Here is a 69,082-nt window from a genome sequence, read left to right on the forward strand (position 1 = left end):
GTAAAACGTTTCACCTGTGCCCGGGCTTAATACGCAGACTCCAGCGGAAAAAATTCCCCATTTCTCTGCTTGAGGTCTGAGCCGGACACTGGATCCCCAAGGCCTTCCTTCCGCTGGCCCTAGTATATGGGACCCTTGAGGCCTCCGCCCCCAAGCTGGGCCCTGGGCGGGCCTTGTACACCCGGATTTGCTCACGACGCCCTACCCTCACCCCGTGTGAGGCTCGGACGCCCGCCCGCCCGGGCTCGGGCACGTAGGCGGGCTCGCGACGTTCCCAGGGCGCATGCGCTGGGCACAGAACACGTGCCAGGCCGCTGCACTGCGCAGGCGCCGTTGCGCGCCTGCCTTGAGGGTCAGGAGGAGGTTGGGAGGGGCGACCTGAGAGAAGGCAGGCGCCCGGATGGGACTGAGCACTGGGCCCCCACCAAAGCCTCTGGAGAGAGGTGGCCGCGGGCCGGGTCCTGGACGTGTCCTCTGGGCCAGGTGAGAGTTTGCAGCCACTCCCCGGGCTTGTGCTGTGTTATGGTAGCTGATGATTTAGCGTGAGGAACTCAAAACTCTTCCTTCTGACAATTAGGGGTTCTCCTCGCATCGCAGCACCCCCAAACCCAGCTAGTGCCAGACTGGCTTAAATGGTGGGGAACTGGGGAGGGGAGTGAGAACCCAGAGCTTCAACAGAGTAAGAAGTGGGGAAGAAAGGACCGTAAATTCAAAGTTGTGGGTTAGAGCCGCCCACAGCTTCCCGAGAACTGCAGTTGCTCGGGCAGGAAGTGGCCCCAGAGAGTCCCATGGAAGCATCTCAGCAGAGTCCAGAGGGGACAAGAAAGGAGGGATGTGTCCGTCAGACCCTCCCCCTGTCCCTGGTCCAGGTTGGCCTCAGTGGCATGGGCTCCCCTATTTCCAGGCCCTGGCTGGAAGCTGCTGAGAAAGCCCGAGACCCAGAAAGTAGCAGGGGCAACCTGCTTTGCGGACCGAAGGCGGCTGGATGGAAGACCCGCCCTCCTCACCTCGGAATACTGAAGTGGGCCGACGGTTAGAAGGCCAGAAGGCCATAGGGTAACACCCCACGAGGGCCAATGAGTAGGCCGTGGAATGCCTACAGGTAGCAGGTGGGGCCAGTGAATCTTGGAAGCAAAGATAAGGGGTCAGGGCAGCAAGGGCTTTGGGGCCCCATTCCAACCGTCTGTATGGGCCTCTGGATAAATTTCTGGTGGAGAACTACGACTTACTAAGCCAGAAAACCTCTACTGTCATCCAATGCCTTTATTTTAGAGGAGGAAAAGGGGACCCAGGATGGGCAGTGATTTGTCTGAGGCCTTGTGAGCTGAAAGAAGGAAATTTCTGCAGGATCCACCAGGGATCCTAGTTGGGCCTGGGACATTCCAAGTTACTGCCATGAAAACTGCCAAACTGAAAAACAGGCTTGGCAACATTTGGGCTCATTGCTGAGTGGGATTGTCCCTCGCCAGGCCCTTCCTCTGTCCAGTCTGTGTCTTGCTCACTATGGAGGGTGCCCCCAGCAGTGCTGAGGACAGTTGGAGGCCTCAAACATGGCAGCAGAGAACGCATGTTCTTTTGTAGCTCTGCCTCCCGTGGCCAAGCTGGCTGTCCACCTGCTCAGGAACCAAGAGGAATGTGGCCGTTCCAAAGGAAGCCTCAGAGGTTCCATCTCCAGCAAAGGGCAGAATCCTCCAGTGGAATTTTGAGGATGTTTCAGGCATCTAGGCAACTGCCAACGGGTCCCTTACAGCCTGGCCCAGATGCAGGACAGCCTTACATCGGGGACGAGTAGCCAGTGGAGGCACGGCCCGCTCAGACCAAATCTTGTGTTCTGTGTAAAAGGGAAAGAAGTTTGAGCTCTATCAATCTTAACACGGATTGGTCTGTAGAGCTGTGGATGCTTGCCCAGTGCTGCTTGAACCACAGGTCTAAAAGACAGTCATGTCTTTCAAGGGGAACTGGACCCAACAAGAGGAGCCAAAAACCAGTGCCACTCACACAGGAGGAACCAGAGAAGTTTCTCTCAGCCTATTAACCTATGCCTTCCTTTGGTAAACAATGTCAAACCCTTGTCCTGACGTAGTAATACAGTATTGATGTGGGGTTTGTAATGCTAAATCCATGGGACACTTAGGGGCTGAGGGGTGATAAAAGGTAAACATTCCCCTGAGGACTTGCCCCTTGTTTTTCATCTGATTTACAAAGTCCCTACCCCAAGACTCAGAACTACAGCTGTGTCCCAGAGAGAAACACAACAGGCCAACAAATATGTTCTCACGTAAATTAACTCAAACCAACTCAAAAATCCATCACTTTTCACCTTTCAGATTAGTAAACAGTTCAGATGGAAGAGACTACAGACAGGGAAGTGGGGGTGAGGGGCAAGGAAAATACTGTTGGTGGGAGTTGAAATTGGGAAGTATTTTCTGGAATGTATCTTAGAATTTTTAATGCATCCACCGTCTGACAGCCATTTCTCTCTTTGGAACTTAACCCTGTATAAACCCAGATCTGAGTTAACGATTAAGTACACATGTATACACACACACACACTCATCACAGCACTTTTCGTAAACATTAAAAACCAAAATCTCTATAAATGGGACCACTAAATGACAGTACATCCAAGACGATGAAATGCTATGTGGTTGTTCAGAAGAATAAAGTAGATCCATGTGAGCTCTTCAGAAACAAGTCCCAAGATCTACTAAGTGAGAAACAGGCAGAAACAGAACAGTAGATGTGTAGTTGTGTGCTCAGGACGGATACTCTTTCCAGGGAGAATGAGCATTGAGGGGCGGGGGGGTGGGGAGGAGGGAGCCTTGCTTTTCATGGTCCAGTCTTTCGTACTGTTTGAATTTTTACCATGTGCATGTGTCACTTGAAAAAAAACAAAAAACACCAAAGTCCCCATCCCTCCCACTCCTTAAAAACAAGGGTCGCTGCACTCATTCACCTTCTTGCCGCCTTGAACTCAGGACCTTCCTGCCACAGACCCGCCAGACCATCTTCTTCTCCCAAGTTTTAGACAATTCCAAGCAGGTTAGTTATCCAGGACAAGGAAGGGGGAGGAACCTCTGCATCTTATCTTCCCACCCAGAATGGAAGGAGCTCTGCCTGGAAGCAGGCTGCATTCAGCACCGCTGTGGTTGGATTTAAACAGCAAAGTGGGAACGCCCAGAAGTTGAAACTAAAATGTTTAAGAAATTCAGTATTTCAGTTTCTATGGGTGTCCAGGAGGGTGAAGACATAAGACAAGATGGTGGAGATGAGGAAGAATCTGAAGACAGTTTAAAGCCACAGTGGTGGAAAGAATGAAGAGGAGGAAGGTGCTGGATTTTACTAAGAGAAGAAAACAGACTGAGTTCAGGAGTCTCACCAGTGAAAGTTTATAGTATTGCATTTTGATTACAGGTATGTAAATAAAAAACTTGAGTATTACCCTCTGGTAAAAATGCAGAACCAGCTTGCACTTAGATTAAAACAGCAGGTTTGGGGACAAAAATGGACCGTATGCTGCCTGTGATGAAGAGAGCGAGCTGGACAGGAGAGGAACCACCAGCTCAAGAAGCCCTAAGACTCTTAGCGAATCTTCCAGAGGAAGAGGTCAGGGCCTCTCTGACTGGTATTTCCCCCAAAGAGCCCTTGCCCAGGGATGTGGTTTGGAGAAGTCCCAAACCCACAAGTCACAGGTGCTTCTGGCCACGTGCACAAGTGGGTAAAGACCTCCGATTCCCATGGGTCCTGCCTCCCTCGCCAGCGCTTCCCAGCCTACTGGAGTCTTCACGGGGCAGCACGTGGCCATTGCTGACCAGAGGTGATTAGATGCTGGAAACACACCGAGAGGTCTGAATCGCAGACCAGTGGCACAAGACCATAGTTCTTGTGCCTTCAGAAAACCCAAAGTCCCCAAATAAAGGGGGAAGAAGAGAGTCGGGAGAATCAAACCAGAATTTTTCCAATGGCCATTAAAGAGAAAATTCAGCAACTCTTGCCTTTGTCTTTGACCCTGAGAAGTTGAGGGACACAGCTGTATGAGGCTGTGACCAGGCGGGAAGGAAGGCATGGTGTGCTTCCTACAGAGCCACCTCTGGAGTCCCTATGGCTCAGTGACCCCCTCCTCCCATCTGCCCCAAAGCAGGGACCTTGACTGGGCCTGGTGGGGCCAGGCAGGGGGGACGCAGTAAGAGAAAAAGCAGTGCCAGGCTCTCCAGATGGCCGGGACCATTGAGGAAGGTGCGCTCCCTAGGACCCTGCCACACCCACAGACGAGGCTGCCACCAACCAGCACAGGGGCTCCTTCACACACATGGTCCTTTCCTAAAGGGAATCCTTTGGAATTCAAACATTCAGTGTGTTACCCAGGTCAGCAGTCTGACCAGAGTCGGATCTGTCCACGCCACAACCTGGACTCAAGTTTTTGAGGCAGGAAACCTCACTGTCCACTGTGAGTTCTCCAGCAGGGAGAACTTAGGTGGTGAATGGGGAAGTTGAACAGGAGGATCTTTCTTCCCCAAGCTGTCTGGATGGTGCCACAGCCAAGACCGACCACTTGGGCCACCACTCACATCCCCGACCTGAGGCAGGAGCCACGAGACAGGGAGCTGCTCAGCGCTGAGCCTCCTCCTGACCGTGGCCCCGTGGGGATCCCCTGGATTGGAGCTCCTGGGGGAGCACCAGCCTGGGGGGCCCTGTCCCTCCCCCAGCCCTGCCCCTGGAGCCTCCCCAACTTCCAAATGGCACTGGATTCACCACATCTTGAGGAGCCAGGAGCCAAGAGAAGCAGCTCAGACTTGGCGTCCTGCTTCTGTTCTCTGCGCAAGAGTCACCAAAAGAATGTATGGTCTCACAGCAGGCAGAGCATCTTGTTTCTTTTAAAAAATAAATATTTATAAACTTAGGGAGGACGATTCAAAGAATCAGAGTCTCTTTCCCTCCAAAAGCACAAATATCCCATGTGAGTCAAACCAAGGTAAGTCCATCAACCCATAAATGAAACTCCACCCCCAGGAGCTCTGCCTTGAGGGGCAGGGGAGCTGATCTCTGGCTCCAGGCCTCTTAGTCCCCCTTGGTGATCAGGTCCTCGATGTAGGCATCCAGCTCGTCATCTGTGTTAATGTCTATGTCCTGGAACAGAGCAGGGCAGGGTCAGCCGGGGGCCACAAGGTGGTGGGGGGCCCGCCTCCCCCCCCTTCTTGCAGCCCATGCCCCTTCCTCTCACCCCTCCACCCTGGCTGTCAGGCCTGTCCCTTCTTGATCATCCGCCCCCTCCCTCCTCTGTGCACAGATGACGCCCAGATTTCTTGCTCCTGCCCTGCCTCTACCCCAAGTTCCCAGCTTGCCTTAGCCATGCTGCAGGCTTCTCAGACTCAAAACATCCAACAGCTCAACGGCACCACCCATCCCGAGTTGCTCCATCTTGGTACAGGCCACCACTGCCTCCCCTCCACCCAGGGCTCAGACAAACCAGAACCATCACCCTTGTTTCCTCCCCTTCCCTCAAGACATTACAACAAATCTGCCCACTTCTCTCCCTCCTCACTGTCACCATCCAAGGTTCAGGCTGCCAGACTCTCTCACCCAGACAACTGTGGGAACCTCCTCACTGGAGTCCCGGATTCTAACCTCCGCCCCCTCCAGGCCCTCCTACAACCAACCAGAGTAAATGTCTTAGATTGCAAACGTCTTAGTGCCACACCCTCCAGGGACTTCCCACCTGGTACAGGGCCCTGCTTCTTCTATCGCCCACATCTCCCTGTCTTGGGCCTCGGGCCCTGCTCTTCCCTCTCCCCAGAGCTCTCACATCCCACTCCTGCGTGACTGGGTTCTGCCCTTAGCTCAAGTACCTCCTCAGAGAGGCTTCGCCTGAACACCCTAGTAAAGTGGCATCCCTGTTTTCTGTCTCTCTCGTATTTACTTCACAGCACTTCCCGCCAACAGTAGTTCTGTCTCCTCCACTTGTTGGGCTATGACAGCAGGACCCCTATCTTGCCTGTCTGCTTCACCAAGGGTCCACAGGACAGGCACAGAGCAATTGTCCTCAATGTTTACTGCCTGGATAAAGGGCTGAGACCCTACAGGGCGCTCCCTGCTTCTGGGCTACCTAATCCCATCTGGGCGTCATCTGGAAAAGTGAGAATGTCTTTCTGTTTTATGACTTGGAGGGTTCTCAAACCAGGTTGTATATCAGAATGTCTAAACAAGGGCAAAAGTCTGATACCGTGGGTCTGGCTGGGATGAGGCCCAGGCAGCCGCACCACCTCCAGCCCTCCTGGTCAGGATGCTGTGCAGCCAGGGTTGGAACCACAGATTCCTGTGAGTGGGGAGAAGGGAGCAGGAGGTGCCCAAGCCCCCCCTCCCTGAGACACCAGGTGGTCCGCTACAATGAGAGGGCTGCCTGGCTCACCTCCTGCACCTTTTGCAGGAGCGCCACGATGTTGGTCCTCAGCTTCTGCAGCTTCTCCTCTGTCTCGCGGAGCTTTCTCTCGGAGGTACGCAGGCTCTCCTCGGAAGCCTTGGCCCGTGAGTCGGCGCGGCTCTGGTAGGAATGGCACAGGTTCTGGAGCCCCACTTCATACTGCTTGAAGTACTCTTTCTGTTGGGAGAGGAGCTGGAGGGTGAGTGCATGAGCTCACGAGGGTCCCCAGTGCCCTTCTAGATGGGCACTCGTGTCCCCAACTGGCTCAGCACAAGGAAGCTCAGTCTGAAGGGATGCCGGACCCAGAAGCAAGTGATCTCTCTAGCTCCAGAGAAGAAAGACCTCGACATCCACCTCACAGGGCTGCCACGAGGATGAAGACGGGATCACACATGAAGCACGTACCAAAGTGCTCTGACAGACTGCCAGCCGTGAGTAAATGTGAGGGATGATTCTCACCATTCACCTTTCTAAGTGCACAACAGCACTTTGAGCAAACCACTTCCAAGTCACAACCAACAATGTCAAGATCAAAAGTTCTCTTCCACAAGTATTTATCAAGCACCTATCAACAACAGATTCCTCCAGGTTTGTGTAGTATGTTTATACAGCATCAGAGCTTTTCACCATCTTCCCTGAGTACCTGAAACTTCCCGGGGGTGGGGCAGTAATGTTAACTAGCACTTTCTCTAGACATGGGGCTTTATCAAACTTTTAGAAAGTAGCAGAACACTTGTTTCAAATGAAAGTTACATGGAATCTCAGTATAAAAAACAATTTGGGTAATAACTCTTTATGTTTAATTTCAAAGTTATAACATTATGATTTACTCATAAATCACCAACGTGAATGATGAGGCCATTCTGATGAACACAAACCCATGACCAGCAGGTCCTGGCTGACAACTGCAGTCTCGCCAACTCTAGCATTTATTTACTTCTGTGAAGATGTATGAACTACCTAGCACTGAATAGCTAAAAACTGCTGTTTTTAAAACGTGTTAGAACTATTTAATTGTTTACAATCTGAAATACTATCCCAGTAAATCAAGATGGCAACAGAAACTTCAAATTCTGCACAAAAAATAATTATCACTTGGCAGCGCAAAAATAAATGTTCAAGCAGGTGCCAAAAGTATTAAAATGTAATACACAATGTCTTAAGCCTAACTATGATTTGTATTCATTTTAATTTTTTTTCCATTAAAGATTCACATGCAGTTATGTTACTTTTAAAGTATATATATATATATTTGAATCTAGTATTTGCAGGACCCCTGACGGTCTGGAACTCCTAGTCCAGCATGATGAGCAAAAGGATGGTCATTTACAAACTGACAAGGATACAATGAACATTAGACTCTTGTTGTGTCCCTAATGTTTAAAAAATTAAAGTTTGAGTTATTTGATGCATTTCACTTAGGTGGCTATTAAATTGATGCATTAGTGGTACACCTCCCTTTACAAGCATAAGCCAACAGACTATTTTAGGCTCAGATGCTCCTATTGACTATGCTTTGGTCTGAGCGGTCAGGCCCACTGCAGAGATCCCACTGCACCCAGGCTTTGCTCTGAATTTGGCAACAACTTTAAGCCAAAAGCAACGAACATGCCAGGCCGACCCAGCTGGCCTATCAGCTGTTTGTTCCTGGGATCTGCAGAGAATGCCTGCAGCCTGAACAAGGGTAAGCGTTGAGGTGTAGCAGCTTTCTGTGAAGCCACCATGAGTTCTGCACCTTCTAGCTTCCCCAGCGTGCAGTGCCCCCTCATCTCGCAGGGAGGCAAGACCCTTGTCCTAACAAGTTGTTCTGGGTTCAAATCTGGGCTCTATTAAGACAAACTGTTCACCTCTCTGCCCCTGAGTTTCTTCAGCTCCTAGCCTCATTTCCCTTTTTTAAAGTAGAATGGAGACAAAACTCCATGTTTTCCTCTCTGGCAAACTTTATCAAGCACACAGCTGCCCCACGAGGGCCTGCCATCTTAAACATATTAACCCTGCAGTTTCAATTCCAGTTGTCCTCTCCAGAAACTCCTCCCTAGAAAACTTAAGTTATTCCTACAGCAGAAACATCCTCTTGATGTGGATGACTCCCAATCCCCATCTCCAGCCCTGGCCTTCCCGCCCCTCCCAAGTGCCAGCCCCAATCTCCAGTGTCCTGTCCACTGGACATCACCAGAAATGCAGTGCTGGTACTTCCAGCCCAAGTCAAATCACAACTCGTCTTCCTCACCCTCACCCTGTTTTTCTCCCAGTTAACAGCTTTGTCATCAACCTCCAATTCCCACAGGCCTGAGAGACAGGGAAGCACGTGACCTCTGCCTCCTCTCCATCATCTGCCTTCAGTCAAAGAAGGACCCCTGACACGGCCCCTTCACCTGTCAGAGCTCCCATCCCCCATCCCTGACCTATCACCATTAGACCAGCTTCCCTGTCCCTGCGTCTCCCATCCACCCTCCTACCCAGAACCAGAGTTACCCTCTTAGGGGCAGGGTCAGCAGACTACTCACTGCCTGTGACCAAATCAGCCTGCCACCTGTTTTTGTAAACAAAGCATTACTAGATCTCAGCCACATCCATTCCTTTGCATATGGTCTTATGGCAGCTTCCACACTGTAACAGCAGAGCTGAATAGTTGCCACAGAGACCTTATAGCCCATAAAGCTGAAAATATTTGCTAACTGGCCTCTACAGAAAAAGCCTCTTGACCCCTGCCCCGGACATGGTTCAAGTCGACAATTCCATCCACTCAAACCTTTAGCTGGGCCTCCATTTCATACAAAGTTTAAGCCACTGCACCTCAGAGGGGTGCCCCCGATGCCTCCTATCCTGGCTCTGAGGGCCCTTCTCCCTGAATGCTCACCACAGAGACTGCTGCCCTGGCCCCCACCTGCCCTTGCATCCCTGAGCCTTTGTTCACAATAGTCCCTCTGCCTCAAACACTTCCCATCACTTCTACAAACAGTCGCCCAAACCCACGTTTTCTTTAGCCCTGGTCGCTCTCTCCCCCTCCCAGAGGCTGCCCCAGCCCTCCCACCCACCTTGCAGAGCACTTACTGCTCTCAGCCTCATGTCTAGGTACCTGCTAAAAATTCAGTCTCTACTGACTCTTAAGCCACTTGGAGGCTCCAGCACTGAGGCACTGCATCTGCATTTGCTAAATAAGATCCCATGCTTATCTCCACACACCACGAGCTTCCCTATACCTCCCAGAGTCACGTTTTCGGCACTTTGAACCTAAGCTCTTTATTGTTTCCTGCCTTGGCAGAGGAAAAGGGACGTACTCCACACAAGTCACACCGGGCCTGTCCCTAAGCGAGGATTCCACTCCACCCCAGCATCTCATCAGCTGCACACCAGTTATCCAGCTGAGCAGCTTCTTTTTCCACAATGTAAAGTCCCCTCTTCCCTTCCCTCAGCAGATGAAAGGGAAGCTGGCCAAGCGGGGAAGGGGGCACACAGCTGAGAGCTGACAATCACAACAAGCACCAAGGGGGCGTGCACAGTCAAAAACCAAAGGCTGGGCAGACTCACCAGAGGAAATGATATTAGCTCATCTGAATTCATAGCACTCAGCTCCTTCTTAGAGATGGGGAAACTCGGAGGCAGGAAGTACCGTAAACAATTCCTAAACAAGAAAGAAGGTGGAGACTGGAAATCAGAATGGCACAGAGCTAGTGGAGAACCAGCGCTGACCCCGGAGCAGGACGACAACGCACCGAAGGATCTGGACGAGAAGGTCAATGGTCTCGTGGTTGGTGTTCGGGGCGGTGGTGTCGGGCTCAATGCGAATGCAGTCCGAGGTGGAGGGTTTGGCCATGGCTACAGCCTGCTGAGCCACCGCCGCCTCCTCCTCCTCCTCCCCGCCCTCCTGCTGCGTGTCCGGGCTCTGATACTCCGGGGAAGGGGGCTTCATCAACCGCACATCCTCACTGCCTTTCTCCACCCTAGGGAGGACCCAGTGTTTGTGTCACATGTGTCCCAGGCTCCCAGGATGGGCTGCCTGCCCCTGCCCAACTCTGTCAACCCAGCCTCCTAGAAGGGGCATTACCAGCGGTCTCTTGGTGTCGTGTCCGTGGGCACATAGTCAAATTTCACCTTCCACCGCACCACGTTCTTGCCCAACTCCACGGCTGTGACACGGCCTGTGTACCACTCCCTGTTCACACGCACCTCCACGTGCAGCCCTTTATCTGAGAGTGGGGATGGAGTTAGAAAACTAGACTAGAGCCCCCCACCCAGCCAGGGCCACCTCGAGAAAGGTCATCCCAGGTTCACAGGGACAAGAACCCCTAGGAGCTTGACGCCACTATGCCAGGGACATGGAGCCCAGCCACCCTGGTCTCCCTCCCCACCTGTCATGACGGTGCCACAGAGCAGCATGGTAACTGCCAGAGGTGAACACCAAGGAACTGATGCTAAAAATAAACACGAGGGCGTGCCAGCCTCAGCATTCTTCTCGGAATTAGACTTGAAACCATTGTTGCTTGAGAGCCTGGAGCCAGGAAAGCCTCCATAAGCCTTTGGAATACGGTGCTGCTGGCAAGGGGCCCCCTTCCCACTTCCCCACAGGCTCTGGGCACCTCCCTGAACTCACCTTTCTGAGCGCTCTTGAGGTCAGCTGGGTCCTCTTCCCCAGCACTGTCTGAGAGCTGCAAGAACAGAGTCTGTGAGAGGCACCGCCAGTGCCCCTGAAAAACAGACTGTCCGCCCAGGGTCATAAGCCATCACCTCATGTCGTCTCGTGCGGCCGTTTAAATCCCCAGGCCTCACTGAGAGCCACTCTCTCAACCATTATCTCAGTATCTACACACCTGCCTCCAAAAACGTCAGTAAACAAGAGAGCAGGCATAGGGGCAGAATGTCACAGACACGGAAGCAGATCTGCGTCGGTGTCACCTCAAGCCTGTGAGTAGAGCCACAAGCCAGTCTCACTCAAGATCCTACCAGGCACCGTGTTTCTAGTCGTCTGTGTGACTGAGTGTCCTGCAGAGATGGACTAGGCTTCGGAAAGGCTCGTGTCACAGACTGCAGGTGGTGGGTGGAGACCCTGGGGAGGGAGAATGCTGAGAACCTACCTCATTCAAGTCCTTTTTTTCCTCCTTCACGGCAAACTTGCCCCGCTTGGATCTCTCTTTCCTCCTCTCAGCCTCTTCCTCGGCTTCTTCCTCATCAGAGACCCCAAGACTCCGCTTCCGACCAGGAACGGCCTACAGCAAGAGGAGCGGGAACATGAGGGACCCTGGCAGCCCCTCAGGTGCTGGAAGATCCCATCTGGCCTAAAGGAGCCATTCAGAGAGGGGTCTGTGGGTCTCAGTCCCTGCCAGGGCTGGGCTCCCAACAGTACTAGGGACACAGCAACCCCCGGCCTCTACGCCCACGAAGACCTTTGCTCAAAGCTGTCACAGGGAAGCCTCTCAGTTCACTCCCCACTGAGCCACGCCAACCACTGCTGCAGCCCACCAAGGCTGTCACCAGGCTGCAACCTCTGCCCACCACGTGAGAAGCCAGTGAAGGCGACTCAAGTCTGTGCAGGACCAAACCTTGGAGGGGGCACCAAAGAGCTCCCTGGACAGGGAACCAGCAAGCTCTGTGCCCCCCACGAGTGCCTTCAGCTATCAGACTCCTCCTCTGCAGGGGCAGCACGGAAGGCTGATCTCCACTGAGGCTTCTCCACCCCCCACCGCCCCCCATGCAGTCAACACTGCCCCCTCCATTCCTACACCACTGTAGGCAGGGCTGGAGAAGGAGGAGCATCTCACCAGGGAGAGTTTACTGGGCGGCTCCGGCTTCTTGACCACCGGAGTCTTGATGACTCGGGGGGCGGGGACCTCCCGAGGGCTCTTGGAGTTGGGCAGCAGAGATGGTGACGGTGGCTGCACGGGAGGGGCGGGCCGGGATGCAGTCTTGACTGGAGTGTTGGCAGGCTTTCGGGGCACCTCAGGAGGCTGGAGCAGCCTGGAAGTACTGGCCTCCTCCCGCGCTGTCGGGGCAGGAGGCTTTGGGACGCTGCCGATGACAGGAGCCTTCCGGGGCTGGCTGGCTGGTCTGGGAGCCTGCAGGGAAGGGGGTCTGCTCGGGGCATTCTTGATCACAGCAGGTAAAGGAGGTGACCGAGGACGCTGAGGTCTACGTGCAGGTTCCTGAAAGAGGCCCAGAGAGAGTGACAACATGGATCCCAGCACGAGACACCTGAGGAAAAGCCCCGCCCCTATCCCTGGGCTTTACCTCAGTGGAAGGTCTGGTGGTCACTTCCAAGGGCAATTTCTTCAGGTCAGCTTGGGAGCGGATGGGTGTGGTTTTCTGCAGGGTAAACATGATGAGGAAGTCGTTTGCGTATCTGGTACATTCAAGCAAACTCTTTTTGGAGCCCCACGGTCTGGGACATTGGGCAAATAAAAAAGAATACCTGGGCCACAGTCCTACTATTACAAGCCTCCCATTCTCACTGAGAAGACAAAAATTCACACTCAACTACCAGCAAATTACAGGATTCCATATGATTAATCCAGCAATTGAGAGACTGGGGAAAAGCGTCAGTGGACTAAATTCCTATTGAAACAAGCCAAAAAGGTTGGAGATCCCTAAAGGCCAAAGCTGGAAAGGACAGGTGGGATTTGGCAGACAGGGAGGTATGCACACAATGAGAGCATCTGCCTGTGCAGAAGTCAGAAAGGGAAAGGCTTTTGTAATAAATACGATAAACGGTTGATACCACACATATATCTAAAAAAACCTGACTAGTCAATTAAGGAAAAAATTTAAAACAACAGTAATATAAGAGAACAATAAGCAGTTCTAAAAGAAACACACGAAAAAATTGTTCAATTTTAGAAATATGAAATTCAAATTTAAGATGTGTATCTTCGCTTATCAAATTTGCAAAAATATTTAAAAATAAACGCACTGCTGGTAAAAAACAAAACATAATACATTTTCTGGAGAATAATTTGGAAATAGTTATTTAAAGAAAACATAGAATTTTAAAAATCCTTTTACTCTTTCAAATTCACTTCTGGAAAACTATCCCAAGAAAATAATTACACACTAATAAAAAGAAGTATGCATGTGTGATATGACACAAGTAAGTTGTGATCTCTATTTCTAATAAAAAATATATGTATTTATGTGTATGTAGAGGTCATAAAAAGTTGGAAGGATATGCAGTTAATGGTGGTTACCTCTAAGACAGGATATGTACTTTCTGGAGTTTCACAACATTCTAAATGAATTGGACCTCTTTGTAATATATAAACAAAATTGTTTTTTTTTTAAAGAATGATCAAGGCATACTGGAGAACCAGTGTGCCTGGAGGTTGGGGTTGGGAAGCTTGGGCAGCACTCATGGGTGACAGAAGGGTGAAACTGAGCCTGAGGGAACAGAGGAGCCACTGAGGGGTCCTGCCCATGTGCCCACTGCCCATGACCCACACACCTGCAGGGCCTCCAGCTTCTCCTGCTGCTGGCGAATTTTCTCTGTCAGTTGCTTCTGCTTCTCTTCCTGTGTCTTCAGATCCTTTCTGAACGTCCCCAGGGGAACCTTCTGCTTCTGTTCAGAAGCCTCACACCTGTAGAGAGAAAGTGCTAGGAAGGGTGTGGCAAGATAGCTCCAGGTAGGGCAGGGTCCTTCCTCCTCAGCCAACCCAGGCTCTCTCTCACCAGAGCAACCTCAGACTTCCCAAATGCACAGAATTAATACTCATTGCAGGACACACTTCTATTATTTCCAGGCACTTATTATACACAGCAAGACGGAGATGTAAGGATATGAGCACTGACCTCAAGAAGCATAGTGGAAGAGTAGAAAAAGCACGGGGGGAGGCGGGGATGCCCACAAACTCCGTGTTAGAAAAAGTACTCACCGGTCCTGCTCAGGATCAGGGTTCATGGAGCAAACCCAGGTGTCAGGGTAATCTTTTTCCACAGAACTCAGCTGGAAGGGGAGGGTCCGCCACTTCAGACACAAATCTGTGACACAGAACACACCCCCACAAAACATCAGCCATGCCCGCCAACAATAACCAGGCTCCTCCCAGCCAGGCCCAAGGCAGAGATGCCCCCGACTTTCCATGCAAAGATCCTCAGTCTGGCTCCAACTCTGCCTTCCTTACAGAACAGTCACTCTTCTCAGGGACAGTGATTCCAGCAAGGATGGAAACTTTATACCACAGACCCTCAGCGGCCCCAACCCCTCTCCCTCCTCCAGCAGAATCCTGACTCAGTCATCACTCACACTTCTACCGATGTGGTACCAAACCTTGTGAGACCCGGCAGGGTAGATGACCTCCTGCCTCATTTAGAAGGGACAGGTGGGCACAGCACAGCCCCAAGACTGAGCTCCCAGGGCCATCACCAAACAGACTCGTATCCCTAGTGGGACATACGTCCCTGAATGTCACTGAAGTCAGGAGGCCAGCACGGCGACTATGATGGAAAGGAGTCAGGAGGAGGTGCCGACCCCCAACTCACCACACTGGATGGTGGTTGGGATTTCCATAGCTCTCCGCCGTTTGTAACGCAGCTCACTGGATGGAGGCTGGTTCCAGTTGGCAGAGAGGTAGCCGAACTCATCCCAGAACTTGATGATTCCCCGCTGGGCTGGAAGACAAGCACCCACACATCGCGTGAGGAGTCAGCCCCCTGAGGCAGCGAGAGGATCTCAAGGCTGGAGGTGAAGCGAAAGGGCATTACCAATGGCGATGTCCTTCCAGTACTGCGCCAAGTGCTCCCCCATCGCCCGCAGCAGGTGCCGGTACTCCTTGGCATCAGCAAAGTCCTGCTTGTTGTGTGTAGGCTCCAGGACCAGGTAGGGCACATCTACAACCCCAACGACCCCGCCACATGCCCTGCAGGAGGAGGTAGACACGGTTCTGTCACCCCACTGACCAAATTTCTCCCACCAACCATCCTGGGCTGAAGCTCTCCTCAGGCAGCACTCACATGCCCCCTTCCAGCTGTGGGCCCACTTTCTCATACATCTTGATCAGGCGGCTACAGTTGTAGATGAACATGCCGTCCAGGTCCCGGTGTTCGATATTGACCCCAAAAACAAAGTTCAGTTCCTTGGGTTCTTTAAGCGCTCTGAGAAGATAAAAGATAAATTCAAGCAGATCAACCCATTAACACACAAACACCACGGTGTTTAAGATGCATTAAGCTTAAGCTGAAACTTGAGACACTTAAGTTTTGCCTTTGCATTCAATATGCAACCTGTAGACTTGACAAGGATACTCACTGTGCAGTCACTCTAAGCTCCCCAATTAAAAGCATGACTTCAGCTTTTGGCATCAAACAGGGATGTATTTAAGTATGAATGGGATTCTGTGAAGCTGTTGCAAATCTCTGCAAAGATGCTTATTTAGTGGAATAAACACAAGGTCATCTGCATAACCATTCCACTAATGTGACAGTAATTAATTTTAAAGACAAAATTACACAAGAACAATAAACATGTGCGAGAAGAAACGATCATGGGATAAACGTCAACAAAATCGTGGAAACTGAAAAGCAGATGGATGATCAGTGGACAGACTCACGGGGCAGATACCCGAAACCTAGGCCTGTGGTGAGGAGGCCAAGAAGTAAGCGGGGACTCAGGCCCAGAGCCTGCAGAGGCTCCAGATGTGGAGGGGGACACGGAGATCATGTAATGAGCCAGGACAAATGCCCAGTCTAGATAAAAAAGAACAAACTCAATCTATAGCATTATTCCACACTTGTAACCAGGGATACAAAATTAAGAGTACATATCACCAGGTGGGAGAAGTATAGGGAGTTCACAACTTATTTCTTAAACATTCTGTATTTTACAAGTTGTACACAACGAGCATTTTATACATCCTTTAAATGAAAAGAAAAAAAAGAGGAAAAGGGAAAGGAAGAGGGAAAGGATGGGCAAGGTGGGGAGAGAATGGAGGAAAGAGAAAAGGGGAGAAAGGAAGGGAGGGAGCGGGGAGGGAAGGTGAGAGAGCTGCCAGTGAGGACAGGCTGGTGTTCAACTCAAGGTGCTGGCTCTGCCCACCTTGTCCTGGGTCAGGGGAGAACTGAGCTGGGGAACCTCTCCTGCGGTGGCCATGTGACAAACATCTGGGAATCACAACATTAATGGCTTTCTCAAAGCAATCTGCATGTGACAGAATGGCAACCTTGTGGGGTGGAGAGGGATTCCTCAAGCTCTTTCTTTGTCAATAATCCATACAAAAGCTACATAATTTTAAAAGACCCAAGGCCAGCCGGGCACTCACCGCTGCTTGGCCTCCTTGATCCGCTTCTTGACATCAGCTTCTCTGCGAAGGGTAATGGCCATGTTCTGGACCTGTCGCAACATCACCTGGAAACACACGCCAGCACCAAGTAAGGAGAGGAAGTGCTCTGGGCCACAGCCGGTAATATCATTAACAACACATCTGAAACTTCTCATTTTAAATCACATGGACACAAAACCAGACCTGGAAATTTACTTCCTTTCCACAGAAAAGGGCCCTCACTAGGGACAAACATAAAAGCTGTGCTTCACTTGACCAGACTTGCTGACACAGAGGAGGAAACACCCCCATCCGAAACAACAGTCTGCAGAGGTATGTGTCGCAGGGGAGGGGTGGAGAACTGCTCTGACCCTTACTGCTGTGTGTGACCTGCAGCAAGTGACCCTCTTCCATTTCTTTCTATAAACTGAAGATACTAACAGTGTCCACCTCACATGGTTGCCAAGATCCTGCCACACAGTGTGTTCAGTAGTGACTACGGAAACATCATCACATCCCATTTTGCAGCTCTAGGGCAAGGGATTCATGACTGGCGGGAGACAGAGCCAGGCCAGCTCTGGGATCCTAAGGGCAGCAACACTGGAGAAGAGCTGCTGGGTCTGGGGCCTCACCCTGGAGTCCCGAGTGAGGTCTCCGCCCAGGCGCACTTCTAATGTCCGAGCTTTGCTCTCCGCCTCCCTTGCCTTCTCTTCAGCTGAAACCCAGAAGAAACCATGATAAGAATTCAAAAGGTCAAAACTCTTAGCTATCCCTCCTGGACCCCATAGTGCAGTCCCCGCCGTATGAGACGTTCATACACTGTCAGGGAACAGGTGAGCTGGGAGAGCAGCCTCCTTGCTTGGAAAGTCAAGGAGGCCCCAAGGAAAACAGACACCTTTTCCAACTTTACAAATGAATCAGAACAGGTCAAGCACTGCCCAAGGCAACCAGAGTTAAACCCTCAGGAGGAGCTGGAAGTTACCAACAGTCCTCAGCCAATCACTCTCCTTGAGCAGCCAAGAAGCTTTGTCAGCAAGAGAGACCTTGAGATTTTTGCCCTGGAGTCAAGAAAACCAATTTCACAAGTATTTGTGCCAGAGGACAGTGTGGGACTCTTCACTCTGGGCAGGCAAGCATTAGATAACAGCCTGTAAATGGCTGAAGGAGTAGCCTGGAAAGAAAAACTGCTGAGCGAGAGATGGGAGAGAAACTGGACCAGTGGTTCAGGAAAGCCCACCCCTGGGTGTTGCATGGAGCTTTTGCCTGGATCCTGCTTTTGCCACAAGCAACGTCCCCCAGACGACCCTCCTGCCCAGGGGGTCATTACCAATCCGTGCCACGTGCTCAGCTTTCTTCACCTCCTGCTCCGCGCGGGTCTTGAACCGGCTTGATGTGTACTTGTACATCCTGGGGGGGTGGGGGGGGAGTAACCAGAGGGCCTGAGCACCAGAGGTGCAGGGCAGCAAGTATCTTGGTCCCCTGATGAGTCAAAGCCAAGCTTATTTTAGCAAAAAGACTCAATTCCCTACTCCACTTGCCCCTTGCCATCCTGCTCCATCTTTGAAAAGCAACCTCACTACTCTCCGAGTGTGTCATTAATCCCACAGCAGAAACCAACCTCAGCAACCAGCAGGGCCTCTGCTTCCCTGTGTACTGTCTAAAGGGCCATCGGCCCTGCAAGCAAGAGGCTCAGACAGCTCACCGTGTCAGGCTGAGCACCCTCCGCCTCACAGAAGGCACACTCAACAAGCCTCACCAGCCACCTCTGCCCCTCCCTCGGGACCCAGTAGTTTGTCTGCAGTTAATCACAAGCAGCTTAAAGACCCAAACGCAGTCAACACTGTCAGAGCCGCTCATCCACCATCACTCCAAAGATGCCCCAGAGACACGTGGCCAGGCCCCATCCTTGGCCCAAAGGAAACAGCAGGCCAGGGTGGGCAGGCCCCTACCTGGGCTTGTAGAGGCAGCAGGAGAGCCTCTTGGTCTGCACCTTGTGCCCGTGGATGAAGATCCGCATCCGGGGATCAATGTAGAGCACGGCAGCATAGGCGCGGAAGGAGCGGCGCTCTGGCTTCCTGGAGGCGGCGGAATGGAGGGTGCTGTCACCCTCCCACCACCAGCCCAACCGAAGGCCTGGGCGGACAGCCTCTCTGCAGGCTCTCCACCTCCCATCTCAGCTTCTCTTGCTGCCCTGAGGGGTGCTTCCTCTTGTGGGCACCACATCCCACCTCCTCTCACGTCCCTGGCACAGACACCTAAACTGGCCCCACCACCCCACCACGGACCTGGCAATTCCTCTCTCCTCTCTAGGCCTCGGTCTCTTCCTCATTCAAGTTAAGGAGCTGGGGCAAGGATCTGGATTAGCTGAGGACCTGCTGTCCTTCTATTCATCCCTTCTGCCTTGTGGCAGGAAGACATTGAGTTCTCAGCTTTACCAACTCTAAAACTGGGGAATTCAAGGAACAAGCTCACCCCTCTCTCCCTCAAGTCACCTCCCTTTTCCTCCCTACCCAGCCACACTCACGTGCCCTCCGGGGAAGTCTCTGCCATCTGGATATCTCTTGGATTTGAGATTATGTCCAGCTCCGGCTCTCCGTTATCCATGAGTTTGAGATTGAAGATGATCACCAGCGTTCCTAGGGAACAGAAATCCTGTGGTTCTACCAGGCACCCCCAGCCAATCCCCATACTGCTCCTGGCTCTGGAGCTCCCTGATGCTAGAGGCCGCAGGCCTACTTACCACTGTCCCCAGGAATCTTCATGAACTGAGTCATCACTTCCTCTTCATTGCGGAAGGGAGAATACTTATAGATGAGTTCCGTCTCGATGGCAAACTTCTCCACGTTGTCTGTGACAGGTTCCCGGGTCCGAGCATTCCAGGTGGGCAATGGGACTATCACCTTTGGAGGAAGCACAAGCAGACGCTTGAAGGAAGCCCCGGAACAGCCTTCCCCCCGCAAATGTGCGTCCATCTTGTCCCTCCCCACAGTAGCTCCACACTGCCCCAAGGTGAGGCCCAAGCCCCCCAGCCTGGCACCAGTGGCTCTAGCTTCTGCCCCTTCCCAAGACTCTGCCTCACACAGCTAGGTCCTCTGGGGTATGCTGGCTTATGGCCTGGGGGCCTCTGCATGAGCAGTTCCCTGCTTGGGATGTCCCTGGTCATTTTCCCTATTTGGTAATAAGTGTATTATTTCCACTAAACAAAACATATTTGCAATGATCTAGTGAATCTAAAGACACACACAAACATAACTTATAACTCAGCAATTCTACTCCCAGGTATATATCCTAGAAAAAATAAAATATAAAAACAAAACCCTACAGTATGAGTCCATTTATATAAAATTCATAAATAGGCAAAAAATAAACTATTATTCAAGAATGCATACACAGGTGACAAAATTATAAAGAAAAACAAGGAAATGACTGATCATCACCAAGGCAGTTCCTTAAGAGGTGCGATAAGGAATATGATTGGTGAGGGGCACATGGGGACTTCCAGCATCAGTCTATGGTGGTGGCTACGTGGGTATTTGCTTTATAATTACTCTCAACTGTAGGTAGGTTATTTTTTTAAATTTTATTGAAGTCTAGTTGATTTACAATGTTGTATTAATTTCTGCTGTACAGCAAAGTGATTCAGTTATACAAATATATACATAGATTTTAATACAGTCTTCCATAGGTATAAAATTTAATCTTACATCTACGTAATCTTCTAGAAAATCCTACCCTTGTCAATTATACCTCAATAAAGCTGGGAGAAAAATCCTACTCATTCTTCAAAAACCCTACCTCAAACGCCACTTCCCCAGAGGCATCAACGTGCACCTCTCCCTCCCCCGACCCCTCTCCCAGGTGCCGGGGAGCCCTGTAGCCTGGGATTCCCTCTGCAGAGCAAACCACTCCAGGCACCCCAGAGGTTCAAAACGGATGGCCCACCCTGCGGAAAAGGGGATTCTGAATTTTAACTAGCTCTGTGGTGATAAACTGTTAAGAGTTCTGAAGCACTTTACTGGTTTCTAAGAAGCTACAGTATTCAGCCCTGGGGCTGGTCTGGACACATTCCCACCCAGCTAAAAGTGATCTTATTTTGAAATCTTGGCTGAGTTCACACTAGGGTACAATCCAAAACAGTGATGACCTTCTAGCACCAAGTAAGGAAAAAATTTCAACCTAGCTTTTTCACCAGAGGAATTGAGTTCCATTTGTGTTCTGTGAATTGGTGCCTCCTTTACACCTCCCAATCTTCACAGCAGTCCCAGGTAACAACGGCATTACTTTAACCTCTGGGCACTCACCTCATTTGACACCCACCCACCATCGGAATATTCCTCCTTTACTTTCAGGGTCACCACTCCCCTGGCTTTCCTCCTACCCCTCTGGCCGCTCCTGCCTCCTTTGCTGCTTTCCCCTTCTCCCTGGCCTTTACATGTGGGCGGGCACGCCTAAGACCCCAGGCCCTCTTCTCCACACGCTCTTTTAGGTGAGCCCATTCACTACGAAGATTCCCGGGAGTCTAAACCTCCCCCGAGCTCCAGACCCAGACTTAACTTTGCGTGTCCAGGACAAAATGTACACGTTTTCCCTCCAAACTGCCCCTCTTCCATCCTTCCCCAGCTCCAGACAGCCCACCCCCAAGTGCCACACCAGGACCTCAGCCAACTACAACCCCCGCTTCCCATTTCCCCTTTCCAACTGATTAAACACCAAATCTGCGGCCACTCCTATTTCTCTCACCTCCCTGCTGGAGTCCTATAGACAGCCAGGGCCTCTGACACCAACACCCCAATCTTTCCAATCCAGCCACCACACAATAACCAAACTGATCTTTTCAAAGAGGATCTAATACGTTGCTTAGATTCCCTTTCGTGGCTGCTTTTAATAAAGTCCCACACACTCCCCAAGGCCCAGAGGTCAGGCCCGACCTGCCCTCTCTGCTCTCCAGAGGCCACCACCTCTCGTCAGGTGGCCCCTCTGCCCTTCCCACAGCCCCCACCAGCTCTCAGGCCAGGAACAGACCGTTTCTATTGACGTGCAGCCCCTGCTCGCACCACCCTCAGTCCAGCAGGAAGCAGTCCTGAAAAGCCCAGCCGGGGCCAAATCCTCCTGCCCCACCTTTCCCGGGAGTGCTTGCCAGCTGCAGCACTTCTCTCACTCACCAAAAAAAGGCAAACAAACCCAGTGGCTCACGAAGTAAAGACGGCAGAAAAAGAGCCTTTCGTTCCCAGCATGAACTGATTTGCTATGATTTAGGCTCACATCTAAACAAGGCCAGTACCAATTTACTCACAGCCAACCAACACAGATGAGTTAGATTGACACTTTGACCGCATTTCACCTGTTTAAGTGACAGGAATGGATTTCTCTCTGCAGACCCTCTTGGCCCCCTCTCAAGCTCTGGCCTCCATTTCTCACACAGGAAAGGAGTTAAGAGTCCAGTCTGAGGCTAGGCAGGCCAAGGCCTTCCCTGATCCTCCCATGAGCGGGCGCAGACCTCACCAAACCAGCTCTGCAGATATGAGCCACCAGGCCCAAAGAGAATCAGCTGTGCATGTGTTTAACTTACACAGTTAATTACCAAAAGATTTCAAAATCAGAATATTCTAGAGTCATTAGGCCTTCCTTCCAGCATAACAATAATCAGCTGAGGCTGAGTGTCAGCTGCCACTTACTGAAAAACTTAAATGATTTTCCATGTGTTCACCTGCTTCACTACCTGCCCAGGCCCTGCAGGTATCAGACTTGTAGCTTCTGATATAAATGGTTAGAGCAACACATTTCCTCGAAAGGAAAATGCTCTCACAGCGCATTCCACAAAATCACCATCGTATGGGAAAGACAGTGCTGTTCCTATTATTATCACCAGCTGCGGTCTCCACCCATAGTCAGGGAAGCCCCAAATACTCCCCCTGATAAAACAGCTCTCCCAGTGACACCCCCCACCCCAGGACTGAATTCAAGCTGCAGATCTAGGAGACCTACAAATCCAACTCTTGGTTCCTGACACTTGATGGCCTCATTCTCAGAACCGGGACAACTCTTCTCTGAAGCTGTGAGATTTTACTTCCTCTCACATTAAGACACCTGCCTTAACCCCTCAACCAATTCATCCAACCAACCAGCTAATCCCATAACAGGGGATGTGGCTGCAATCCTGCAACCCCAATAAGCCCAGCATGCAAATGACCTACGAAAACAGCCTGGGCAGAACTAGGAAGTGGAATAGTGACTGGGAGCACGAGGATAGGACCTACTTCATCAATGCCTTCCTCCTCGTGAAAGGTACGCGACAGGAAGAGGCAGGTCATGGTCTCTTCCTTCTTGGTGAAGAGGATAAAATCCTTCCCAATGCGCATCGAGCCCCTGAAAGGGAAGCAGAAATGGGTTATTCTCCTAGGGATTCAAAAGCTCATCTGAAGAAGGAGCAAATCCCCCCTCTGGACGTGATGAAACTGCCTTCGGAGGGCTCCCCTAAAGGCCTCCCTGGGACCCAGGACCCTGAGCTGAGCTCCACAGCCCTCGCTCCCTCTCCTCCCCGCCCCCCACTCCCGACACTCCTCCTCCTGCTCTTCCGTGGGCCTCAGTTTCTCCTCATCACCTTCTCGACCACATTTACCCAGCACGCAGGGTTCTCGCACCACCAAGCATCAGCCCCAGGGGAGTCTCACCCCAGCCTGTCACTGCCTGTGCTCTGGTTTCTTCCCAACCACACAGGGCTGCTGTGGCCTGACTGTGAGCCACCAGGTTTCACTCCAGTAACACCTCCAACACACACATCATCTTCCACACTGAGCACATCCAGGTCTCACCCTGTCCTTCCTTCACTGACACAAACTCCCCTCCCATCCACTCATCAAACAGCAGCACCATCAAGGGAACAGCCCACTGCCTATGCTCACAAGTCCTCAAAAAACCAGGATGACCCCAAGGCTCAGCCAAACACAGGGCTAACCAAAGTATCACTGTTGAACACAGTTCCAAGGAGGCCTACAATTGGCTCATGTCCTGTAACCACAACCATCTTGTGTCTTGAATTGTTTTGCCACCTCAACTCATTAAGCCACAGGTCCCTGCTTTAGGAAGCAACTGGTTTCTGAAAAATGTGCCTCCAGGCTGACTTCCACAGGGCAAAAGTCTGAACGGAATCAACTGCTCCTCCCTCTATTTGGCTGAGTTAATCCTTCTGAGGAGCAGGCAAGGACAGGCCTTTCCGGGAAACACTGAACAGGGCAAAAGCGTGAAGCACCAGTGGGAGCAGGACCCACTGACCTGTCTTCTGAGCAGCTTCTGGCTTTGTGGCTATTACCTCATTAGTCCTCCTAATACCACAGGGAGGTGACGGCGGCAGGAAGCCTTATTACTCCCTTCTATGTAAATACAAATACAAACTGGGCCAGTGTGCCAAGTACGCAAATGAACGCCATGCCCCATTTCCCCAAATGTTCAGGAAAACTCCAGGACACTATCCAGAGACGCCCTGGTGGCTGCCAAGTTGTTTTTCTCCTCCTCCAGTTCCCGAGGTGCTGGCAATGCTCCCTCCCCAGACAATCTCACAGTCCTCCTCCTGCCTCTCTGAAACTTACTGGTGGCAAAACGAGGCACATTAGCTTGCCTTCTGCCAAAGCTTGCTCTTACCCTAATTTGGCAAAACCTCTCACTTTGTGCCTCTTCCCTGTCTTTGATCCTGACCTCGGAGGGTAAATAGCAACAACCCAGAAATGCCACTTCTCTGCTGGCTTCTCTGCTTCACAGCCCTATTCTCACCGCAAATCACTTCCTCCTGAAACTCTTTCAACTTCTACACTGGTTTCAAAATGAATTCACTCTGAACACTAGATGGCTCCATCTCAATGGCGCCTTCTCAAAAGTCGTTCTACCAAAATACGCTGATGACAACACTCTCAACTTCGGTATGCTTTCCTTCCTGGTCTTCTAAGCACTTCCAGAATCACATTTCATTTGCTCCTGAAACTTCCTCAGTAAGGAAGAATGTCAGAGTTTAGAAGCCCATTTTCTACAGTAGGAAACAGATACTCAGTGAGGGTGAAACAGCTTGTCTTAAGTCACAGAGCTGATAAAACCAGAAGGGGGTTTTATCTATAATCCAGAAGGGAAGTCAGGGTTTCTTACATCTGACTCTAGGAGACCTCAGTTGTTGGAAACTTAGATCACCACACCAGAATCACCTGGGCCCTACCCCAGACCCACCAAATCAGGCCAAAAATCTACCATGGAAAGATCAAAGGAGAGATACAGTAAGAAGGGAGAAACTAGGCTAGGGCTCTCACAGTAATGACAGCATTTAATTCTTAACCTACTCATATGTGTTACAATCTCAATTTACAAAGGAGGAGGCTGAGGCTCACAGAAGCAATTAAGCGGCTGATGTCAGATTTGAACTTTGGTTTGACTGAAGTGAGATGGACAGCAGCTCCGGCCTTGCAGTCAGAAAGACGTGGTGCATATCTCAGCTCTACACCTGGGCATTTTCACACCTTTGGGCAAGTCACTTCACCCCTATAAACCTCAATTTTCTCATCTGAAGATGAGAATCATAGTACCTATACCTCACAGGGCTATGGTGAGGATTAAACGAAATCATCCAAGTAAAGTTTTTAGCACAGTGGCCAGCACATGGTAAGTGCTTGTTATTGAGAGACAAGTGGGAGATCCAGGTACCAGGTCCTCGCCATCATGGGAAGCACCCTCTCTCTTCCCCATACACCCAAGCCGGCTGTGTGGAGGGACAACTGATGCTGCTGCCCAACCAAACACTACCCTCAAATAAAACACCACACTTCCACAGCAAGACTAGAAACGTGACTCAGAATTCCATTTGTACAAACTCCAATCCCACTAAATCTTATTCCATCCAAAGGTATGTACAGCTGGAAGTGAGCATTTCAGAAATAGAAATCTTTCTCTTGGGGCTTCACTCAAAACCAGAACACCACATTCCAAATGCCAAACAAGTGGGAGCCAAGGGCTGAGAAAGAAGTCCCAAGGGATGGGGAGACATTAGGTAGGTCCCTGCTACAGGGTCTGGCAGGACATGTGAGTAGCAACCAGGTCCTTTGGTGGTGGTGGGGGTTTCGGGTCTCTCACTCACTCACCCTGGATCCCCAGTGCCTGGCACAAAGCGTGACAGGTGCTCAGGGGACATGCTGCACCACGGAGTGACCCCCTCACCATCTCATAAGCAACCCAAGCCCATAAAACAGCCACTTGCATCTTCAACCACAGGGTAAAAATAAGAATTTTCAGTAGGAGGAGAGGTGCTGTTCCAGAGCACAGTGCCAAGAGAAACCTACAGCTTCTCCCACCTCAATGATTTTGGATGTTCATACTCTTTGATCTGTGATGTAGGCTGGACATCAGCTGCTAAGTCCCCAAACCATAACTCCTTCCCGACTCTCCTCCTGTTCCAGAATTACAGTGATGGAGGGACAAGGACGAGGAACATTTTCATTGGACAGAAGCAGGAGGGAATTGCTCGATTTTGTTTCAAGTCCTGGGACAGGCTTCTAGTATACTTACGATTTTAACCCATTCCCGTACTGCCCAATCTGGGTGGACTCAGGCGTTCGCTTGGCTGACTTCCCAAACTGGATCACACTGGCAGCATCACCTGAAGTGGCGGACACAAGAGAAAGTGAAAAGTTTGCTTTTCTTTCCCAGACTCTCAAAAATCAAAGGTCTGAGCCTTGTTAAATCCAAGCAGGGCTGTCTGTCTACTGAAAACCTCTGTCCAAGGAAATTCACAACCATGAGGCAAATGGAGGAAACCTCTGACTGGCCTGTCAGTACCGCCATCACTAGGCCCTTGTTCTGTTACCAGAACGTGGTAATAAGGCTGGGGGAGGCCACCACAGTTCCAGCTCCAGGATGTTACACAAGCTGATAAATACAATGTCAAGAGACAGGTAATCTGACGGACTTCAGGCTGCCATTCAGATCCTATCTCCCATGCTAGAACAAGACCCAGCAAATCCGTGAGTGGAACTAAGCCTGAGATGTTGCAAGAGACCTCCCTCTCCCTTCTAGTCACAAGAGTGAGCAAACAGAAAAACAAGTTAACACAATAAGCATTTTGTAAAAATGGTTACATCCTCCCCAAAAGAAGCAATCAGCCCAACACTTACTTGGATCCATTCCTGCTCCATCATCCAAAAAACAAAGCATAAATCCTCCGCGAAGGTCCTCTCGCCTTTCTGTAAAAGAAGGAGCTGCCATTACTGGACAGTTACCCACCAGAGGGCGGCAACTTGTGTGTGATCGGAAGGTGGATCAATGTGAAGCTTAGTCCAAAAAGGCCTTCTCCTTCTAACAGTCCTAGCTAGTGTGAGTTAAATGTCAGGGCCCTTGATGGTAGGAATTTCCATCAAAGGCTCTCCAATGCATTCTAGTTCACGACAAAGCATGAGAGAATCTATAAGGAGGGGACAGAGAATACCTAGTCCAGCATCTAGCCACAGCCAGGGCCACTGAACATGCACAGATTTCATACACACCTTAACCATCCTTCTGCCTCTCTGCACCTGGATTTTTTCCACCTCTGCCTCCTGCTGTGGACACTAAAGTACTCCAACTACTACATGCTGTACCTTATCAACAGTGCTCAAATTCAACAGGGCACCTCGTTCGTGGGTTAAGTTTGGGGTAGCCTTCAGATAAAGTGATCGAGCCAGACATGCTACGGACACAGTGGTGGCAGCTGCTATCTAGAAGGTGAATTACTGAGTCAGTATGTGACTATCCCCAGGCCAACCATAGTTTCTGGGCCATCAGTATTCATCGTCACATCCCCTCCTTGCTATGGGTCCTTCAAATAGCTCCCCATCCCAGAAGTGAGATGGCACAGAGTGTAGTGAGAGCTGCCTGGTTTCCAACTGGACCTGCTCGACTGGAGGGAGGAACAGTGCTTCGACAGTAAGAGACAGAGCAGCTGTGGCAGGGTGTCCTGGCCGACAGGAAGGAAATGCATGAGACTAAGGCTGCCATTCCAGTGGCTAGAAGAACCCCTTCCTTCAGCAGCTGTCTCTACAGCAGCAAGTGGTCACTCAGAGCAGTCTGGGTCCAAGCACGTCAGAAACACTGGAGAAGAGATTCCCTAATAGGGAAGGGGACCAAACTAGAGTTTCCAAGGTGCCTTTTGACCCCAGTGATGAGGACTAGGCAGGCAAAGGAGGAAGAGCACAGGCCTTGGAATCAGGAGAGCGTTTGTACTAAAAAGGAAGAAGGTCAGTTTAAGGTACTATAGGGATAAGCCCAAGGCTGCCTTGGAGTCTATTCCCTAATTGAGGACATTTTTGTCTCCCCCAAGCTGCAGTTCACCAACTTCACCCAACTACCTAAGCAGTGGAACCTCAGTTTAAAATACTCTTTGTCCTCCTCTCAAGCTAAATATTCAGGTAAGTCATAACCACCTCTGTTAAATGGACTAGTTAATGTAATTTAAAATGCTATTTCAGAAGTACTATAAGCCACAGAGATTTTCAAGTATCATTCGATGTTCAGGAAGCTGAACTTTGCTGAAACATTAATCACAGGTGCTTCCTGAAAGTTCGAGAATAAGGACCTTCTTGGAAGTACTACTGGTAGATAAGAAAATTTTTCCCGTGGCAGTGTCTTTTATCAGTCTGGAGAACCCAAATGAGATCTAGTAAGCAGAAGCAAGTGCAAAAAAGGTGCAAAAATTCCTCAAAGTTTCCTTCCGGAGGAAGCAAAGTGTCATATGGAGACTCAAACTGGGTCAGGAACAGAGCGTGGTAAAGGAAGTGTTCTAAATCTAGCCAAGAGCCATTTGCTGTATGCTTTAGCCATAAAACATACATGAAGACTCTGCTTTGGAATCTAGAAATTGGTTCAAGCCAAGTGTATCTGAAAAATCTCCAAGGATTGATTACTGGCATTTCTTGAACACTACCTAGGAATTACTTCTAGGTCCTTATGTTTGGTAGAACAGGACTCACGGGCTGTTTTTCTTTTTTTTTAATTTTGATGCTTTTTTTTTAAAAAATTTATTCATGTCTGGCTGCGTTGGGTCCTCGTTGCTGCGCGCGGGCTTTCTCTAGTTGCAGCAAGCGGGGGCTACTCTTCGCTGCGGTGTGCAGGCTTCTCATTGCAGTGGCTTCTCTTGTTGTGGAGCGTGGGCTCAAGGTGCACAGGCTTCAGTAGTTGTGGCACACGGGCTCGGTAGTTGTGGCTCGCAGGCTCTAGAGCGCAGGCTCAGTAGTTGTGGTGCATGGGCTCAGTTGCTCCACGGCATGTGGGATCTTCCCAGACCAGAGCTTGAACCCGTGTGCCCTGCATTGGCAGGCGGATTCTTAACCACTGCGCCACCAGGGAAGTCCACACAGGCTGTTTTAACACACAATCATCACTTAACAGTGGGTCTAAGATCCCTTTCTTGCCCAAGGACTTCATTTTAAAGCTTTTTCATATGTTTATGAGAGTAAGAGACCCACCTATGGAGGGTCCTCCTGGCCACACAGTGACCAACAGCCTGTAAGCAGCTAGCAGTGCTCAGGTCCACGGTCACGTGTGGCACTGCCTCAGGGCCAAAACAGACTAGCTGACACAGCAGTAACTCCTTCAACTTTGTAAGGAGGCAGTATGGCATCTTCACTTGGCTAAAATGCTTATCCCAATCACTCAGTTATTCGATGTGCCTGGCTTTGTGATGAAGATAATAGCCAAGAACAATGCAGATGTGATCACTGCCTTCAGGGAGCTTACAGTCCATAGGATGCTACTCCCTGTAGCAGATCAGTAAGCAGGAGGGTTTAAGCAGAAGGAGACTGAGTGTCAGCTAGAGCAAAGGCAGTGTGCATAAGGATCACCTGAAGAGCCTGTTAAAATACAGATTCGGGGCTCCACCCTGCAGAGTCTAGTAGTGTGGGTCGGAGGTGGTACCTGAGAATTTGCATTTCTAACAAGCTCCCAGGTGATGCCAATACTGTCCACCACTGGACCACTCTTTTAGAAGCAGAGAGCTAGAGCTAGCAAGAACGAGAAGGCCTCTCTGCTCGAACCTATCTCCCCAGACATTCCAGCAGTTAGAGATGCATTCCTAACACATTCTATTCACTTTAGTCAGTCAATTGAGTGCTATCTAAAGCCTCTAAGCAAAGGATTTTTATGAAGATGGGGAAGTTCTGGACAGAGGGGAGTCTAGGCAGCTGGAGGTTGTCTGCCTCCCCGTCCCAGCATGCATCTCAGAAGCAAGACAAGGAGGGCAAAGCCAAACTACCTTCTTTGCAGTTGTGCTTCAGGCCCTGGTAGCAGCTACGCACAATCACAGACCCAGTGTGGAAGGCTGCACATCTAAGTTTCCCCCAACATGACCAAGTCTGGCCTCTCCAAGTTAGCCCAACGTTCCACCATCCAACTCCCATTGGGGAGAACAGGAAAAAGAAAGAAGCTGGAAAGGAGATGTGAGATGGAGCTGTAAGTCAAAAGTCAGAGGTGATAAGATGATGTTGTCCTCAGCAGAGGCTGTAACAGAACGACACTCAAGTTCCTCGTACTTTGTAATGTGTTTGAGCAGTATTCGTTTCAGCTACATTTGCTCTAATTTTCTATTTACTAACCATTGACCTGGCATCACAAAAAGGATCTTTCTTTGAGGCATGGCAGTCCCTATCCAAGAAGTCTAGAAAATCAATAAAAACACAGTCTACTTCTGACAGGCACATTATGGTCTGGCCCCATCTAACAGGAATGCTTTGGGTACGGGAGTCTGGTTCCTTTCTCACCCTTCTTTAAATTACAGTGTGAATGTGTGGCGAATTCAAACTACATCTGATGTTTGGGGAGATTTCTGAGTTCAGTTATCAATCTAGTTTCAGAATGGGAGACAGGAAGATACTTTCCCCGATATAGTAAGAACAAAAACTTTATATTACTAATTCTATTATTCTACTTGTAAAATGAGGTTGCTTTTATTCCTCCTGTTGAATGTGTTAATACGGCACTGAGGTAGAAAAGTGTGAAGTTAGGGGCACCTCAGTCAAGATTCCCAATCTCAAGGTACTTGAGAGTAAATCAAGTCTTTTTCCAAAATGCTATAGTGCTTAGTGCTTCTATCACACCATTTAATCCTTAACTACCTTGACAGTTCCCTCAAGATGAAGTTATTGTTCTCTAATCATCTGTAGAGTGCTAACTGCCTCTCCAATTAGCGACTAAGTTCTCTAATGAGAATTTAGCAAAGGCCCCATCTCATGCTCTCTGGACTCCTCCCAAAACACAACAGCAGTAACACTGAGCACAGAATAAATGCACACTGGGCCCTTTTCATTTAAATTGAAATCCAACTGTTTGTTCTGCTGCATTCTAAGTGTAAAGCACTAAATTTCCTTGCTGAAATTCACCCACCAAAGGTGGTAAGAAGGAGCAGGGATGATCTCTTTTAAAAAGCTTCTTCCAGTAATTCCCTGGTGGTCCAGTGGTTAGGCGCTCTCACTGCTGGGGCCTCCGATTCAATCCCTGGTCTGGGAACTAAACTCCCATAGGCTGCGTGGCGCGGCCAAAATAAAAAAAAAGTTTCTTCCAAATAGATTTGGCTATGATGATTTGTCCCTTCAACATCACTTGGAGTGGAGGCCCATTCTCTGCTTTGCCATCTGTGCAATGATTAAAACCACCACCATTTCTTTCAGAGGTAGTGGTTACTACTCCTCACTAAAGCACATTGGGATGTAAGACATACTGTGGCTTGGGAATGATGCCTCCATCTGGCCTGAGGGTTTAGTAACCATCTTCTAACATTCTGCTGCTATGCCCCCTTTTCCTGTTATTTTCTTCTAAAAATAAAAGTAGTCTTATTTTCACCACTTTGGCAGAGCCTTCTGAACAGAAGGCTTTTAGAATTTAAGCAGTATAGCTGACTTTTTAGCTGTTCTGAATATTTTCTTTGCTCCAAAGAAAGGCATAAGAAATTCCTATCTGGGGAGATTCTTTATAATTATATGGCATTGGAAATTCTAAGAATTACTTCCTATTGTGTGATTATCCCCATTTATCAAACAGGTCTGTGAAGAAAAAGAGGGATTATTTGATAACCATATATTCCCATAAAAACACTCAAGTTTTCTCAAAGGCTAGACAATGCTACCCAAATTGGATTTAAAAGCCGTCTTCCTCTGTTCCACTTCCAAATTTTTAGCACTCAAATGACCAAAAAATGTGCTGGTACAAACACTGAACAGGCAAAAAGCAAGCTACTTATCAAATAATAAATATATAAATAATAATGACTAAGATTTCTTCCACTGTTGTACCCACTCCATTAAAAAAAAAGGATCTTACTGCCAAAGAGCAGAGCCAATTAGGCAAAAATAGTAGATGCTGTCAATATCTTTAAATTCGAAGCAAAGCAGCCCTTCTTCCTACATGACTTCTCTGCCTGAGAACATCTCTGCAGACCTCAGTGTCAACCTGGTTACACAACTGTTTTATACAACTAACACCAGCAACTCTCCAAGTTGGGACTTGTCCTCACCAAGGCTGCAGAGGGAGAAGACGGCCTTCAACAAGATCTCTCTTTGGCTGCAGGAACCACAAACCTGGTCACCTGCTAACTCCAATCAGGACAATCAGTGGTACTTGGTCATTTCACTCCCCATCACCCCCATAAATCTCCTAGTGGATTTATTTAAATAGATCTATAGATCTGGGCACCCCATGTTAGTTCCTTTACACCAATATTCTTGATTTCTATTACATGCCTGACCAGGGCTGCCCTGTTTCTCCCTAAGACCTGGAGTAATCAGGCTGTCTACCCACGCTCCAAAAACCAGTTTTTTCCCACTCATTTCTTCTTAGGCACAGCAATAAATGCTTTCGGGAACTGGGCATTAAAAGAAAGGACTGATGTCTGTCTTACCTGCATAAATATCGATTCTGGTGGCATCAGCATCTCTGCAAAGTTAAAAGAAAAAAAAAATCAAGATTCAAATGAGAATATGAAAATATCAACCATCAAGATGCACAATATTTTGAGGGGGATACATACTATTTTGAATCTATCTTCAGGAAGTCATAAAGAAATTCTATATACATTAAAGATATACTTTTACATTTGGTAACACAATTTTCCTTACATGTCTATGAAACACTTCTGGAGCTCCAAATTATTTAAAATAATCACAGGATACATAGGACCTAGACACACTTTTTTAATAAAAATTTCACAGTGAAAACATCTAAAAAGAACATTTTTTAGATGTTTAAAAACATCTAAAAAATGTTTTATCCTTTTTTAGAGGATAAAAAAGAACATTTCTTTTACACACTAGGAAATGACTCCAATCACTCATTTGATTGCAATCATAAACAATGTTCCAATAACTTGTCCATTTTTTCTTCTCACCAAGATTTGAGGAAAAAAGAAAACAATAACCTGCCACAAAGCCTAAGAAAAATCAGGTCTCATGGTATACCCACTATAGTCAGCAGACTGATTCATGAGCCCATAATCTTATCCTCCCTAAACTTGAAAGGAAGTTGGGACAGCCCACTAGACTCCAGCCATCAGCTGAAATAAAAGTTCAGTCATCAATGAAGTCTTCCATAAAGGCTTGAAAGTAATCTAGTCCAATTCTGCCAACTGTAGACAAGGAAAATGAGGCACAGAGTTTCATTGGTTTTAAATGTGAAAAATCCACTCAAATCCATGTAACTCTACATGTGCCTATTCTCAAAGACATAAAAACATTTTCAAAAATAAAAGAGATTGGCAAAATGTGTGCATGAGCAGGAACATACACTCCCAGACAATCTCCAGTTCACCGTATGATATACAAAAAAGCAGTCTGACAAAACACACTACAGTCTCACTAAACTAACAAGTGGGAAATTCAAACACAGTTCCATTAAGCTACAACATTTTTTAATTGAATATAAAAATTATAAGTCAACCAGGATTGAAATAATTGAAAACACTGAAAATGGGAGCTTTCTAGTTAAACAACTTGTTAACCAGCACACTTCCATGAGCAGTCCAGTGAATAATAACAATAAAAGTAATAATAATATAGGTTTATAGCATGGACATAGGTAGACATAATTATCATTACGTCATTAACTGGAGGTCTGTTTAGAAAGTACTTCTGTCCACTCTTATCCTTTTCTTCCTTCATTAGTCATCAACACTTGGTCAATAAACGCCGTGTCTGAATTTGAGATAATATTTTAGTGATATAATTATAAACAGACTTTTGATTTGGACTTTGCTATTTATCTCTGAACCAACCCAAACTTTTCAGTCTTGCTCAGTAACATTTATAGGCTTCTATCACTAAGAGTTCAGTATAACACAGTGCTAAAGAATGATTTCTTCTAAGCACAGTTGCTAACAATGGAAGATGCTTTGATCAACCTGAGTCATCTGACAATAAAATACAGTCACTCCTCAGTATCTGCAGGGGATTGGTTCCAGGACCACCCAGGAATACCAAAATCTGCAGATGCTCAACTCCCTTATATAAAATAGTATAGTACTTGCATATAACCTATGCACATCCTCACGTCTACTTAAAATCATCTCTAGGCTACTTATGATAACTAATACAATGTAAATGCTATGTAAATAGTTGCCAGCATGCAACAAATTCAAGTTTTGCTTTTTTGGAACTTTCTGGAACTTTCAAATACTTTCGATCATGGTTCATTGAATCACAGATGCAGAACTTGCAGATACAGAGGGCTGATTATACATTTTGGGAAGACACAGGACTCTGACATAATTTTAAAGACATTAGACAGTGTACTGTCCTGGTAGCACAAATTAAAACAGAGCTTGTCTGTCCTAGTAATTAGATAACTAATTTTTTATCTTAATTCCCTGTGTTTCACTATAATTATCTTGCTCTAATACACAAGGGAAGGTAGCTTTGGAGGTCATAAATGCACTATTTTTAGGCTGGAGCACAGCAATGAATGAATTAAGGTATCAACTAATGTGCTATTAAAAATACTTTTTGGGTAAGAGGCTTCTTAGGAATGAGTTGCATTTGCAACAGAATTTGCCTTTCTCTCAAGTCTTCAGAGAGCAAAGGTCACACGACCCAAAAAGTTTTCAAGCAGAGATTGTATGCCTGAAGACTACATACCTTGCATTATCAACGAGTTCAGCAAGAGCACCAAACAAGAATTCATGAGTGGTTCTGAAATGATAAATATTGAGAGTCAGGAAAAGAATTACGGAATTAAACTATGATTCCTAATAAAAAGTCAAGGTTATAAAACATTTTAAAGTTTTTGGAAAAAGAACACCTAAAATTGTCATTTGCATCATCAATTTACATTATTGAAGTTTAAATTTCCCCACAATTCAAGTCTTTCCAGAGCTCACTAGTAGTCCTCAAGTGTTAACCTGTCAAGTCCTGCTATCTACTCAAAAATGTTTATTCTTACTATTTTGAGTAGGGGAACCCACTCTAAAACATTCAAAGATTCCTATGTGTACTACTGCTAAAACAGTGTTTTTCACTGTTCGTATTTTACCCTGAAAAATGCCTGTATTTCATTTTTCATTGCCTTAACCAGCTGTCAGTTTCTGCATATCTTTTAAGAATTCTCAATGGACAAATTGCTAGCATTCAGCTTTACCAATACCTTTGTGTGATTTACTGGTGAAAACCCATTCAGTTTTGTGCAATTTATAAGCAAAAATACTCCATTTGAAAGTGGGGAGAAAGAAAATAATCCATTTCTTGACATTCCCTGATTTTGGCCAAAAACAAAACTTTCTCCACATTAAAGAAAGGAATCCAAGACCCTCTTAAACAATTCCTCCTTATCCTAAGAGGATAAGGGCTTGGTGTGGTCTCCTAGGGCCCTTGTTCAAGTTAGCCCTTTCAAGGAGGGTAGCCAATGGTCATCTCCTCCTCTAGGAGGCTGCTCAAAATGTGAGTGGGATAAATTCACAATTACCATGTTATTCAGAACTCAATAAAGATGATATTTATGTATAAGATGTCTCCTTACATTTCTTCCTCCATTTACACCTTCTTTAATTTGTGCTATTTCCCATAATAGTCCTCGTTAGATATAAAAGTAGATGTGTCTACCTAGAACCACCTAGAAACTCTGACATTTTTTTTCTTTGGCCGCACCTTGTGGCATGTGGGACCCTACTTCCTTGACCAGGGATGGAACCTGTGCCCCCTGCAGTGGAAGTGCGGAGACTTAACCACTGGACCGCCAGGGGAGTCCTGAAACTCTGACTTTTGATTAAAGAAAATATAAAAGCATTAACCCACATATTACCATCATCAATTTTTCAAAAATAACCATGTTATTCCAGTTGATTTTTTTGTATGTAAAGTTTCAGCCAATAGATAAAGTGAAAATTTCTAAAAATTGAGAATGAAATATACCAATACTAAATAAGCAGTGTCTAGGATCTATGAGCACTTACTATATTGTTCAAAACAAATTGTAAAACGCTTGTTTATAAAATAAATACCCAAATTTCAAGTGTCCAGGAACACTGGTTTTTTCTCAAGTAAATCTTCAAATTTTTACAAATGCAAATTTTTAATTAAAACTACCAGTTCTTGGAATTTTAGGAAGAACTTTTTCCCATGAGATCAGTGAATATATCTGTTGCTGATCCAAAGGCAGTACCATGATGAATTAACAAAATGTAGAAATTTTATCTCCAAGTCCCCTAACAGAGCTCAAATTCTTCTGACTAAAATCCAATTCTTAATTATTTTACATGAAAAAAACCCCCCACAATTTTGCAAGGAAAAACACCTGCAAGAAACATCCATATCTTTATTTATTTTAAAAATTTGTCTCCAAGGGCTTCTCTGGTGGCGCAGTGGTTAAGAATCCACCTGCCAGAACACTCTATGACACAAATCACAGCAAGATCCTTTTTGACCCACCTCCTAGAGAAATGGAAATAAAAACAAAAATAAACAAATGGGACCTAATGAAACTCAAAAGCTTTTGCACAGCAAAGGAAACCATAAACAAGACGAAAAAACAACCCTCAGAATGGGAGAAAATATTTGCAAATGAAGCAACTGACAAAGGATTACTCTCCAAAATTTACAAGCAGCTCATGCAGCTCAATATCAAAAAAACAAACAACCCAATCCAAAAATGGGCAGAAGACCTACATAGACATTTCTCCAAAGAAGATATACAGATTGCCAACAAACACATGAAAGGATGCTCAACATCATTAATCATTAGAGAAATGCAAATCACAATTACAATGAGGTATCACCTCACACCAGTGAGAATGGCCGTCATCCAAAAATCTACAAACAATAAATGCTGGAGAGGGTGTGGAGAAAAGGGAACCCGCTTGCACTGTTGGTGGGAATGTAAATTGATACAGCCACTACGGAGAACAGTATGGAGGTTCCTTAAAAAACTAAAAATAGAACTACCATACGACCCAGCAATCCCACTACTGGGCATATACCCTGAGAAAACCATAATTCAAAAAGAGTCATGTACCACAATGTTCACTGCAGCTCTATTTACAACAGCCAGGACATGGAAGCAACCTAAGTGTCCATCGACAGATGAATGGATAAAGAAGATGTGGCACATATATACAGTGGAATATTACTCAGCCATAAAAAGAAATGAAACTGAGTTATTTGTAGTGAGGTGGAGGGACCTGAAGTCTGTCATACAGAGTGAAGTCAGTCAGAAAGAGAAAAACAAATACCGTATGCTAACACATACATACGGAATCTAAAAAAAAAAAAAAAAAAGGTCATCAAGAACCTAGGGGCAGGACGGGAATAAAGACACAGACCTACAGAGAATGGACTTGAGAACACGGGGAGGGGGAAGGGTAAGCTGGGACAAACTGAGAGAGTGGCATGGACATATACACACTACCAAATGTAAAACCAATAGCTGGTAGGAAGCAGCCGCATAGCACAGGGAGATCAGCTCAGTGCTTTGTGACCACCTAGAGGGATGGGATAGGGAGGGTGGGAGTGAGGGACACACAAGAGGGAAGAGATATGGGGATATATGTATATGTATAGCTGATTCACTTTGTTATACAGCAGAAACTAACACACCATTGTAAAGCAATTATACTCCAATAAAGATGTTAAAAAATAAATAAATAAAATTAAAAATAATTTTTAAAATATTAAAAAAAAAAAAGAATCCACCTGCCAATGCAGGGGACACAGGTTCGAGCCCTGGTCCAGGAAGATCCCATGTCGCAGAGCAAATAAGCCCATGCGCCACAACTACTGAGCCTGCACTCTAGAGCCCGCAAGCCATAACTACTGAAACCCACGTGCCTAGAATCCATGCTCCACAACAAGAGAAGCCACTACAATGAGAAACCCGCGCACCACAACAAGGAGTAACCACCGCTCGCCACAACTAGAGAAAGCCTGTGCGCAGCAACGAAGACCCAATGCAGCCAAAAATAAATAAATAAAAGACCAAACTCATTAAAAAAAATTTGTCTCCAAAATCATCACCTTAAATTCTTCAAATTATCAATTGAAGAAACAAAAAAATATTCTGCTTATTACTTCAACTAATTACATAGGAAAAAATAAGCTGGAAAATTAAAGTGATTTGATGATGGTAATATAAGTTAAAAGTAAATCTTTGTTCTCAAGGTTTCAACCAATCGTTTTCCTGTCTGACTAAGAAACTTACAAAGTGAATTAGTTTTCTATACTCTAAATTTTCTTTTTAATTTTGAAGGCTAAAATGTAAAGTAACAAATTCTACTGCAATATTTCTCATTTCAAAAAGAATTTGTACTTGAAGTCAAGGAATATCAGAAATATAGCTCCTGGAAAAAAAAACAAGAGTACAATCTTAGTAAGAATGAGACTACAATTTGTATGCAGAAATCTTTGGGATTATCTGGCCTTTGGTAGTGACAATGGTGAATATCAATAATCTGGAAAACTAATTCTGATACCTTTGCCATCAGGGCAAAGAAATCAAAAACAGAAACAGCAATTGCTTCTCACCAATATATATTTCTGATTATTTCACATGAAAATTAAAGACATTTAGAATTCAATAAGATCTCAAAAGGGCAAGCACAAGGAGCACTTCTGGCTAAGTTTTTACTGCTTTCTACACAATGTTTAGAAAAGTGTCTTGTACATTTAGAATCTAAAGAAAACATTCCAAATGTCTTCGTTGTTCCACACAGTATCAATGCTGTTCCACAATACATATTTCAGATAAGTTAACAGATACTTTAAAATGTAGCTAAGGGGTGCTTTTGTGATGTGTGCTGACACATCATAAAAGGAGCCTTTTGCGACAACTGTTGGTAAGGTCAGAGACAACACTCGGATTCTTCTCCAAACCTCCAAGTGAATAACTGATCCTACTAACAAATGCTAAAGCCAAATTTCTAAGTATCTCTTAAATTCATAAGAACCTAAAACGTACCAACTGTGTAAGCTCTCCCCTTTTTTTCAAATAACGTTCAAAGAGGTGCACTCATTGCTAGCTGGCAGTTGAGATAGAGATAGCTGTATAAATATCAAAGGAAATTATTTTCTTCACAGACCTAAAGATTCTTTGCATGTGATCCAAGAAAGACCAACCATCTGGAAAAAGACAAAGATTTTTAACAACTTCTTTCACTTTCAACTGATTGTGGCTTTTATACCATTTGTGCTACGATCAAAATAGCTTTGCAGCTCAGCATTTCCAGTGACAAATTCAAGTGTAAATCTACTCATTATGTAAGGAAAATGGTCTATTTATATTCAGCCTGAATTTAAAGCCATAGATTATCCATAACCCCATCACACAGTGATAGCTTCTGCTGAGTTCTTGGATATGCTGTCAAGAGTTAATTGCCTTAACTGCTAGAAAATAAAGCTAAAAATTCTAGGGCAACCATTCTACATTCTAATGGCTTTAATATAGTTAGAGTGTGAACCCACATTTCAACAGGATTATAAATCATAAGATATACGGTTTCTAGAGTTGAAAGGTTCCTTTACATTCACTTCACATACCAATAAAACAACCCAAAAATATCATATGGCCAAGATAGTAAGTTATTAAATGTGCAGACAGGAAGAGACACAGAAAGCAGGCACCTTATACTTAAGCACCCTGCTCTATCAGAGCACTTAGCAATACTGCATACAGAGTGATTTAAGATATGCCCCTTATGCCAAAGGAACATCACTACCATCGCTACATCTGGTATCTGGCCCTTGACTACTTGTGAACATTTTAGTACCAGTCACAAAATCCACCACCAAAGAGCAGTAAGAGCATAAAACTACTTTTATTTAAAAATCCTAACTTCAACCATTTCATATCAGCAACATGCAATATTAAAACAAATTAGCCTAAGACCTTCATGTTAGAATTTCCCAGGCCTGCTTCAAACCTTAATGCTGATATAATCAAGAGAAAAACCATCAGCAGTTACTGTAGACCTAACACACAAAAAAATAAAAAATTTAAGGCAGGGGTTTATCATCTCCAACAGATGCTCCAGAATTTATTAAAAATTCATCTGCCTAATGACTACCACCAAACAGCAAGTTGCTACCACACTGACCAACTTTTGGTTTATATGAGGTAATATTATAAATAAAACAAATAATTGTCACCATCTATTCAATATTTACTGTGAACCATGTGCGATCTAATTACCTTATAAACATTATTTTATATAATTCTCATAAACATTGTCAGATTAGCCCCATTTTGTAGATGAAAAAACTGAGGCTCAGCTAAGTTGACCTACCCAAGGGCACAGCCAGGAAGCAGTCAAACATAAGCTTGGCTGGCTCCCAAGCCCATGCTCTTTACTGTACCACACCGATTTCTACTCTTCTATCCTGGACTCTGCTAAATGGGAGATAAAGGGTCACTTCTTTCACAATTCAATATGGCAATATTGTAGATGTCAGACACCTTAAAATGGTCTTTTTTTTTTTTTTTAATTAGAACAAAGCAGAAGGCAAATCCTCCCTTCTCCAAAGGTAACACTGCACCATTTAACCCAGAAGAAATGTATCTACCGTCATTACGATTAACAAGTCACATTTTATGAAAATTAAAAATTTGTTTCCTCTAGAAATGAACTTCCAGTCGAGTCACAATAAAGAAAGGTCCTGAAATTGGCTACAAACCAAAAACTTATCTAGGTGTTCTGGGGTTCATATTTTCTTCTGGCAGGACTGGACACATTCAGACGTAAACAACTTCTAAGGTGTGATCCAGGTAATAAATTCCAGAGCTTCCAAAATGATACATTCAACCCTCAAAATGCTTATGCAAGCAAGTGGTTCCAATTCAACACGGTAAGTCAAATTCCCAGAAAATTCTCCAATTTCAAACAAGTGACTCAACTGAGGTTCAATTCTTTGCCTTTGCTCTGTTCTCCTATTAAAAAACCATAAAATAGCAAAAGAAATAGAAATATCCCAGAATCCTCAAATAAAAGGTTCATCGAGATAAGCTAAAATTGAAGACTTTTAAAGTGGTAAGTAAACCCTCTGCTGTATAGACAAGGAAACAAGGTAAAACTGACTACAGTAGGAGGTCTTGCCTAATGGTTAAAAGCACTAACCATGTGGCCAGATAAATCTTACTGCCTTCAGTCTTGGTGCCTTACATCTGCCACTTAGCAGCTGTGTAACCTTTCGCACGTAACTTAACCTCTTTGAGCCTCAGTCTCCTCAAATGCAAGATAGGAATAACCCTTGTTCCAGTAGGGCTGCTAAAAAGATTACTTTAGACCATGTTTAAAAGTGACTGGCATGAAGCAATTAACTGTTGTTACTATCATTTCATTATCAAATAAATTCTTTGGGGAAGCTGGAACAAGAACCCAGTTTCTGAACTCTCATTATGGTCTTCCAAGAATATCAGTCTGTTTTGGCCCCTCATTCCAAAATTCAGAACTGAATTTAACAAACACAATCATCTGTGAACATCTAAGTGGCCTTCGACTGCTTGTTCTTAATGTGGCAGTTCAAATATACAAAAGGATACTAAAGGATACTACCGCCCTTGGCTATGCTATGAGCTAGATGGGTATAACCTTTGATCAGAGACCTTATCTAGCTGGATTTCAGATTCATTATCCACAGCTTGAGAATTCACCTAGGTGACTCTGCAATACCTACTTAAACACTCTAGTTCAGTAAGAATCTTCCTAAACAAAACAAAACCAGGTTCTCATTTGGCAATTCACTTCACTACTCAGAAAATTTTTATTTCCTTCATAGGAAAAACAGCAAACAAAAAAATTACAGACGTCCTTTCCAACAGTGATGGCCTCCCCACGAGATCATGCCTCTCACAAAGGATCTCCTTCATCCCTCTCCAGAAAAGAGGAAAGACAAGAAGCAGCACCTGGTGCAGAGCCCCAATTCCTATTTCATGGATGTGAAATGCCCAGGATGCTATAAAATCACCACCATCTTTAGCCATGCACAAAGAGTAGTTTTGTGTGTTGGCTGCTCTACTGTCCTCTGCCAGCCTACAGGAGGAAAAGCAAGGCTTACGGAAGAATGCTCCTTCAGACGGAAGCGGCACTAAAAGCCCCCAAGATCAAGATGAATTGGAAACCATCCCAATAAACATATTTTGGATTAAAAAAAAAAATTACAGACGTTATCAAAAATATGTGGTTCTTTCCTGTAAAAGGCTAAGTTATTGCACTATTACTAGATAACTGAAGTCTATGTTCTCAACCCTGAAGGTGGTTCTTCTGAACTCTGGGCCATTCATTTAGCTGCTCGCCACCTCTCCAGGTACCAAAATGAGAAAATACTTACCTTCATCTCAAAAGTGCCAAATGAATGTACTAAAGAACTAAATAGTTATACCCCCACTGCATCACTTCCAAAAGAGTGGGCATAAGGTTTAACCCTAAAACATTCCAGACCAATGTGGAGTGATGGTAATCTCCTCACAAACTCAAGAACTATGAACACAGTATGTGTTCAATGATTTGCATACATTTTGGGGAAAAGCTATTTAAATCACGGGTTTAACCAAGTTATCACTTTCTGCTTAGTATATAAAAACTATATTGGATGAGGATAAATTTCCCAGAAAAATAAAACCAACTGTTTTCTGGGGAAAAAATTTCTTCTCACAAGTTGCCATTTAAACGTCTTCATTCATTTTTTTTTTTCTTTTTTCCTTCTTAGAAAGAAAAGACTTGTTATAACCCAACTGTTTTGGCTGTTGTCAGCAAAGAGAAGAAGGAGTTGATACTAGAATAGTCCAACTTTTGGCGATCCAAAGAACAGTACTTGTTGGATTCCTATCAAACACTTGAATGAAACAACTCAATATACTGACTTCAAAGAACTAGCTTGCATTTGACCAAATAAATTCTGATCCAATAAAGGAAGATCATATTCTTCGGGATTAGCAACAAACATTTCACTGATCTCAGTTCTTCCATACAGAGCTCAAGACTCATCCAGTGACACATCCCAAAAAGTAAAAATGCAAAATTTTCTGGGAAAAGGATTTCCACATTAGTATCAAGCAACGAGTTATCAGTGACCTCAGTAGCACCTATAGGATACTTACGAATTTGTGTGTAGATAGTCAAAGGTTAGCTGAGCTCGATTCAGACTGCTGTAATTTGTGAAAGCCATGAGTGCAGTGAGGTCTCCAGTTCTTTACCCACTAACTGGGAACTATAAGCTTACAATGGAACAGATTTTTCAGGATTCCTTCCAGTAAAGGTTTGGTAAATCTGTGCTCCTTAGTTAAACAAGGTTATCTAGTATCTAACCAAGATATATTCAAAAAGATGTCTAAAACAAAACTCAATTTCTCCTTTCATTTTTTTTTAAATCTTCTCAATGACTATGATGTAATATTTTGGAAGGAACTACGTCATAAACGTGTAGTCTTAAGGAGCTTCAGCGTTAATCTGCGACAGTTCACGGAGTGGAATATGGTTGGTCCTAGAGTAGATGATACTGGAGTTGACGATTTAATTACTGCTCCATCTTCATGATCTTCGAGCCTTTTTTGTTGTTGTTCCTCTAAATTTCCTGTGAGGAAATTTACCAATCCGGAAACTTACCAATCCGGAAATTTAGCAACTTCAGTCATAAAATTGGACAACCACCCATGTCTTCGCCATCAATGATCCCAGGATCCTTAAATTAGCCCCAGACTGGTGACCACGATGTTGATGAAGTGCATATGGCGTTAGTTCCGGCTTCACCACCTCCCAACTGAAAGATCTCCTAAGCGCTGAAGACCGATTTCTGTTTTCACAGCCCGGACCAAACCTAGCTTGCTGTGTGCCCCAATTTCGTCAGGGTAGTGGGTCAAATTACCTCACACTGACCCACTAAGTAGCCACAGAACTGACCCGCCCAAATTAACTCAGGCGGGCCGCGCCCCTCCCCCACTTCCCTCAGACACCGGCCTCAGCCTCTCAGGCCCTGACTGGGCCTCGGTCCCGTGGTCTCCTCCTCACGGACAGGAGTTAGTCCCAGCTTTCAAGGCCCGGATCGAGGACAGTGGCGAGCGCACCACCCGACCGGGCGTTGCCCGGCGCTCACAGCTGCCTTTGTCCCTCCCCACGGAATTGGAACCCAACAACCGCAGCGCGCTCTTGGAACCATGTGCTGCCGCCGCCTCCGCCTCCGCCGCTGCCGCCGCCGCCGCGAGACCAGCCGCCCGCGCGCCGCGCTGGATGAGATGGTGACCGGACTCAGCACCACAAACTTCGGCGTTTAGGGCTCCTCCGCCGCCACTGCCGCTGCCGCCACTGCCACCTCAGCCACCGCTTTGTCTCCGCCAGTGCACACCAGCCAGGCCGCCTCGCGCACTCCCCGACGCCCCAAGCCCCCGAGGCCTCCGCGGCGCACTCGGCCAATCACAGAGCCGCCCCTCCTCCCGCCCCCGCCCTGATGCGAAGCCTCCTGATTGGTGGGTAGCGTGTCTCCACGTGACCGGATTTTGTTAGCCGGGCACCCCCCCCCCCCGTCACGTGAGTGCGCGCGCCTCTCTTCCTGCTTTCTTGACCATCTCCGCCATTTAAAGAAACAGTACCGGGGGCGGGCCGAGCGACGCAGCCGGGACGGCAGCAGCGGCACGGACCGGAGGAGCCATCTTGTCTCGTCGCCGGGGAGTCAGGCCCCTAACTCGAAGAAGCCCTGGCGCGCCCTCCCCCCCTCCCCGGTCTGGTAGGGCGAAGGAGCGGGCGCGCGGTCGATCGAGCGATCGGTTGGCGGCTCTTTCTCCTGCTCTGGCATCCAGCTCTTGGGGCGCAGGCCCGGCCGCCGCGGCGCGCGCCCGGTGGCCGTTGGCGCTCGCGCCGCGTCTTTCTTCTCGTACGCAGAACTCGGGCGGCGGCCTATGCGTTTGCGATTCGACGAGGAGTCGTCCGGGTGGTCGGCGGCGGCGGGCAGCTGCTCCGCCCCGCTCCCGGGGAGGCGGCGGGATTTGGCGCGGCCGGGGAAGCTGGGGTGGCTGGGGCCGGCCTGGAGGCCTGGCGCCACCCTTCGGGGCCTGCAAGGACCCAGTTGGGCGGGCAGGAGGGGGCCGGGGGATGGTTGGTGGTGGGCTTCCTACTTTGCCTTTTTCTTCTTATGCCGCCCTAGTGAGGGGCGGGATCTCTGGCGGCAGCTCCGGGGTGGAGAGACAAGCTCCGGAGTCGGAAGAGCTGGTTTTGCTTCCGGGCCTAGCCACCAGTTGGCCGAGTGACCTTAGGCAAGTCACTTGGTAATTTGTCTGCGCCTCAGTTTCCTCCTCTATCAACGTTTGTGGGATTGAAAGCGCTTTGTAAACTATAAAGCGTCGGTGAATGTAAGGGATGATTATTGTTCGTAATGGTTGGCTTTTTTTTTTTTTTTTTTGAGTTGTAAGAAAACTTATCAATTGTCCAATTCTTGGATTTTGAACCTGGGAACCTTGGATTGGAGTTGGATATTCCCAAATTCCCTGAAATTGTGTGCAAAAATTAGTGGGAATATGCATTTTAGGGGAATGAGTATCCATCGCCAGCAAGTTTTCAGAGGGGGCTGTGACCCAGAAGAGTTAAGAACCACAATTCCTTTGCCACAAGGAGGAAACTGAGGCCTAGATGTCATTTGGGACCCGTCACAACCAATTTGAAGCCCCTGTTGAATCCCTGGGATATGTGAGCTGTTCTATGCATAGTGGGTATTCGGGGTAACAACACTCCACTGCTTGGCTTCTATTCTGAGTCTTTTTACCATGGGTTGCCTGAAAGGTGGCTGACGCATATGGTACAGTGGCACCCAATATAAAGCAGCTAAAAGTAAGAGTGGATGTGTTCTCTAGTATCAAGAAGCCTGTTTAATCTTTGGCCCAACAACTTTTTATTTTCTGGTGCCTGACTACCTTTCTGTTTCATTGACCATTTTCCATGACCATGGCTGCCATCCGTTACTTGCTTCTATTTTATATTCTTAGTTTCTGTGATTGGTAGTGAGCAGGCTTATTTTTAAATGGTGCTGCCAAGTCCAGTTAATTAATGATGCAGGTGGATTTTTAGCAAGCTGGCTGACTGGAACAAACTGAACCAGGCATGGAATTCCTGAAGATGTTTGGGGGTTTGTCTTTATTAGTTGAAGGTTAACATTCTCTGCAAAGTTTTGTTAGAATGTCTGCTGAACCTCAAAATCAGTAGACTGCAAGTGTTTCAAACCTTAACTTTCCACCCCCCCCCCCACCGGCCTGCTTTGTATTCTTTTTGCTTACAAGTGTGTTACTAAAATGGCCAAAATGCCAGTTTTTGCTTCTTTGTTAATTGTCAGCTGCTTTTATCAAATTCCAGGCCATTATCCAGCAAACACTATAGAAATGTTTGAACACTTGGATTTCAAACATTTTCAATTTGTGGAGTGGTGCTTACCAGTGGTACAGTTCTAATCAAGCAAACACAAACCCACTTAAGTGTTTTGTTTGTTAGGTGTTAGCCAGTTCTGCTATTTCATACAAACATCTGGGAAAAATCAATTGACTATTCCCTTTACCTAGAGGGCAGAGACAAAGGATCTCAATTCCAGAGAAGTGACTGTTTTGGAGAAAGATGTGTTGGTCTTTTAGCTCTTTTGTAATTAAATCTGGATGTACCTCAAAAGAATCTTAAGACTGTGGTGATAAGATGCTTTCCTCAGGAGAAGGAGGAAAAAAACAACTGGAACTCAAAGCTTGAAATTCTGTGACAGAACGTGAGCTGTCCAGGATAGGAGGTTGAAAGTGTTTCACTACAGCGTTCTGCTCTCCAGATGTCCTTCAGTGTAGTCACGGCGTGGACTCCAGATTTCCAGATTTTCAAGAACTGGATCTGGGACCTGGAAGAGATTATCAAGATGTGACAGGAACTTGGGAGCTGGATTTTTTTATTTTTGAATTTGGGGACTGTTTTCCTCGCTTTGAGAAAAGAGACAATGACTGAGCAAACACTGCCACCAGCGCTATTACTGGGAATTCGGAGACCTGAATTTTCGCCACACTCTCAGTGCAAACTCTGGCGATGCTCCACCCACAGTGAACTACGGTACTTGCCATTTTCCAAAATGCCTTATTCTTTACCATCTCTGCACTTTTGTTTGTGCTCTCTTCTCTACCCTGGAATGCCTTCCTCTGCTTCTTCACCTATCAAAACTGCCATTTACTCAATATCCAACTCAGATGCTCTTTCCTTCATGAATTTCCTAACTTTAGCCAGAAATTATCTTTTTTAAGTTTTATAATGTGTTGTTATATATCTTTTATCTATCTTTGTATACAAATAGCTTGTAAAGTCCTTCTTTGCATGCATTAGCTCTTTCCAGATAGCAAGCCCCATGAAAGCAAGGGCTTTGTCTTGGGAATCTTTGCCCAGACATATTACCACATATGATGAAGCATTAGTAGAAAGAAGGAATTTAGAGAACAGGCGATCTCAGAATAAGCACTCAATAAATGTTTGCTTAGTTGCTGTGTGATAACCTAATTACTCCTGATTAGGGAAAAAGTCACTAGTTTTGGGCCATGTCTCTTCCTTTATTTCATGCTTTATTATTTTTTAATTCTAACTTTAAAAAGATTTAGGGAGCCCTCAAGTATAAAGAGAAACTGCTCTGCTGCATAGGGTATTACAGAGGGGTGCAAGGGCCAGGGCCTTATTCCCTGCATACCTTATTCTCTCGCACTCAAGATGGAATCTTATGAAAATGTAATTAAGGATAGCTTTTACAAGTACAAGACCATAAGACAATTTGTGAAAGGCATTGGAAAAGGAAGAACAACAGTATTTCCTTTGCTTTGGTGTTGGTATATAAAATTAAATCCAGTTCTCATACCACCTTTGGAGCCACTTTTTTCTCCGCCAACCACTGCCCAGCAACCTGAATATAATCAAATTACTCCCCCAAAGTATGAGACTTGGGGCAGTTCCTATTTGCTGCTTCCCTAAGACAGTTTGTCCTCAAGAGTCAGGAAACAGTCTTTACCAGAGAACTCTTTCTGTTCTTATCATCACTGATCATTAATCATAAGGCTTTTTTCCCCCATTTATTATCTGTCAGCTTCTAAACCATGCTTGTCAAGAATTAGTATCCGTCAAGCAGCTCATGTGCTGGCAGCAGCCCCACCCCAGTGTTAGAGTCCTTTGTTTGTAATTCCAAGCATTTGTTATCTTATATGTTTTGTCCCTCTCCCCTCCAGTCCTGTGCCTCCTGGTTGCCAAGTGTTCACCTGGACCATCTGACCACCTTTGTGCTATTCCATCAGCCTACAGATCTGGTACCTGGATTTTTGCCCATGGTGATTCTACCACCTTACTACTGAAGAAGACATCATTCCAGTGGACCACTGTGACCCAGGAGGCATCCAGCGAATCATCATGATGTGGCCTTCACCTCCACTCCTGTCCTGTTCTACCGAGATTCAACACAGCCCTTTGTAGTGAAGTCAAACTCCTCAAGCCAAATAGCTGAAGCTATTTTATCACAACAAAGGCTGTTTGTTCCATGAGCGTGCATTTCGTTTCTTCAGTTAAAGCCTTCAGAGACACATAATAAATTTGGACCAGGGGATTTTTAGTTATCAGCACTGTCTGAAGAATGGCAACATCTTTTTGAGAACCACATTGGACCATGCCCCACTATCTTAAATGATTGAAATTCAGGAAGTATCTAATCTGGACCCCATTCTTTTTCCATGTCAAATCTGTAGTAACCTACTGAATGAGCAAGCAGATATTCTGACCCATTGGGATTAAAACAAAGGCACAGTGAACTCTCAGCATCTTCTTTGGGATTACTCAGGAACCAGAACTTTTCACACAAATGTAAGAAATTCTACCAAGGAATCCCTTTACCTAACAGCATCTCACAAAGCTCCAATCAGATTCCAGAAACGGCCTCTTGATACATCCAGGTAGAACCTATATGGTAATCCCTTATGTTTATATAGCACTTTACAGTTTCAAAGCACTTTTACATGCATTAATCTCAATTATCAAATAACACAAATTATAATCCCTTTTTGCAAATGAGGAAATGGAAATTTAAAAGGTTATCCAAGGTGACACAGCTACAAAGTGGTAGAGGCCAGGCCTTCTGACTCCTAGTCCAGTTCTCTCCTTGGAATTAACTTAGCCTCTATTTTACCCAGTGTTAAAATAACTGGAGAGTGGGAACCCCAGAAAAGTTTCCAACTTCCTGATCTGGTGCCCTCAATCAGTCAGGATGTCATACATGTAATCTTGTGATAGCTGTACCTAGACCAGAATTCCATTACAGCATCTCTGACATTTAGGAGTAGACTGTCCAGTCAACAAAACAAATGTTCATTTGACAGCAAAATCACCCATTATGAAACACAAAGCTGCTTTTAGATCTTTCATCTATCTTCATGGTCTTCCCAAAGATGGCCTAGTTGATTGGAGATCCCTGTTCATATCATGTCTTTTTTTTTTTTTTTTTTTTTTTAATTCTTACTAATATTCCTGGACACCAAGATCTACCTGTGGTCCTCTATCCCCAAACTAATATTTACATAGAATGAGCCATCAATTTTTTTAGAACAGTACTGTTCATACATATATGTGTGTGTATGTATATATTTGATATACACATATAATATATATCATAGAGCTTCTGTAGTCCAGTAAGGTGGTAAAATACTGTAAATGTGTCCCCTTCCCTGATTCATAATGCAGTGTAGTGTATTAAAGGATCTCAGAAGGCTTGCGGTAAAGAGCCTCATTTAGCTGTTTGGTCCAGTGTGTCCTAAGTTTAATCAAGCACAGAAAGTTATTTTTGCAGCATTCCTTTTAATGGAATGGGAAAACTGCTCTAAAGCAGTATAGCCAGTGCTTCCTGATTGCCAGCAGATTACCCTGGAGACCCAGGAATAAACAGCATCTTTGAAAAACCCCCCCTTTTTTTACCTTGTCAATAACTACTTGAATTAGTATGTCTTCCTCATCTGAGAGCCGCACATCTTGACAGTTACCTTTATTTTGTGTCAAAGAAACCTCTAGAAGATTTGTGGGGATACATGGGATGGGGATGGGGGGAGTTAATTCTGCCATAAAATTAGATGAATTCCATGACATTTAGCAATATACTTTTCTGTCTGTAGAATTGTGCTGTAAATTTAGTTTAAGGGAATTGCATCTCGGGTGAGGAGACTGGGAAGGGAAGGGAGGAGGAGAATAGAGAAAAGGGGGAGGAGGGGTGAGAAGGAGATATTTTCTTAGGATTTGAGTTGTGGCCCACTGAGATCTTATTAATACTTGAAGAGAAGTCATCCAGCCAGGGAATTTTTGAAATAATATTAACAAAGAAATGAATGCATTTTGCAGCTGTATGCTGACTGCAAAAACCCCAGCACTATTGTCACTTAAAACCAATAGCCTTGTTCTCTGATAGTCACTTACAAGCCCAAGTTCAGGCAATCTGAATTTGTAGCAGACTTGAATGTTAACTTCATCATTTTGTAGTGTGGCCCACATTAGGGAAAGAATAAATAGGAAAACACCTTGGCTTACCACAGGCTTTGCTCACACAGTTTCTGGTTTCTGTGACCTATTTTTTGTATTTCAGCATTTTGTGAACAACTTATTCTTAGATCATTGGTTTTCCAAAGTCTTTGTGGCCATGAAGCCCTTTGAATGAAAACTTTATGGAAGCCCAGAGTAAAAGTGAAGCTGCTCTGGAGGAAGCAGAAGTGGGGGGCCTGAAACCTGCCACAAGCATCTTACTTTACCACCATGGTGACACCTAAGGAGACTTCTTTACAACAACTAGAACTCTTCAGAACACAGTTTGAAAACCACTGCCCTAGACAACAGTATGTTCGACCTGAATGGCATTCTGTTCTGTACCTCTACCCAACACCATCCATGTTCAGTTGATGCCGAATGTTCTTAGGAATACTTACTGTGGGCAAACTCAGAAAAGTACAAGAAGATGGGCATATCTTTGCCCCCCAGAGTAGTCATATGGGCCGAAAGTGGTATCAAATGGACCTAAAGTAATAGCCCTCTACCTACAGATGGACTTCCAGTGATTCCTGGATTTGATATAGCCAGAGAGCAATTCATACATACTCTACACTGACAAACCCCCTTACCCAGCTTCTTTCACAAACACCAGATGCTCTAGTGGTACTTGAAATACATGACCTTGAAGTCTTGATCCTCCTTGGATACATGAATTGCCAGGTATTGAAGCTGATGCTGACGTTGATGTCTCATTGAGGCCATATTAGAGCAACTGTACATTGGACCGCCCATCCTCAGCCATGGTACTCTACTTCGTGTGCAAGGGATAACTATAAACTGAAAGCAGAAGTCAAAGACTGGCAACATTACCTAAAAGGGTACCTGGTTATTATTCATCTTCTCAGACTATGTCACTATCACTCAACCAGTGGCAGTTACACTACTTCTTGGTTTTTATTCAGTTTAACTGCTGTTTCCAGGATAAATGAGCTAATAACCTTTGAAAAATCGCTAAAACAATTCCTCAGTCACTGGCACATCTGCCTAGTCTCCAAAATTATGAATACTCAGCTCTAACTGCATGTAATACCTGATCCACAAGAGACAATCTCTGAACATCCTTTCTCATCTGTGTGATTTAAAATGTGACCATTTCGAAAATTATCTTCCAGCCAAGAGAGATTTTAAGATGGGTGTTTTGATGTCTGGTACCATCAGCTGTTGATGTTAATGATGTTTGGAGGTAGGCCTTTTGACCAGGCCATGATAGCTTACTTGGTGGGCATCTCAAATTGCATATCATCTACCTTTTTGCTGGAAATGTAGACTGACTGGAAATCTACAAAGCCTGCAGCTAAAGATTTTATCAGTAGACTCAAGAGCTTCCTGCTGCTGCTTCCTAATGTCACAAGACCACAGTCCCCTGTCCTTGTGGATGTTTTCATGGAATTTCATCTGTCTCAGTACTATTGTTTTACACTGAATCAGAGTGGCTGACTTCATTCCTTGTCATGAAATACTCTCAGGCATTAAGACAACTTACGTGTTCAGGAGGGATTTGATTCATGAACTCCCCCCAGACCAGATCATGTAGAACAAGTAGACTGATTTGTGCCATGAGAAAAGTCTCATTTCTTCAGAGTCAACTTAAGGGCCCGCTGTCCTCAGCTACTTTAACGAATGCACTGGTTAAATGTTGGAAATGTTTCTTTATATCTTTTGTCTCTTATCCTCTAGACTAATTGTGATTATATGAGTCAGTCTACAAATCATCAAACAAGGCCTAAGTCTGGTTACTCTATACTGCTCACCCTCAACAAATAAAATCTGATGACTGGCCTGCTTGTATGTACAACTGTTATTTGTAAAGAAGAAATTATCTACAAGCTTAGTTTTTCTATTGCCTTCAAAATGTCAGCTCGATTTTCTTTTTCTCCTGTACTTGACCGAAAAAGACATTGATCTACACTGGCAGTCATTCCCTTTAATCCTGTCAAAATGAGGGACTAAAGGTAAAGATGATCATCTGTTCAAGAGTCTGATGTACACTGTGTATAAGAATTGATGGTGGAAAAAGCGTAAAACTCAAACCTAGTATCTTACTATCTCCATGCCTCAGATCTCATCTTTCAGCAGTACCATTCAACCAATCTGAGGCCTTGACTTGTTGATAAGATGATTCTCAGAGATGGGCTGAGTTACAGAAGATGGAGACTTGATTACCAAAGAAAGTAGGGCCAACCTTGATGAACCTGGCTCTCCCAACCCTATCACTCCCAGATGTAGCATAGACTCCTAAACAGAACCTCAAGTCTGGATTAAGGAGATAGCCTTCTCCTGAGCTGAAGGTTCTTGGGCAGATGAGCAGGAAAATGAAAGTTGCTGTACCTGACTGGCCCTTTAAGATCAGAAAATTTTATCCAGAATAAACGCTGTGGATTAACCCTGGAGTACTCAGGGTTAAAACTAATGTACAGAGTTTTGATATTAAACTGCCTGTTCTTCTAGATCATAGCCTGGCTATTGATATGGCTGGCCCTGCTGAAAGTACCTTACTTACTTGCCTATTTACCTGACACAGCCCTTGCCTGCTTTTTTGACATATTGCTGCAATCAGACTGGCTGTCCTTGAGAAGACTATAGCTGATCTCGGTCTATCTTATACCCAGTTCCACCAAGGGGTTTTGAACAGAAGCAGCCTGCACCTCACCCACCAGGACTTAATGTTCATAACAGGAAGGACCGTGCTGTATACTCCTTGACCAGCAGCTTTTTTTTTTTTTAACTGCAGAGTAAGCCTTTATGCCTATGTATATTAGCTCATTTTCAGCACTTGGGACCCTTTCTACCAGATCTGAAGGAGCAGAGCAGATTGAAGTCACTGTCCATTCCTCTGTTCTACGGTAATACAGAGATGAATCTGATTTGCCAGTACTCACAGAAATGTACCAGTTCAACCTGGCAAAAGACTTAAAGGAACATAAGAAAACTTTTCCACTGAGCTTAAAATTTACCACTGACTTGATGAGCGTCACAGAACTATTTGCCAGTGGGAGGCTGGTTGTCCTGCTTCATGTCAGCAAGACAGTTGGGCTCTCAAACTCACGACCACTGAGTTTACTTACATTGAAACTCTGTTGTATCATCCAGAGTATGCTATTGGACATGATTATTCCATTCAAATGGATTACAAGCCTCCTGAGTAGAAGACAAACTTACTCCTCATGATTTTTTCCAGAATACATTTATTGTCAAGGAAGGAACAATGCCAGTTGTTACCATTCAACTTTATGAGCAGAGATTAAACTTTTTCAATATCTGGTCTTACCATTGACATCAGTTGTTTTTGATTGACCAGCATCAGTTCCATCCCTTTGCAACAACTCCCTGATGTTTCTTGGAACCGCCTCTCCTTCTTTTCAGTCCATGTGGTTCAATCTGACCTAATCTTAGGTTTCATGGGTGGACATGTAATTCAGACCTGATCAATCAGCACAGTCCATCTCCTTGACCATAGTGATTGGTTCAGGAATGGTCATGTGATTCAAGCTGGTCCAGTGATACCCAACCCTAAGAGTTTAGTGAACTGTGGAGGAGAAGCTCAGAAGCTCTACTGAGGTTGCTTAGCTCTGTAGGATGAAAAGCTCAGACCAACAGGGCCCACCATATCAAATGAGCCAGTCAAAGAATGAAGCCAGTACAGAGGAAAGCAGAGCCAAATGTTGGAGAGACTTGAGTCCTGATGACAATGTTTGTGCCCCTGGATCCAACCGTGCCTGAAGCTAGTATATCCCCTGGACTTTTCAGTTATGTGAACCAATAAATACCCTTCTTTGCTTAAGTTACTTTGAGTTGGGTTTCTATTACTTGAAATTGAGTCCTAATATTACTATCTACCAATAGCAAAACTTGACAGATCCAAATACTAAACTAGAGGTCAAGGCCACACTGAAAGTATTTTCCAGTCCAAAAAATAAAATGGAACAGGAACTGACAATGTTTAGGTTATTACAGAAGCATAAAAATTAATTACATGGTAGAAAAATATACCAAAAAAACCCTAAATATCTATCAGCAAAGAATTGGTTACATAATACATGGTTGAGCCATATAAGAAAATCTACATGTCTGTTAAAATGAATAAAATACATTTATTGTGTATGGGCGTGGAAAAATGGCCATGATTATTAAATGAAACAAACCATTGCTAGAAAAATGTGTACTATGAACTCATTAAAAAATTTATGTGTTTATGTTCATAATGCATAGGAAAATCTATTAATGGCTTTCTTTGAACAGTGTAGATTACATGAGACTTTCAACTTTATACATTTCTGTATTTGAATATTTTACACTACTCACATTAAACTTTATTTTAAACTTTAAACTTTATTTTAAAATAAAGAGTTTTTAAAGTTAAATTTAGTGCTTACTGTTTGACCTTGGCAAGTTACTCAACACTGAGCCTGTTTTGTTAAATAATTTTAAAGACCTGCCTTTATATTTGTGAATATTTAGATAAATATATTCATCCATTACTCAAACTGATAGACTGTTGCATCTTTCAGGGCTCAGTAATTTTTCCTTACTTTTTAATGTCTGAGCGTATTTGGCTTATGAACTTTATAGTTTCAGTGTTCATGAAAGATTATTCCAGTTCTCAACCAACATTAATCTCTTTAAGACCTCTACTGCAGGTTCACACTAGGCAGAGAGAAGGAAAAAGTCTCATTTTCTTTGAAATCTTTGAGTATTCTGATCTCGCTGCAGTCAAGGTCAATAATGGCCTTTTATTGTTAAGTCCATTACATAAACATCATATCTGAACTTTCAGCAGCACAAACAACTGCCACCAGCGTCTTGGCATACTCTTCAAGTGTCATTTTCTTCCTACCTTCCTGGCTGTTGCTCCATTGTAGGTTTAGTTCTTCTCGTCATTTAAATATTGGCATAGCAGACATCCGTTGATTTTTGTCTCCCCCCCAAAATCATTTCCCCATTTTTTTAGTGATAGATCTTCACTTTTCCTTTGGAATGCTACTCCTTCCCATTCTGTGGGAATACGTAAATGACAGTATTCTTGCATCATGCTCCCTGGCTGACTGAGGTTGGATTGTGTGATCCAAGCTTGTACAGTCTAAATTCCCCTCTCACCAGGACTTTGAGTCTTGAGAGAGGTGACACAAAATTATAGGAGCTGAGTCCTTCTGATGGTAGTGTCCCAAGGAAACCATATAAGAGTTCATCCGATGACATCCCCAAAGGTGCCCTAGTTTCTGTTGTCAAGGCCTAGCTATCCAGATTTTCCTTTGTTTCTCAGACCACCATATATCTTCATTGTGTTCCCTTTTTATTTATCAGCCAAAGTGGGTTTCTCTTGCTTGCAACCAAATGACTGGTTTCTGCTGCTTTAACAGTTAAATAGTAGGCTTCAAACCCTCAGGAACATGGGGGATCTGGAATTGATTACTGCACTGAGACTGAAAGGCAGCAGGAACACTTCCTCTGTGTGTGCTGCAGTGGGGGTAGGAGGACAATGAGCAATTTGCAATGGCAAAACAGCTAGTAAAGATGCTCCCCCTTGTCATTTGGAATCACGTACCTATTGAGGCAACATTTGGATAACCAGTTAGCTGTTGACAATAGGACAATTTGAAGTGGATAAGGAAGGCCAAGACCATTGAGTTAGGAGTGTATAATTGTAAATTATTGCAATAGAACTTGGAGATTGATTCCACAAGTTGCAGAATTATGATGCTGATTGAATTTGCTGCATTGGTAAGATCTTTTGTGAAAATTAAGGCAATCAGAAAAGAGACTGACTTATGGAGTACTGGTATCTGGGAAGATTCAAAAGACTTGGAAAATTTCAACCCCCAAATACCTTAGGAATAAAAGTTTGGGTGTTCCCATTAGTCAAAAACCTTTGGCTAAAGAAAACATAGAGTGTATAGTGAAGGAGGAAGAGATAAGCACAGTCGGCTCTCCATAACCACAGGTTCTGCACCTGGATTCAACCAACGTGGATCAAAATCCACAGCTGAATCTGGGGATGTGGAACCCACAGATACAGGGGGCCAACTGTAGTATGCCATTTTATATAAGGGACTTCAGCATCCGCAGATTTTGGTATCCACTGGGGTCCTAGAGCCAGTCCCCCATGCATACCAAGGGACAACTACCAGCTCCAGCCCCATGACTTGTGGAAATAAGATCTATATAGCCTCTACCCATATTTCCTAGCTTACCTTTTTATCCCTCTCCTCTCTGTCCATTTCAGTACTTTGCCTCTTATATTTCCTGGCTGAAGTTTGAGCATGATCCAAGTTAGCCCAGTCAGACTTCCCCTCCATTGGAACTGAGCTATTCTGCTGGCAGTGTCCCCAGACTAATATATATGGGTGTGTTGGTAAATCCAACAGTAAATCCATAAGTTGTAGATTGTCAAGACAGGGTTAAGATCTAGAGAAGAATGACTATCACCCAGAAATCTAGACTTGACACTGGGTGTGATAACTGGAAATTATTTTAGGTTATCTCGCCTGGGGAGAAGAAGAATTCATTTTCTACAGTATGTTGAATGGAGTCATTTATAAAATTGTTCCTAAAGAATGCATGTACTGGGCAGCCAAGGGATAGAACGGCAGACAGCTGCATTTGCCTACTCTGTATTTTTCCCCCTTTTTTGAGAATAGCACCTCACCTTTTCCTTCGGGAAGCTAGCCCTCTCCCATGCTACCAGAAGGTAATACGTAAGAGGCATGTAAGTTCCTGTTACTGAGATTTCCTCAGTTGCCCAGGTTCCTGATTTTCTTGAATGTTAAGCTTCTCTAATTTTTGTGAACTTCCTCACATCCTTCCAGTAAATTACTTATGGCTGCACAAGGTATCCCCTGTACAACCATATGCAGAGGCCCAGTAGCCAGAGTTGATTTTTTTTGCTTACAGTCAGAGCACCCCAACTGAATCGGTGTCCCTCCTATGTCTTAGGCCTTCTTGCCCTATAGACGCTCTAAAAAATCTCATCCAGTTCCATGGCTTTGTGGTTTCCAACTGTATGTTGATAACTTCCAGATTCCTATCTTAAGCCCAGGCATATATCCTGAGCTACAGATCTGAATGACCACCTGTCATCTGGATATTCCCCCACTTAATTAACACACAGATAACTTAACACTAACCCCACCATTTTCCCCTCAAAATCTGCTCTTCTTCCACTGTTTCCTTTTCTTGATAAATGGCACTATCCTCCACGCTGTTTCTCAAACCAGAACATGGGCGTTATTCTTGACACTTCCCTCTCTTCTTTCTCACCCCAGACATCTCTATTAATCATTAAATTCTCTTAGTGTGTCATGTAAATATACCCCAAAACCATCTCCATTTCCGTCACCCTTGAACAAGGGAACAGTATCTGTTGCTAGGACTTGTGTGATGCCCTTCTAGTGGTGTTTCTGCCTCCGCTGTTGTCATACTTCAGTCCATTCTTTGCAGAGCTGATTGTGTCACTCCTCTGTCTAAAATCTTTTAATCGTTCCCCCCATTATTTCAGAATAAAATCTAAACTTTTATTATAAAACTTTATCCTTGTTTACAAGGCTCTTCATTATCTTACTTCTCAACTTTGTTATCTTTCACCATGTCAAACAGTAATAGCCAATTTTGTATGTTGGAGTTTCCTGTAATATTTCATGTGAAAAGTGAAGGGGAAGAGTCCATTAAGAGAAAAAAATCAAAACTCATTAATATTCAGAACTACCCAGTTACTTACTGCTATAAATACTATATTTTCTTCCAAATTTCTCTTTTCATGAAGTTTCTAAATTAAATCTGACGTGTAACTACTACATTAATAGAGCTCCAGTAAGGTGCATAGAGAACAATCAAATCCCTACCTCACATCATACACACACACACACACACACACACAAAATACCAAAAGGACTACAAATTTAAATGTTAAAATGAAATACTGGAAGAATTTTTAGGAGACTGTTTTTATAATCTTATGATGGGAGATCATAAGCAAAACAGGAAACCTATAAACTCTAAAGGAAATTACAGACATATTTGATTACATAAACAGAAATTTTGGGAAAACAAATCTTGTATCTGTAAAAGACACATGATAGACTGGGGAAATATTTCCAACGTAAGTGACAGATTGAGATTAATATGGCTAATATACAAAGAGTTCCCACAAACTGATCACTACAAAACAATCACACCAGTAGAGAACACCCAATAGGTAAGAAATCTAAAAGGTCAACAGTAATATTCACTAACCATTTATTTAGTACTTGCTATGTGCTGGATAGAGTTTCAGGTACTTTACAAGTATTATGTCTTTTAATCCTCACAACTTACTTATCTTATGAAATAGATAATGTCCTGTTTTTCAGCTAAGGAAACGGGCTCAGAGGAATGAAGTAACTTGCCCAAGTCATACAATAGGTGGTCGCACATCTTGAGCCAGGACACAAACTCAGGTGGAATGACTCCAGAGTCTTTAAACCATTATGGTTTTCTGCTTTTCAATAAGCATATGAAAGAAGATCACGTGTACATGTGGTCAGTAAGATGTAAATCAAAGCAACAAGATACCATTGGTCAACTATCAATCAAACAGCAATGACATATCAGAAGAGTAATGACCTTTGGTACTGGCAAGAATTAGGGTAAATGAAAACTTTCATACATTGTGGGTGGGAATGTGGATTGTTCCAATCTTTTTTAGAAGGTAATCTGGCCGTATTGATTACAAATTTTAAATGTACCTTTTAACCCAACAGTCCTACTTCAAAGACCCCATCTCAAAGAACTAAGAGCACTGAGATATAAGGACATCAGTACAAGAGGTTTACTGCAACATGGCCTGTGGTCACAGAAAAATGGAAATGACTTGAGAGCCCATCAAAGGGAATGGTCGAGGGCTTCCCTGGTGGCGCAGTGGTTGAGAATCTGCCTGCCGGTGCCGGGAACACGGGTTCGAGCCCTGGTCTGGGAAAGATCCCACATGCCGCGGAGCAACTGGGCCCGTGAGCCACAACTACTGAGCCTGCGCGTCTGGGGCCTGTGCTCCGCAACAAGAGAGGCCACGATAGTGAGAGGCCTGCGCACCACGATGAAGAGTGGCCCCCGCTTGCCGCAACTAAAGAAAGCCCTCGCACAGAAACGAAGACCCAACACAGCCAAAAATAAATAAATAAATAAAAAGAGGGCAACAAAGATTAACAGTTGCTTATGTCTTACATATTTAGGGTTGCCTTTGGAAGATGCTTGGGTTCCAGGTGACTGGTCTTCAACCATTGGTTAGGCCAGTCTGTAGCCTAGAAGGGGCTGTCTGTTAGGGTACCCTTCTGACAAAGACCTGTGCTCTCCCTGTATCTGTTCTTCCCAGAATAAACACATTTCCCAGCCTCCCTTGCAGATAGGTATAACCTGCTGACTAAATTTTTGCCAATGGGGCATGAGCAACTTACGGGATTGTCCTTGAAAGAGTGTGTGCCCATCTCCTCCTCCTTCCATTCTGCTGGCTAGAATGTGGGCTCAATGGCTGGAACTTGAACACATCACTTGGACTGTGAAGGAGAAGGAGCTATGTGTGAATGGTGATGGAGCTACAAGTGAGAAGGAGCCTGGGTGCGTGATAAACATGGAGCCACCATACCAGGCCTGACCTGTTTACCGCTGGGCTTGCTTTACAGGATAAATAAACTTCTATCCTCTTTATATAATTGGTATTTAAGGCTTTCTCTTCCTTGCAATTGAACCTGTTTGCCCACAAATAGTTTGATGGAAGTATTTCTTGGAAACATGTAATTCCATTTGTTCTAATTTTATACTACTGAAGCAACCTGCCCCTAGCTGGACTTACTGACAAGAGGGCAGTGCCCTAGGTGGGTGTCCAGTTGAGTCATGAACCAGGCATATATTTCCCATCATAAATTAATAAGTTAGCCCCTTGCTTTATTAGCTAAGTGCCCTTTCTTTATGTTCCCAGAACCCCCCACTGTTGCTTTTGTCTCCCCAGTATCCATCCCCACTTTTTTTGATAACTGCACATCAATTGCCCTCTGGGTTTTCAGTCCTCCTCCACTTCCTGTCCATACGCTAACTACCCGTGGCTCCAGGGTGAGCACATAACCCAGATTGACCTACCAGAGCCCTGTAGCCCCTTGGCCAGGGTATTTGGAAAGGAATGAGTATATGATCCAAGCCAAACCAATCTTATACAAACAGCTAATTTTGAGAGGTTGGTGGGCGAAGGGTGTTTAAACAACAGAGAAAGGCATTTCCTTCTGTTTTTAATCCTCTGAATTTAGATCTGTAAGGTTGCAAGGCTGGCACGGTTGGCAACCATCTTGTCACCACAGGATTGCCCATCTGAGAATGGAACCTACACAGGGAACTAAAAAAGAGAATCTCAAAGACATTTTTTGTCTGCTGGATCCAGCCGTGCCTGAAGCAAAACTAACCCTGAACATTTTTTGCAAGCCAGTAAATCCACTTTCTGCCTATTCAGTTTGAGTTGTCATCTCTTCACGAAGTAGACAGAGTCCTGACTAAACCATTCCAATTCAACTTATTACCACCACCTGACAGATAGTGTTTAGGAAATATGAGATCATTTTGTAAGAGGCAGGCTAGAACCTGTTAACTCCAGTAGACTGAGCTACAGAAGTTTCTGCACTGGCAAAGCTGAGGACTCTGGCAAGTTACTTAACCTCTCTGAGCCTGCTTCTTTATTCATAAAAAGAGGAGTAGCAACAGTCCCTAACTCAAAGATTGTGAGGATTAGGAGAGATGATGCACACACAGTGCTGAGCACAGTGCCTGGTACCTAGTAAGTTCTCAGTAAATGTTAATGTTATTAAGGCAACAATTCCCTGGAAGCCTCTCGGCTCAGCCAGACAGCCATTCTCTTGCCATCCTTTTAACCTCAACTTGTCAGTGTCCATGAAACACACACACGCTATTATTCAGTCTCTTTTATAAGGAAAATCAATTCCTTATTTGTCCCATCACCCTTGGGAGTGCTGGTGGCAGCAAAACATGTCACATTCCATTCCTCTCATGGGCTGAGGTCCTTGGACGCCACCTGTGCCAGTTGGCCTGTTAGCAAATGCGGTAGGAAGCCTGGATTAAGGAGGTCCAATTCCTGTTAACAGAAATATGTCCTTCTTCATCTGTATCAGAGAAGACAGCCAGTCTGGAGCCTGAGCATGTTCTAGAGGGTTGATCAGATCAAGGCCTAGGACTCCCCACTGTTCCTTGTGTTAAAAAAAAAAAAAAATATATATATATATATATATATATATATATATATATATATATATATAAATAGGTTTAATATACAGAGTTAAGAACCCTGGTCATAAACAAAAATAAAAGATATTTTTCTGCTCAAGTCTAATTCTGAATATCCCAGAAGACCTTATGGCTTTATCCCAGGTTGCCATCCTGAACTGCCTTCAAGTCTTAGGGAAAGTAGCTGACATCAGACCTAGTTGTTAGGTCTGAGAAATGGGCCAAAGCCAACTGCATCAAGTGGCAAGCGCTGAGGGCCTTGGGGAGCCCTGGGCTCATCCTTGTCATTTGCTGAGGCAACAGCAGCGGAACAGAAACACACCAGTCATGTGTGCTTGACTCAATGCCTGGCCTCTTTGGACAGGAGTTCTGACTTCTCAAGTTTGGAAGATGCCTGGGAGACTGTTTAGAGTTGGGGAGAAGACAGCCCAGAGAAAGTATTCAAGTCCAGATGCTGTTTTAGGTGGTCTAGGTCTTCGGAGACATACACAGATCAGGGCTTCAAAGCCTTCAGAGTTGAGGTGGGGATAGGATGGGGGGGAGGGAAGGAGGAACATGATGACCAGTGAGCCCAGACTTTGCTCCAATCACAAAGATTTGCTGACATGCTCAAAAGACGGTGACAACAGTCCTCAAAACGGCGTTCAACTTGCGTCCCATCTTCAGAACACATCGTTTGTAGTGCACTATGAATTAACATTTTAAGATGAATACTCTGCTTCTCTCATGACCAGCACAATTATACTGCAGTATATTCTGTGTATTTTACAATTTACGCTGCAAATGTACAGCGTGATCGTTTGCGTTATACCACAAGTTTTGAAGAGTACATGACAAAGCAAGCATGAAATCAGAGTAGTCCAGGGCCACACACACACACACACCACCGCTGAGCTGAGACAGCCCAGGGAGCCAGCCCCAGAGCGGGGGCCTAGCTGGGGTCTCCAAGGAAGGCGGGAGAGGATCAGACCTCCTCAAGGATCCTACAGAGGAACTGCGTAGTTACACAGTTTCTTCCCATCACTTCCTGGCCCAAAACAAGCCCTTCAGCCACTTTGGGTTGTTTCATTATCTCTAACGATGGGAAAACTTGCAATAATCAAAAGTGACTGTGGAAAAGTTTCAGGAAACCTCAAGTCTATAATAACAGGCCTCCTTGGCTTTAGCCGAAAAGCAAATCGATACCAAGTTGTTCTTAGCACTTTGCCAAATAGAATGCACTTTCCTTGTGCCTGGGGCACCCAAAAAGGGAACAAGGGCTCAGGCTGTGTTTATGGCTCTTTGCCTGGATACCTCTCCCAGTTCCCTCTTTTTAGGCAAAGAGCCCTGCTCTAATAGCATTCTGTCCCCCAGAGCCTGGCCTCGCCTGTGTGGACCTGTTTTATGATAACTAGATACCCTTGGCTTCGCTTTCTGTACTTGTCGTTGGGCCTAACAGCCTAAGAAGGAGAAGCAGAACTTGCTCATTCCCCTCCTTCCTTGCTTCTCCCCCAGTATCTTGCTTCTCTTATTCCATGCTCTGTCTTCCACTTAGAAAATTCAAGTCAAGCCTCCCTGTGCCTCACACATGGGCCTTACAGAAAACCACATGCTATTACACAGCTGCAGGTGCCAGGTCTATACAAAGGGGATCCTCAACACTCTCCCCAGCTCTGGCTCCTTCCCCTTTTTCTAATCCTCAAGTGTCCACCTTCTCCTACCCCTGCCTTCTGAAATTTCATATAGAGGAAGGCACTCAAGATATATCAAGACTCGTACAAGATAAAGAGCTATAAGAAATTTAGAAACTTCATATGCAGATGGCTCCTAAGAACTTAAGTCAAGATGTAGTATGATGGGACCAGCCACATAATTGCGGGGCCCAGTGCAAAATGAAAATGCAGGGGCCTTGTTCAAAAAGTATGAAGAATTTCAAAATGGTGACACCGGAGCATTAAACCAAATGCGAGGCCCTCCTGAGCATGGGGCTCTTCAAAGTATGGGGCCCTTGTGACTGCACAGGCCATATACCCAGGAATCTGGCCCTGGTAGTATATTTCGCTCAAATACCCTTTGGTTCACAGACAAAAACATGTCCCTGCCACCTAGTCTGCCAGCATTTGATATCATTATTACAATACAAGGTAATAACTAACATTTACTAGGTCTAGGAATGGAGCTAAGCCCTCTGTCTTTATTATATCAGTTAATACTCAGAGTACTCCAGTCACCACAGAGGAGGAAAACGAGGGTCCCTCCGTTTGTAGAGAGCAAAGCCTCATCCTCCAAACCACAGATCTCTCAGCCTAGAAAACAATAGGACCCATGATGGTGGATAAATAAGAACAAAGGCATTATAGGCATTCAAACTAGGAGATTTTGACATAATAGAAAAAGAACTTTTGGTTAGTAAACGCTTAGTATGTACCAGGCACGGGGCTCTGCAATTTACATGCATCCTCTCATTTGACACGTTTCTGGTGTGAATTTTATTTCATAGACCTAGTGCAAGAAGTTTCCCATACTTTATAGGTCACTTAATACTGTCCTGAGTCAACTTGCCCACACACAGCCCTACCCCCTAGCCAAGCACTCTTTGTGATGCCAGAAAACTGAGCCCCCTGCATGGCAGTCACCACACAGAGGCTGCTCTACCCGCTCGTGCACAGCATGGCCGAAGACTGCTTTTCTTTCTGGTGTCCAGTAACACTGGCCCTTACCTGCATCCCCCAGCTGACCTCAGATCTACACCTGGACCCTCACCTTCTCCAGGCCCCCATGGTATATTTCAGCATCCTCCAGAAGGAGCCATAAGGAGAAGCAAGACCCAGATCACCTCCATGTTTGAACAGCCCCCAAACCCTGTCCCCCTACTGATTTCAAACTTTTCCATGACCTAGGGGAATGGGGAGAGGGACATGAGGCAATTCCAGGCTCCTTTGCTGGGGCTGGACTGGAAAGAGGAGCTGCTAATACCAGAGGGTGGTTTTGTTTGTTGGTTTGGTTTTTGGTTTTTGGGTTTTTGGGTTTTATTTTTGTTTTTAATTTATTTTTTTAAATTAAATTAAATTAATTTATTTTTTATACAGCAGGTTTTTATTAGTTATCTATTTTATACATATTAGTGTATGTATGTCAATCCCAACTTCCCAATTCATCCCACCTTTGTTTTTGTTTTTGCTGTGCTGTGCGGCTTACAGGATCTTAGTTCCCCAACCAGGGATCGAACCCAGGCCCACAGCAGTGAAAGTGCCGGGTCCTAACCACTGGACCATGAGGGAATTCCCCAGAGGGTGTTTTTTATTTTCTTTTAATAACTTGTCATGTTTCAGCAGATGAAGAAACGTTAGCTGGAAGGAGAAGTGCCTGATCTAAGGTCCTATAGCTAGGAAGTGGCAGGGCTGGAATTTGAAGCTGTTGGACTCTACCCCCCAAACACGGATGACCTGCTCCAACACTGGAATCACCTTGGGAGGACTATTGGAACTTCTCAGGCCCCACACTGGCCTACAGATTGATGATCTCTGGGGAAAATCTGCATTTAAAAAAAACATCCCACATGTTACCTAGAAGCTTCTGGAATTTCTGTGTGGAATTTCTGTTTGGAATTCCAGCCACCCTCACAATGTTAAGTGTGGCAGACAGACTCTAAGGTGCCCCCACCATGATCAGTGCCCCCCACATTCACACTTGTCCAAGTCAGCTCAGGCTGCCATAACAGAATGCCACAGACTGGATGGCTCAAACAACAAAAATGTATTCTCTCAAAATTTTGGAGGCTAGGACTTCCCTGGTGGTGCAGTGGTTGAGAATCTACCTGCCAATGCAGGGGACAAAGCTTCAATCCCTGGTCCAGGAAGATCCCACATGCCACAGAGCAACTAAGCCCATGCGCCACAACTACTGAGCCTCTGCTCTAGAGCCCGTGAGCCACAACTACTGAGCCCATGCGCCACAACCACTGAAGCCCGTGCACCCTAGAGCCCGCACACCGCAACTACTGAGCCCACGTGCCACAACTACTGAAGCCCGCGCACTCTAGGGCCCGCATGCCGCAACTATTGAGGCCGCGTGCTGCAGCTACTGAAGCCTGCACGCCTAGAGCCTATGCTTCGCAATAAGAGAAGCCACCGCAGTGAGAAACCCACGCACTGCAACGAAGAGTAGCCCCCGCTCGCCGCAACTACAGAAAGCCTGTGCACAGCAATGAAGACCCAACGCAGCCAAAAAAAACCCAAAAAGTTCTGGAGGCTGGAAGCCCCAGATCAGGGTGACCAGCCAATTTGGTTTCTAGGGAGGCTCTCTTCCTGGCTTACAGACGGCTACCTTCTCCCTCTGTCCTTCTGTGGCCTTTTCTCAGTGTGTGTGTGAGGCGAGAGAAGTCTCTGGTGCCTCTTCTTATAAGGATACTGATCCTATCAGATCAGGACCCCCACCTTTATAACCTCGTTTAACTTTAATTACTTCCTTAGAGGCCCCATCTCCAAATACAACCACACCGGAGGTTAGGTCTTCAACATGAATTCTGGGGGGATGCGAATATTCAGTCCATAACAACACCTTTGTGTAATCCCTTCCCCTCAAGTCAGACATCCCCCTGAGGTGGGACTTGCAATTTGCTGCTAACCAGTGGCATGTGGCAAAGGTGATAGGATGTCATTCTGTAACTACATTACATGGTATAAGACATCATCTTACTAGCAAACTTGCTCTAGAGGCCCTTCTTGCTGGTCTGTTGAAGGAAGTGGCCATATTGGGAAAGCCCATGGGGAAAGAAACTACAGTTAGCCTCTAGGAGCTGAGGGCGGCTTCCAACCAAAGGAAGAGCAAGAAGCTGGGGCCCTCAGTCCTATAGCCACAAGGAACAAAAGTCTGCCAACACCCTGAGTGACCTTGGAAACAGGCTTTCCCCATTCGTGCTTCCAGATGAGAATGCGGCCTGGCTAACACCTTGATTGTTGCCTTGTGGGCCCCAGAGAAGAGGAGTCATTTAAGCCACTCCTGGCCTCCCAACCCACAGAAACTGTGAGATCATAAACGTGTGCTGCTATAAACCATTAACCCAGTGGTCACTTGTTACACAGCAATGGAAAACAAATACATTAGACAATCTTGACAATCTCCACTAACAAGGCTGCATGGATGGTTCCTCTTTTTATTCTATCTAGAAGCAAGTTGTGGACTTACCAAGCAGGACAAAGGGCATGTATCAAACTGCCTGGTTTTTAAACAATTTTTTTAAGATTTCTTGATTATGAAAAGTAATAGGGCTTCCCTGGTGGTGCAGCGGTTAAGAATCTGCCTGCCAGTGCAGGGGACATGGGTTCAAGCCCTGGTCCTGGAAGGTCCCACATGACGCAGATCAACTAAGCCTGTGCACCACAACTACTGAGCCTGCGCTCTAGAGCCTGCGAGCCACAACTACTGAGCCCGCGTGCCACGACTACTGAAGCCTGCGCGCCTAGAGCCCGTGCTCCGCAACAAGAGAAGCCACCACAATGAGAAGCCCGCACACCGCAACAGAGGGTAACCCCCGCTCCCTGCAACTAGAGAAAGTCCGCGTGCAGCAACGAAGACCCAACGCAGCCAAAAATAAATAAATAACTTTAAAAAAAAAAAAAGGAAAGTAATAGATGTTCATTGTAGAAATTTTGGAGGCACACCAAAAAGAAAATAAAAATTACCAGGAATAATTTCCTCCCACCCCCTCAGATAACCGCAGATAACACATTGGCAAACAGCCTTCCCCAACATGGTTTTATGCAGAGAAACTGAATAAAGTTACAAACAGAGAAAGCTCTGTACGCTCTGTACAGACTGTTCTGTAACTTGCCCTTTCCACAGTGTCAGACCACATTTTCTAAAGAATTTGAAGAATCAGAGGGGTGAATTTGTTCCTGGCATTTTGGGATGTTGCCAGATACCAATTTTAATGACCTCAGGTTTTTCCCAGGCTGGGCTTTGGCAAAGGAGACTCATAAAGGAAACTGAGGCCAGGCAGGGAATGACACCCCCGAGGCCAGATAGCCTGTTGTCACCCAGAAATTTCTGCCCCTCCAAACTCCTCATAACATTGTAGTTGAGCTGTTGTATCCCCAAAGCAGTTACCTTCGGGATTATTGTCAGAGTTCAGTTCATGTAATCCACAGCCTCACCCCTAATGAGAGGGGCTTAGAATAGGGGGAACCCAGTACCCCTCTGCCTGAGACCTGGCCAGCCCACCACCCATGGAGCCTGATTCTCCCCGGGCCCCCATAGCAGCTGAAACTCGATTCCTGGAGCACCATTCTAGAACTTTTAGGGTTTGACCTTCTTTTAAATGTGAGTGGGAAGGTAGTAAGTGAGGAGATGGGAAAAGGAAGCAGGAATCATTCATTCATTCACTCATTTAGTAAACTTTATCAAGCCTCTGGAAGTCCAGGCCCCGTTGTAGGGTACTGGAGCTATGGAGATAAGTACAACAGGGTCTCAACCCTAAACAATACTTCTGTATTTGAATGTGATACAATGAACAGGTGTTACTTTTGCAATGAAAAAAATAATGTTCAGTGAAGATTTTTTTTAAAGAATGCCTGAGTTATGTTAACATTTATAAACCGTGTGATTGTTCCATTGGTCAACAACAAATGTGGAGAAAAGGGAACCCTTCTACACTGTTGGTTGGAATGTAAACTGGTACAGCCACTATGGAAAACAGTATGGAGGTTCCTTAAAAAACTAAAAATAGGGGCTTCCCTGGTGGCACAGTGGTTGAGAATCTGCCTGCCAATGCAGGGGACATGGGTTCGAGTTCTGGTCTGGGAAGATCCCACATGCCGCGGAGCGACTAGGCCCATGAGCCACAATTGCTGAGCCTGCGCGTCTGGAGCCTGTGCTCCGCAACAAGAGAGGCCGCGATAGTGAGAGGCCCGCGCACCGCGATGAAGAGTGGCCCCCACTTGCCGCAACTAGAGAAAGCCCTCGCACAGAAACGAAGACCCAACACAACCATAAATAAATAAAATTTTTTTAAAAAACAACTAAAACTAGAGCTACCATATGATCCAGCAATCTCACTCCTGGGCTTATATCCCGAGAAAACCATAATTCGAAAAGATACGTACACCCCAATGTTCATTGCAGCACTATTTACAATAGCCAAGACATGGAAGCAACCTAAATGTCCATCCACAGAGG

General features: G+C 45.5%; 3 protein-coding genes across 6 annotated transcripts; 2 read left to right on the forward strand and 1 right to left on the reverse strand.

Annotated features, from left to right (window-relative positions):
• Positions 1 to 4,865: 4,865 nt before the first annotated feature.
• On the reverse strand, positions 4,866 to 44,499 carry MORC2 (MORC family CW-type zinc finger 2). Of its 4 annotated transcripts, none has more exons than XM_061169477.1 (27): positions 43,219 to 44,499; positions 34,779 to 34,832; positions 32,552 to 32,586; positions 26,805 to 26,873; positions 26,200 to 26,290; positions 22,917 to 23,025; positions 19,400 to 19,559; positions 19,184 to 19,295; positions 18,609 to 18,734; positions 17,987 to 18,066; positions 17,292 to 17,374; positions 16,660 to 16,745; positions 15,356 to 15,496; positions 15,107 to 15,261; positions 14,885 to 15,013; positions 14,278 to 14,383; positions 13,851 to 13,983; positions 12,644 to 12,718; positions 12,178 to 12,558; positions 11,494 to 11,625; positions 11,013 to 11,067; positions 10,467 to 10,608; positions 10,135 to 10,362; positions 9,950 to 10,043; positions 6,407 to 6,595; positions 6,221 to 6,283; positions 4,866 to 5,127 (listed from the first exon to the last, which is right to left on the reverse strand). In XM_061169477.1, exons 1-27 carry the CDS (start codon positions 43,284 to 43,286, stop codon positions 5,059 to 5,061), a joined length of 3,165 nt encoding a protein of 1,054 aa, XP_061025460.1. In that variant the 5' UTR covers positions 43,287 to 44,499; the 3' UTR covers positions 4,866 to 5,058. The 4 variants fall into 4 exon arrangements, with proteins under 4 accessions (XP_061025460.1, XP_061025459.1, XP_061025462.1 ...); XM_061169476.1 differs by having other exon boundaries at positions 6,221 to 6,313; XM_061169479.1 differs by lacking the exon at positions 6,221 to 6,283 and having other exon boundaries at positions 6,416 to 6,595.
• Positions 41,962 to 42,211, forward strand: LOC133075220 (small ribosomal subunit protein eS27-like). Its single transcript, XM_061169313.1, has one exon. It carries the CDS (start codon positions 41,962 to 41,964, stop codon positions 42,208 to 42,210), a length of 249 nt encoding a protein of 82 aa, XP_061025296.1. The 3' UTR covers position 42,211.
• TUG1 (taurine up-regulated 1) lies at positions 43,829 to 49,675 on the forward strand. Its single transcript, XM_061169258.1, has 5 exons — positions 43,829 to 43,850; positions 44,067 to 44,352; positions 44,453 to 44,580; positions 44,803 to 47,179; positions 48,331 to 49,675. Exons 1-4 carry the CDS (start codon positions 43,829 to 43,831, stop codon positions 45,252 to 45,254), a joined length of 888 nt encoding a protein of 295 aa, XP_061025241.1. The 3' UTR covers positions 45,255 to 47,179; positions 48,331 to 49,675.
• Positions 49,676 to 69,082: the final 19,407 nt, after the last annotated feature.

The sequence above is a fragment of the Eubalaena glacialis genome, chromosome 15, assembly GCF_028564815.1.
Source record: "Eubalaena glacialis isolate mEubGla1 chromosome 15, mEubGla1.1.hap2.+ XY, whole genome shotgun sequence".
NCBI lineage: Eukaryota > Metazoa > Chordata > Mammalia > Artiodactyla > Balaenidae > Eubalaena > Eubalaena glacialis.

What these genes read in the sequence shown, in the direction of transcription:
- LOC133075220 (XM_061169313.1), top strand. Translation starts at nt 41,962, where the DNA reads ATGCCTCTCACAAAGGATCTCCTTCATCCCTCTCCAGAAAAGAGGAAA.
- MORC2 (XM_061169476.1), bottom strand. Translation starts at nt 43,286, where the DNA reads ATGGCTTTCACAAATTACAGCAGTCTGAATCGAGCTCAGCTAACCTTT. An exon ending in TGCTGCCTCTACAAGCCCAG is followed by an intron (nt 18,067 to 18,608) that starts GTAGGGGCCTGC and finishes CCACCCCCCCAG; the next exon opens with GATGTACAAGTACACATCAA. An exon ending in CGCCCAGTAAACTCTCCCTG is followed by an intron (nt 11,626 to 12,177) that starts GTGAGATGCTCC and finishes CTCTTGCTGTAG; the next exon opens with GCCGTTCCTGGTCGGAAGCG.
- TUG1 (XM_061169258.1), top strand. Translation starts at nt 43,829, where the DNA reads ATGTTGATGAAGTGCATATGGC. An exon ending in GCGCCGCGCTGGATGAGATG is followed by an intron (nt 44,353 to 44,452) that starts GTGACCGGACTC and finishes TGTCTCCGCCAG; the next exon opens with TGCACACCAGCCAGGCCGCC. An exon ending in GATGCGAAGCCTCCTGATTG is followed by an intron (nt 44,581 to 44,802) that starts GTGGGTAGCGTG and finishes CCTAACTCGAAG; the next exon opens with AAGCCCTGGCGCGCCCTCCC.